Source organism: Vigna unguiculata, chromosome 3, assembly GCF_037176805.1.
Source record: "Vigna unguiculata cultivar grain cowpea cultivar isolate G323 ecotype 2 chromosome 3, ASM3717680v1, whole genome shotgun sequence".
In the NCBI taxonomy this organism is placed as follows: Eukaryota; Viridiplantae; Streptophyta; class Magnoliopsida; order Fabales; family Fabaceae; genus Vigna; species Vigna unguiculata.
The window spans coordinates 10817737-10889825 of NC_140794.1; the positions used below are offsets into that span (position 1 = coordinate 10817737).

General features: G+C 29.0%; 5 protein-coding genes across 7 annotated transcripts; 1 reads left to right on the top strand and 4 right to left on the bottom strand.

Annotated features, from left to right (window-relative positions):
- Positions 1–7033: 7033 nt before the first annotated feature.
- On the bottom strand, positions 7034–12312 carry LOC114178977 (phosphoinositide binding protein). Of its 2 annotated transcripts, none has more exons than XM_028065145.2 (3): positions 12015–12312; positions 11015–11166; positions 7034–10882 (listed from the first exon to the last, which is right to left on the bottom strand). In XM_028065145.2, exons 2-3 carry the CDS (start codon positions 11121–11123, stop codon positions 7323–7325), a joined length of 3669 nt encoding a protein of 1222 aa, XP_027920946.2. In that variant the 5' UTR covers positions 11124–11166; positions 12015–12312; the 3' UTR covers positions 7034–7322. The 2 variants fall into 2 exon arrangements, with proteins under 2 accessions (XP_027920946.2, XP_027920945.2); XM_028065144.2 differs by having other exon boundaries at positions 11015–11177.
- Positions 12313–13950: 1638 nt separating this feature from the next.
- On the bottom strand, positions 13951–18861 carry LOC114177511 (eukaryotic translation initiation factor-like protein). The gene is made up of 6 exons (XM_028062887.2): positions 18626–18861; positions 17324–18335; positions 17000–17187; positions 15188–15224; positions 14885–14952; positions 13951–14780 (listed from the first exon to the last, which is right to left on the bottom strand). Exons 1-6 carry the CDS (start codon positions 18721–18723, stop codon positions 14297–14299), a joined length of 1887 nt encoding a protein of 628 aa, XP_027918688.1. The 5' UTR covers positions 18724–18861; the 3' UTR covers positions 13951–14296.
- An 11531-nt stretch (positions 18862–30392) lies between these two features.
- LOC114179296 (calcium/calmodulin-regulated receptor-like kinase 1) lies at positions 30393–35894 on the top strand. Of its 2 annotated transcripts, none has more exons than XM_028065583.2 (8): positions 30393–30677; positions 31635–31991; positions 32916–33069; positions 33661–33787; positions 34388–34479; positions 34593–34664; positions 34965–35168; positions 35302–35894. In XM_028065583.2, the coding sequence occupies exons 2-8, from the start codon at positions 31687–31689 to the stop codon at positions 35620–35622; spliced, it is 1275 nt and encodes a 424-aa protein (XP_027921384.2). In that variant the 5' UTR covers positions 30393–30677; positions 31635–31686; the 3' UTR covers positions 35623–35894. The 2 variants fall into 2 exon arrangements, with proteins under 2 accessions (XP_027921384.2, XP_027921385.2); XM_028065584.2 differs by lacking the exon at positions 30393–30677 and adding an exon at positions 30934–31524.
- Positions 35895–42383: 6489 nt separating this feature from the next.
- Positions 42384–44190, bottom strand: LOC114176923 (anthocyanidin reductase ((2S)-flavan-3-ol-forming)-like). Its single transcript, XM_028062125.2, has 6 exons — positions 43999–44190; positions 43634–43800; positions 43323–43523; positions 43050–43209; positions 42754–42967; positions 42384–42681 (listed from the first exon to the last, which is right to left on the bottom strand). The coding sequence occupies exons 1-6, from the start codon at positions 44123–44125 to the stop codon at positions 42537–42539; spliced, it is 1014 nt and encodes a 337-aa protein (XP_027917926.1). The 5' UTR covers positions 44126–44190; the 3' UTR covers positions 42384–42536.
- A 2957-nt stretch (positions 44191–47147) lies between these two features.
- LOC114179528 (anthocyanidin reductase ((2S)-flavan-3-ol-forming)-like) lies at positions 47148–49463 on the bottom strand. The gene is made up of 6 exons (XM_028065898.2): positions 49337–49463; positions 48736–48902; positions 48410–48610; positions 47971–48130; positions 47644–47857; positions 47148–47438 (listed from the first exon to the last, which is right to left on the bottom strand). Exons 1-6 carry the CDS (start codon positions 49461–49463, stop codon positions 47294–47296), a joined length of 1014 nt encoding a protein of 337 aa, XP_027921699.1. The 3' UTR covers positions 47148–47293.
- Between the last annotated feature and the right edge of the window lie 22626 nt (positions 49464–72089).

Consider the following 72089-nt stretch of genomic DNA (forward strand, 5'->3'; position numbering starts at 1 on the left):
ATTGATATTATTGAGTGAAGGATAATTGGAGATTTGACTTATGAGCGACATTGTTCACATTGAGATAAAATGAAGAAGCACATATGTGTGATTGTAATGGGCATAAAATAGATCTGTCCCAACCATGGATGAAGCCAAATCAAGTATCACGCTTAGTCTATTAGACTAAGTGATGGGGAAAACAACAACAAACAATATATCAGATAATGCAGCGGATATAATTTCCCCTAACTTTGCAAGAATTTATGAGGAGCAATAATCAAAGAGCAGCAATAATAAATCACTAAAAGTACAAATAGAGGCGCCAAGATTTTTAACGTGGAAAACCCCTCAAATCAAGGGTAAAAACCACGAGTCGTCCAGACCAAAGAAATAGCTTCACTATGATCAACAAGAGTACAAAAGAGTCTTAATCAATAGCACAAATTAGTGCCAGCACCCAACCAAATAACAAAGCAACAAAGCTTTCAAATAGAGAAGAACAAGAGAGGAAAACCTCTAAAAATCACTGCTGCAGTGCGAAATTAATATCTCCCAACTCAGACCTCGTATCAAAGATCCGACCGGTCAGAATGAAGAGCAATGAGTTCCGAACCTGCTGTAAAAATTTCAGCCCGATCCAACGGTGAACGAATCCGCAGCGCCGAATTTACTGCGACAGCTCTATTGAAAACGTGAACAGAATTTTTCCTCTACCTCTCCCTCTATGTGTTAGGGCTTTCAGTGTATTCTGACTCTATTGTTCTGCCTCTCTCTTTATTTTATAGCCTCCTCTCCACTAGGTTTAAGTGAGACATGGGCTTCTCAAATTTTGGGCCTTTTCTCCACATAGGAAGGGAGCCCAATACCCAACACTAAGCTAGCTCACAGGCATTAGCGGAACATGCAAGAGACTAGGGGCATGCCCCCAAAAATTTTGAAATCTTTTATATTATAGCTAATATATCGAAATTAATGGTAATTAAATTGATTATTTTTTATTATTTTATAAAATACAGGATTTAATGTTAATAAACAATAAAATACAAAATGAAATATAATAAAGAATAAAAAAATTTATTAAGATATTTTTATTTTCTCTTCTACTATTTTTTGAGTTTCACATAAATTTTTCTTATTTCTCATTCTCACATGTCTTCTTTCATTTTTGAAGAGAAAAAGATCGATTTATTTTTCTCATTTTTTCATTTGTTCTCTTCTATGCTTGTAGGAGAAAAAAAAGATAATTTTTCATCTTACTTGATAATGAAATATTAGTTTAATAATTTATCTCATGAACATCTTGTATATTTATTTTTTTATTTATGAACATAGAAAAAAAATTATTGTATTGTATGTTTTTCTATAACCAAGTTTTAACTCTAGTTTGATTATCAACCATTTTTCTTTTAGTAATTACGTCTTTCAATTTTTTATTAGGTTATAATAAATTATTTTTTAGTTTTCCTTTAAATAGGTATATTGATGGAGAATAAAAGAATAGATTCATTTCTTAAAAGTGATAAAAGGGAAGTTACCTATGAAGATGAAAACAAGACAAATTCAACTTATTCAGGTATACTGAAGCAGGATACTTATGATTCAATTGTTTAATTAGAGGAGTCATTTCTTAAAAGGTTCAAAGAGTTACATGTGAGAAATTTCATATTAATTCTTTGGAACGTGATCTAGAAAAACATCTTCAAATATGAAAATATCCAATGAGTCAAAAAGATATAATTAGATGAGTTTATTTAAAATGGAGTCCATATCAAATACAGCTTCAAAACTATCCTTTTTCTAAGGAAATTTCAATCTAATTGGTTTAAAAAGAGCAAATGACTATTGTTTGAGATTTGTAGATAAGGTTAGTAATATAAAAGGACGCCTTTTTGATATTGTGCATGTTAAGAATACAACAATCGCCACTCTAAAAAAGGAATTGAGTGTCGTTCTCTTTGGGCATAATTTTGATGTTTCCAATATCCGCAGTCAAGGGTATGATGGTGCTAGTAATATGAAGGGAGAATTGAAGGGATTGCAAGCATTATTTCTTAATGATAATCCTTATGCTTATTGTTTACATTGTTTTGCTCATAAACTACAACTTGCTTTGGTGGCTGCTTCAAGAAAGGTTATTCCAGTTCATCATTTTTTTTTCAAATTTGGCTTTTATTGTAAATGTTGGGTGTTCCTCTGGTAAACATCATGATGAGTTACAAGTTGTTGAATTAGATGGAATAATTCAATTGTTAGAAATGGGTGAACTTGAAACTAGTAAAAAAAAAATCAAATTGACACTTTAAAATGAGTTGGTGATACTTGTTAGAGCTCACATGTTTATTCCATTTGTAGTATGATGAAGGTATATAATGCATCTTGCGTGGTTCTTCAAAAAGTTATTGTTGATTGATCAACTTATCTCAACGGGGTGATGTTGATGTTGCATTTAATATGTTGTCTTCATTTGAGTTCATATTAATTTTACATATGATGAAAGAGATTATGGGAATTAGTGATTGTCTTTTCCAAGCTTTGCAGAAACAATCTTAGTATATACAAAATATTATGCAATTGGTTTGTTCTACTAAAATTTTGATTCAAAAGTTGAGAGAGGATGGTTGGCAAAATTTATTGAAAGACATGATATTTTTTTTGTGATCATGACATTGATATTCTTGATTTTAATTCTACTTATGTTGCATGTAATGGTCGTTCTCAACATTAAAAAGATCTTGTCACTATGGAACATCATTTTATATTGAATATATTTTTTGTTACAATGGACAAGCAGTTGTAAGGCTTAAATGATAGGTTTAGTGAGCAAACAATGGAACTTTTAACTCTAAGCAATGCTTTAGTTCCTAAGGATGCTTATAAAGCTTTAACATTAAGGATATATGCACTCTTGTGAACAAATATTTTCTTTAGGTTTTAGTGAGCAAGAGAAGATTACTTTAAAATTTCAAAGTCAACATTTTATTGTTGATGCTCCAAACCATCCAGATTTGAAGAATTTATCAACCATGCTTGAATTATGTCAATATTTGGCATGAACATAAAATTCAAGGACATTCTACTTGATTGATCATCCAATTCGTCTTATTTTAACTCTTCCTATTTCTCATCTACAACAAAAAGATTATTTTCTGCAATGAAGATTATCAAAACAAGATTACCGAATAAAATAGAAGATGAATTTCTTGCCGACAATATCATTATTTACATTGAAAAAGAAATAACTGAAAATTTTAGTTATGATTCAATTATTGATGAGTTCAAGGATTTGAAGGAACGAAGGGCAATGTTTTAGATATGTGTGATTTCTTTTTTAGTTATTGTTATACTAAATTATGTATTCATTTTTATTGTATTAGTGACAATAATTAAGTATGTATACATTTTGAGTGTATTCTTTTGGCTTCTCCAACAATGTTGGTCAAGATCCGCCACTACTAAGAGGACTTAGTCGTCGGGTTAGTAAAGTATATTGGATCAAGAAACTCACATAAAAAAGAAGACTTAATTACTCGGATGGTCTTCACTTTGAAGGGAGTGTGTCAATTTGGTATTCTCTTTTAAAAAAGTTTCAATTGTGTACAAACTTTTGAAGAAGTTCCTCAATTAGGTCCCTTTTAGAAAAAAAAATAACTAATGACGTTAACATATGCCACGTATCGATTTGTGGTTTCTTTAATTTTCTTAATTTTTATTTTACTTTTTTATTTTTAAATTGTTGCCACGTGTCAGGTCTCAAGTGTGACACGTGGCATGCAGTCTCACGTGACAGGATAATGCCATGTGTCAATGTCATTGTCTAGTATCATTGTTTTGATTTCAATTTAGTTCATATATATGTCTCTTTGATTTAATTTAGTCCATATATATCTCTTTGATTTAATTTAGTCCCTACATATGTCTCTTTGATTCAATTTTGTCCCAATTTTTTTAATAATTAAAATATATTTTGTAGTACATGTTTTTTTTTTATAAAATTAAAAATAATTAAGTATAAATATTTTTACAAAATTAATTACTGATATTTATATTAAAATTTAATGGTAAAAGACATGAATAAATAAAACATGGGTTAATAATATATAATAGTGTAATATGTTAAAAAGTTATTTTTAATAAAAAATATTAGTATAACATTTATACAAATAATAAATTCGGTCTCAAATTGGAGAAGCACAAGATTGTTCTATTTGAAAAAAAAATGATTAACAAAACATGGGTTAATAATATACAATATTATAATATAGTAAAATGTCATTTTTAATAAAAAAAATATCAGTATAACATTTATACAAATAATAAATTGATGTCAAATTGGAGAGAGACAATATTGCTCTATTTTGAAAAGAAATTTGAACAAAATTGAATCAAAAAGACATAAGTAGGACCAAATTGAACCAAAGAGACATACATATGAACCAAAAAGACATATATATGAACTAAATTGAAATCAAGATAATGACACTGGATAGTGATACTAACACATAGCATTTTCCTGCCATGTGACATTGATAGTGCCATGTGGCATTGACAGTATTATGTGTCACATCAAGGATCTGACATGTGATAACAAAACTTTTTTACAAAAAAATTAAAAAATTAAAAAAAATAAAATAGCCACAAATTAACATGTGGCTTGTTGTTAACGTCGTTAGTAACTTTTTTTAAAGGACCTAATTAGGGCATTTTTTTCAAAAAAAAAAAAGATGCAATTGAAACTTTTTTACAAGTGAGGACCAAGTTGACACACTGCCACCAAAGTAAGGACCATCCGAGTAATTAAGCCAAAAAAGAATTACAACAAAATTTCATGGGTCAGGGTTAATCCATTAGGTTACATTCAATCCAAATCAAGCTAACATTGATAGAGTTCACATCGTGTTGAGTTGAATCAAGTTCACATTGTACAAAATTCAGTCGGGTCATGTCTAACTAAGTTGAGTCTAATCCACCAAATGTTGATTCAAGTTGGACTCACGTATGATCTAGTCGAGTTGGGCTTGAAATTAGTTTTTGTTGATTCAGTCACAATTAGTTAAAGGGCATTTCTTCCTGAATTTCTTGTTGCACCTCCATACATTTAAAAATTTCAATTTTACCCTTTTTTATTTTTAATTCTGAACTTCATAATTTGAAAATGTTTCGCAATGTATAATCTATAATCTAAAATATAAAAAATTATATTCTAGATTAAGTAATTCGGAATACAAAATAAAAAATATATTTCAGATTACACAATCTGAAATTTAACATTTTATATTCTGGATTATATAATTTATAATATATTTTTTATTTCATTCCAAATTGTGTAATTTGAAATACAAATTTTGTATTTCGAATTATATTATATAAAATAAATAAATAATACATTTTTTATTGTATAATCTAAAATACAAAATAAAAAGTGCATTCCAAATTACACGACCCATAATATATCTTTTAAAGGTAAAATGAAATTTGTGTTGGAGAGTGACGGCCATGCTCTAGTGGTTGGTTGAATGAAGGGCTGCAGTAAGAAGAAGATAGATTGGAGGTGGAGGAAGAAGATGAAATAGAGATGGAGTGGAAGAAAAAGATGGGATGGAGATGGAAGAAAGTATGGAGGTCTGCTACAGGAAGAGAATGGAGAAAAAGATGGGGACAAATTTGACTTTTTATTTTGCTTATGGTACAAGAAGAAAGTATTGAAATGCAAGAAGAAATGTCCTAGTTAAATTGACATAGATCAAGATTATTTATACAACATCAAATTAGAAAAATGTACTCCACATTTATAAAAAATAAAAAATAAAAAGTAGCATGATGACATTGGCCAAGAAAACCATATTTAGTATAGATTGAGAAAGAATAGTAATACATAACAACAACAAAAATAATTGTAACAAAATTTCGATAAAGAAAATATCTTACATCAACAACTCGAGTGAATATCATCCTAAACGTAATGATCAAAATAGACATGTCCCAATCAAAATTAAGTTGATGAACAAAATATAAAGAGAAGACACATAATTTGATTATACAAAAAAAAAAAAAAATTACTTTTTTAAAGTAAAACTTGAATTTCTCAATTTTTTTCTTATTTTTTAAAAAAAAATTGAAACTTTTCTAACTTTTAGTAATTCAATTATTCTCGTAAAATTATAAAATTTTAATTTTGTTGCCCCAACAACATATAAATAAACATTTTAAATTTTTTATAAAAATTAATCATCCTTTTAAGTTAATTTTTTATAAACATTTTGTATGGTTGATCACAATTCGGGTACCTTTCTTTTTATTTATCTTTCCCTTAATGCTAATTTAAACGCCCACGGTTAAAATCTTAAACGAAGTAATTAGTAATATATAAAGGCCAGTCAAAAAAACTTTAGTGGTGCTGAAAATAAAAGTATCCTGTGAAAAAACATAGTTTAGCCTTATTTTTTTACTTTCTTTTTTTTCTTGAACTCCGTTATTTTTTCTAACTATGACATTTCCTTAGGTACCATTAAAATATTTCCGAGTTTCATACTAGAGTTTATTTTAAGCAGAATACTTAAGTCGCTTTGCATGCATTAAGCACTGCCCCAAACGGCTAGTTTAAACAATGCATTCCCCTATCTAATTCTGTCTCTTGTTCCCAACACAACACATTTTATCATTTTTATAAATGTAAAATCAAGACTTGTTTGGCTTGTAAAAAAATGTAACAATAAAAGTAGTATCACGCTTTTTATCATTTTCATAAATGTAAACTCAAAACAGCAAACATTTCCATTGCGAAATAGAATTGGGTCCGGAACGCAAATCCTCAATCCCAGATTGGATATATTCTTTCTGGATTACCTAGCTGTATCCAAAAGTCACTACAATTTGCAGTGGTATACACAGTCATAGATCGCCACCAGTGCAACAGCAACGAAGCTATTTTAAAAGGAAAATGGATAAGAAAGATCTAAACTATAAGTTATATCTGCCGTAAAAAGGGTCCATACAAATGGGAATATTGAGAGCAGCTTTTAGGTGAAAATGAAGGTCACGTTCCTGCAATATGTCGTGGGAATGGCCATTTATATAAATTTAAATGTAAACATATTATACAACATTGATTCATGTTTAGAAGCACAACTGAAAATTGTAACTAGCAAATGATCATGTATACATTCTCCAGTATTTATGAGCATAATAAAGCAAAACATGCATGTGTAATAAGGGAAGGAGCAACCTCCTGGGCACCTTCAAGTCCCCCTTTAATGAAAGTTCACAAATTCAACTAACCTCAGAGCAACTACCAATTTGAACAAGGGAAGACTTCCCACCATGAAGTTACAGTATTTACTTCATCAACCAGAGGTTAATGAATTTAGCTTCCTTTCATACAATTTGGCACGTCGAAGAGCATCTAAGGCTTCGGCTTGTTTCCCAGAACGTTTCAAATTAAGTGCCTTAACTTTTTCTTCTTTGATTCTTTCTTCTAGCTGAATTCTCTCTTGGTTAGAGTTTTCAACTTTAGCATTGGGTTTCACGGTCTCTTGTCTTTCTGGGGCTTTTGATACAACAACGCCTACATCATTAAGTCCAACAGCTTTCAGAGCAGATAAGAGTTGAGGATCAAGAAAATCCTCAACAGTGACATCATCTACACCATCTAACTTATTAGAATCTTGAGCTGTCAACTCCTCCAACTGGGTTTCAATTGCCTTTGCCCGTTCAAACAAAGCTTCTGCTTCCTCTGTCCGGCCTTCCCTCCGTAGCTTTAGGGCCTGTCGTTTATGCCCCAGAGATTCCTGCTGCAATTTGAATCGTTCACGACTACTCAATGGTTTTGAACTAACATTTGATGATTCCTGTTTCTTCTCTACAACATTTGACGCCTGGGAAACATTGCTCACAAAGCCAGTGTCTGCCTGCATACTTCCATCTTCCAATCGCTTCTCTAACAGCTTGGCTTGCGAGAGTTCCTCCTTAGCTTCGGATAGTTTCCCCTCCCTTTTCAAAGAAACTGCCTTCCTTTTATGAGCCAAAATTTCCTGACGCAAGGTAAGGTGGTGCTGAGAAGCATAATCCTGTACAGAATTTGACTTGTTTATGTTTGGCTTTTCAACTACATCAGTATGCTGGCTGAAATTCTTTGAGGAGTCCAAGTGAATAGCAGACCCAGCTCGAGATGAATTAGCCGAAGCAAGTTCTTTATGTTTTTGAGTCAATATTTCAGAACTGTTACTACCGTCACCAGAATGTAATTCTAGCGCATCCATAGAGTGGCCAGCTGAGTAGCTATGACCGTCGTTGTTTTCCGCTTTCATCTTTTTCGAAAGATTTTCACTTGAAGTACTCTCCTCAGCAGTCAATGAATGCTTACCATCTGCCAAGTGAGAGGTTGCAGGAAGTAAATTATCAGACTTCCTTAAGATGGGAATATTTGTCTCATTGTTGATTCTTTCTAAACCGAATGTTGATTCAGAACTATTCTTACTTGACCAAACCACAGACGAGGCGGCTGAAGCATTATCAACATCAGTAGCAACTCCCAAATTTCCATTCCTTTCCCGAAAATCAACCGATTCAGATGGAAGAGACTGTTTATCCTTAGAAACATTAAGTGACAAGTCCTTGTTCTGGTTCCCAAAATCTTCTGGTTGGGCTTCCAAAGTTTTGGCCTGCCTTAAAATTTCATCAGCCTCTTCTATCTCTCCCTTGCGCCTTAATGCAAGTGCCTTCCTTTTCAATATTAAAAGTTCTCTTTGAATCTCTCCCTTATTTCTTGAAGCTGCAGCAGGAATGCTTGAAGACAAATCAGGCGCAGATAGATCCATAGTATGTGCAGACCTATCAGTAGCTTCCTTAACTGGCTCTGCTTTTAGGGTCACAGGTTCAGATTCATCATCCTTCCACCCTAGATTAGTAAGAATTGAATTCAATGTTGGGTCATGCATATCCTCTTCCGAAACAACCACATCACTTTCTTCATCAACTGGAGCATTGAGAAGTTTGTCTTTCATCACAGTGGCCACAACCTGTGCTTTATTCTTTGCAGCTTCCATCTCAACCATCTGTGCTTCTAATGATTTGGCCGTTTTAAGAACTTCTTCTGCATCCTCAACTTTCCCTTCACGCCTGAGAGCAAGGGCCTTTCTCTTCAAACCCAAGAGTTCCCTCTGAATTTCAACTTTACTTCTTGGAGCTTGAACTGAGATATTTGTAGAATGCTTACTTGGAGAAGTATCATTTACAGGAACAAAATGATTATCATCTTTCTTCGAAGGCTTGCTTGAGTTAGAAAGTTCCTTATTGTCGTCATTCCAACCCATGTCCCTAAGGAGTGAAAGATATGTGGGATCAGACATATCTTGATCTGTCACATCATCTTCACCTCCTTCCTCATGTGGAAGATTTATACTAAAATCATCATGCTTATGTACTGTAATCGGAACATTATCAGCAGTGTTTGTATGTAATGTTTTGAGGCTTGATGCCTTATCCATCTCCATCAGCTGACGTTCAAGTGCAGCACCCTTCTGCATTTCTTCTTCTGCTTCATTCATTTTCCCTTCCCTTCTTAGTGTAAGAGCCTTCTTTTTCACACTCAAAAGTTCTCTCTGAATCATCAATCTACTTTTTGGTGCCACAGTAGAAGAAACATTATTAGTGGCACTTGTATTTCTCTCATCCAGTTTAATGGAGTCTGATCCATTACCAGCAATTTCCGAATGCACACTTTTCCTTAAGGGTGTGGATTTTTGAGACATATTATTATAGTCTTCGGGTATAGAGCTGTTAAGGTCCCTTTCTAATAACTTTGCCTTTTTCAGGAATGTCATTGCTTCTTCAGCATTACCTGCTCGCTTTTGATTAAGAGCCTCTCTTTTAAGAGACTGAATTTCATCAAGCAATGCTTCTTTGTTAAAGGTTTGAGACTTGGAAGATGTATTTTCAGGTTCAGTCCAGCCTAATGATTCCAAAGCGCCAGCTATTTCAGGGTCCATCATATCCTCATCAGTCACTTCAAAGTTACCGTCAAGGTCATCAGAAGTGGCCAAAAGGCGTTCAAAATCAAAACCATGTCCATGATCATGCAGATTTGGTAATTCTTTATCATCATCCATGCCCCGAATTAATGCTGATAGCTCATCATCAGAATCTTCAGCCCCAGCAAGGAGTTCCTGTTCTTCAAGTTCCTTTTCTAAAATTTTAGCTCTTTTTAGTTCCTCCTTGGCTTCTGCAAGCTTACCCTCGCGCTTCAGCAGTAGAGCATTTTTTTTCAGAGCAACAACTTGGGACTTGTCAATCCTGCTAACCTTTTGTTCACCAGATTTTGTAAAGATTTCTCCAATTAGTGACGAGAGTTCACCCTCCAAACTTAAGTTTGCTGGCTTTTTCTCTTCATTACGTATATCCATATCTGACCATCCCAGTTCTCTAAGTTCAGAAGTAAGATCATCCTTTTCTCTGCCCACATGAGAGAGTGACTTTGTTTTTCTGTCAGACTCTACAGGATTTCCTTTGTTATGTAAATCAGACAAGTTTCCCGAAGGTAAACTCTTCTTCCGCACCTTCCTTAAATGAATTTCCAAAGCATCAGCCTGCCTCTCAAGCTCCTTCCCTCTCTTAAAAGCTTTCATCGCCTCCCCAGATTTCCCCTCTCCTTTAAGAATTCTATGCTGCTTTTTTTCTTCCAAAGCTTGCTTACGTAACTCTTCAGGAGTGGTGGATCCCAAATCAATACCCAAAAGATTAGGTTTACCATTCGAGACAATGTTTTGTATCTCTCCATCATCATTGGATGTGCTTGAAGAAGATGCAATACCAACTGATTTTTGTCTGCTAGCAACTTTGTCGCTGGTTTGACCAAGAATTTGGTTCAAAACTTCATCTTCATCATTAGGTGCTGATTTCAAGCTCCCTGGATAAATTGAAATTAACATTCAAAAAGTACGGAACCGTGAAATAATAACAAAAGTGAAATACAGGAGGTCTAGTTTAGCGTAAAATAGCACAGCCTGAAAGCCATATGAAGAAAAATAAATAAAAATACCTCTCCCAGGTCTACGTCCATGTCGCAATTCAAACCGTGCTGCCTCTTCTAGCTTCTTACAAGGTTCACAGATACGCACAGGTGAATCACCTTGTCCACGTAAAACCATTCTTTGCTGAGTACAACTGCCGCAAAAGATCCCTCCACACCTCCTACAGTGATGCTGAAACGTAAGAGGAAATTGCAAACAATGTAAATAAATAAATTTTGGACAAAGAATTCAGTTTGAGTTCAATCAGATTCATAAGCAAACATGGAACATAGTCTTATGCTTCGCACAAAAATTATGAAATGATGTCGACTAGCATTTTATTCATTTATTGTAACCAAGGATTCCATTAAGATTCACAACTACAGTTTATTAAAAGGATTCAACTGGGGACGCTTCGTACACGGTGAGTTAATCTCTCTAACTTTACAGATGCAATGCACAAAGGAAGGAGAATTCAAACACTGTCACATGACATGGACAATATATTTTCTAACTTGACATGAATTAGTTTAGGAAGCAAAATCTTGCATATACATTACTAAGAGGAAAATGAGTAGCCCCTATGAAACATGGCTTCACAGAACAAAGAGATTTGTTACACAATATTTCTTGTAATCACAGCAATTCAATCCAATTAACGCTGATTAAGAAAATCAATCAGCCAAACCAGATTATCCCAAACAGATCAACGACATACTGGACTGAGTTAATCACTTTTCATAAACGAACGTACTAACTCAACGAAATTAAGTATCTGCACAATTCAAGCATAAACACACAACGAATAACGACAACAGCCACCAAGTTATAATTATTCATGAATAATAAATGAGCGAAAATTTAACGACTCTAAGATTCCCTGAAATACCCACATAAAATCAAACATTCGAAACGGAAAATAAATCATGGGTCTTCTCTCTAATTGCGAAAAGTTTCTGTGTTTACTAAGAAACCTCCTCCACGAAAAAAAAAAATTAATCCAAATGAAAAATGATAACTGAAATCAACCTTGCGATTGATGAAGGTGAACTGAGAGGAACATCCCTGGCAGTGTGAAGCGTCAACCACCCAAGTATTCCCTCGGAGCGAAGGCTTCGGTGGCAACCCAATCTTCTCCAACATGTTGTTCCTCTTATAGTCTTCTGAAGATCGAAAGGCCCCGAAATGACAAAAGAAAATGGAGAAAACAGAAAATCGGGTTTTGTCAAAGTGAGAGTCTAACGATGGAGAAGGAAAGAAAAACGACGATGGATCGCAGAACGAGTTCACGCGGAGTTGCTCCTATTGGGTCGATGTAAAGTACGTCGTCGCACCGCATTTTCTTTTCTTTTAATTATAAAAAATTAAAACACATTTTTTGTTCGATCAATCCAAAAAGATCAAGCATGGAAGTAACGGGCTAAACTTGGCACATGTTATTTTCACACCTCCTTTTCCTATTCACGCACCACAATTTTCTTTCTTTCTTTTATAAAAATCCCTTGATTAATATTTCTATTGTATATTACATACATATATATATATAACATTTTTTTTATTTTTTATTAAAAATTTAATATTTTTAAGTATTTGACAAATTTCAAATAAAATGTTAAGTAATTTAGTTAATTTTTATGCTTAAATTTTATTTTATATAAATAAGTGAAACTCTAACAAGTGAATGTAACATGGCATAAAAAATGATACTCTAATCCTAGTTGATCTAAGACTAACCTTGAGACATAGGTCTGCCCTTGGATAAGAAGTTGAGGGTTTTTCCAGGCACCTCAAATGGTTTCTCCTATATTTTTAAAAGCTGATTTAGTTTCTACTTTACCCTTCACAGTAAAAGGTAAAGAGTAAATTTTCTTTCTCCTATATTTAATACAACAACCCACTCTGCATCCCCAATTTTGAATTTGACCTAATTTCCTTTTATGTAGCATCAACTCATTTTCCCTCTCACATCCGTCATTTTTTTTTTCTCTTTTCTCCTTTTCTAATTAATTGGCATTACATGGCCGCGGCCTCCAGATCCTTTATTTTATATTGTATTGCACATTTTTTTTTCGCTAAAAAAATACCATTACAGATGTTGACATCGGCGATGCAATTGTCTGAATTGGATGTCAACCCGTACAAAACATAAGTTTTGACAGCTGAAGCACTTCCATTTATAAAAGTCCAAGTAACATGAAATGTCCACTACCTGTAAAAGGTAAATTTTGGACATTATTAAGGCCTTGATTTCATACGTTTCAAAGGCATAAAGTTGTGGACAACATACATGCCTAAATATTCTTCTTCCATTGATTCTTCATTCATGGTTGAATCACATAGTGTTTCCTTCTGTTGGTTTAATGTAATTGCTACAATTGTTTCTATTCGATTGATGATAATTGATTGTTTTTCTTCTTTCATTCATAATCTTTGCATTGTTTTGATTGGGAAATTATAAAGGAGATAAGACAGCTAATTATTTGTGTACTTAGGATAAGGTAAAAATAATTTATCACTGTTAGAATATTCTCTCTTCTAAAGTTAGTACCTTAGTTACATTAATTCATGAAATTGATGATAGAGCGAGGGACCTTGGTGTTTTTGTTTCAGATTAGGACTTGAATAAGCAAATAGTGATGGCATGTTAATTAGTATATTATACTTGAATTGTCCAATTATCAGATAAATGTGTGAATAGGACTTTTACTTCTCCCTCATACAACACACAAATTTCTGTCACCCACTGCAAGTTTGCATTGTTACCATATTCATTTTGCAATTTTTGTATGGAACGGAAACTTGTTTCCATTGTGCATCAATACACAATATTACGAACTTCAACATTTGATTGATTTACTGGTAAAAATAATTGCTTTGCGGATAAAATACATGATGATTAATTGTTGAAAAACTATAAATCTGTGATAAGGATATCCATAAAATGGCCAAGATAGCAGCTAGCTAATTGATGATGAAACTAAAACGAACAATTTTATGGTGTTAATCATGCTACAATGTCTTAATTAGGCAACAGCCCTTTCACCTTCACCACAAAGACAAAAAATTAGTTTCTAGGCGAGAAATGATACGGGGCAATAAATAAAAACAATAAAACATGGTGATTGTAAATTGGTATTGTCATAACTAGTTCTATGTTTAAATCTTCTCACTCACTCGTGTTTGTTGAGAATGAGGAGAAAATAGTGAAAAGTACAGCCACTCCATGAAGTGCTTGGCAATCCACTTTGCACGAATTCAATAGTCTCTCCCAGAAAGTGGTCTTCAGTGAGTCCCAATTATCCACCAAAGATTTAATAACCATTGATCTGAGGCCTTGATGTAGGACCAACAAGCCGTGAAAAAGGCACTTGTGTCCTGCTGCTGCCTGTGTTCAGTCCCCTTTGACCAGAAAACCTATCATTTACTTTTGGATCTGATACAGATCTCGAGAATGCTTGTGCAAGTTCAACAGCTGAAGCAGCTCTACCATACCGTATACCAGCAGCACCTGGAGATCCTTTAGGCTGCTGCTCCACAGGCTTGCGCCATGTCTCAGGTGAAGGTTGTCTCTCAGAAGCCTGTGGCCTATCAGTCTCCCTCACAGTTCTCCGAGTATCACCCCGCCAATTTCTTCTCTGTGCATGAACCCTTTCACCATCTACCTTTTGCTCCTTCCTTTCAGCTTTTCTGCCAGTCCTTTGATCGAGATGAGCATCCTCAGTCTTTTCACTGTACCGGCTCTGGCTTGCATGTTCAGGATGATGTTTCTCAGCCCTCAAAATGTTGTTTTCAACCCTTCAAGCAATAAGATTTATTGGTAATTAGCAAGAATTGTATCAGACTAGGATCACCATTAAGTTAAATGGTATAGCGTACAGACAGACAGAACAAGTCCTTACCTATTTGAATGCTCCACCACATCATAACTGTTGATTGACACATCATCAATCCCTCGCTCCTTCAACACCTGTGGAAAAGGTTACTAACATTATCAGGATGAAAACAGAAGCCAAGCACGGACAAAATGAAAGAAAAGTAATGTCAGTAGCAGCAGTTGCCATTATAAGACACACTAATTATAGGAAAATAAAGTATTCCACCCATATTGAGTAGGGTGATTTTAACAGGATAAAAACAACAATAATAAAGGTAAAGCATGAATTCTAACTGGCCTTTAGGATAATACAAGGAAAAAAACATACTAATTCTCGTGGGCGAGCTCCACCAAATAAAGCATTCCTGAAACATATGCATCGGTCATTCCATTATTATACAAGAAGCCACAAATAATTAAACAAATAAACTTTCTGAAAGTAGCCCTATTTATGTATTGAGCACAGACACGAGAAAATATCGAAGACATCAAAAAGTTCGAGAATCCCAATCCAAGATATAATATTTGGTTAAAGTAGGCCATGATTGAAACGTGGCTGAATTCAATAATATATAATGCTTGGTTACTCTTACAATCCTAAAATATAGGAGTTACATACACTAGTTGAAGAAAACAAAAAACGAGGCACACATTCTCTATGTTATGAGGGCCCTTAACAAACATATCTATAATGAGAAGCAAACATAAAGAATTCCTTATAGGACAAGAATAAAAGCAAATATAAAACAACTATTCTCGAAGTTAAAAGCAAACATAAGAATCGATAATAGCACTATTTAGAAGTTTTTTATTCGGAGGCATTGATGTATCTTTGCTACTAATTATAATACCAAAAGGCTTGATAAACATGTAATGTGAATTTAAGGGCCAGCATGAGGCAAGCCCTAAGCCAAATCTACCTGACTGCTCCAAAATTTTAATATGTACTAACTAAATTTGAATGGGTGAAAAGGATACAAACACACATAGAATAGAACTATTGCTACCTATAGTATAACATATTTCCATATGTACAATGTGTAAATGTAATTCCATGGCCTCTTCAATTTTGTTTACTATTAAATGTAGAAGGTGCAGATGGTCAGACAGAAATAGAGGAAGCTGGATGGCTCGTCAAGGAGTTAACTGATGAATAGCTAAGTTTAAAAACTCCAGGGATAAATTTCTTTCTGGTTTATACTGGGGAATACCAACTTACTTTCTTTTGAAAACGCTAGCATCACCACATTTTAACAGTAAAAAAAATATAATTCCACTGTTCCTTAAAACGAAGGATATTGCAGACATTTGTTCTATGGTCAAGTGACCAATCTATTAGTGTTTTAAGAATTAAAACCACTTCTCTTCCAGTGTCTCACCTCCCTAATTCTCTCCTCCATCACTTTTCGAATTTAGGGAGCACAACTCTTACTCCAAAATATGGCATTTTGAAAGCAACAAATCACGAATGAAACTTCTAATATTTTCCATAATTCTGATCTAATGAACAGGAAGAATGAAATTAATATTCCTATCAAGAACATACAAGAATCATGAAGACATGAAATGTGCACGCAATCCCCTCTTTTGTTATTTTCATTACAATTTTAAAATTCACTTAGAAATTATAGGCATGGAATGTCTTTCTTGTGCTTTCTGGGTGTATGTGCAAGTGTGCCTCAGTGGTAAGTGTTGGAATCACACCTGGCTTTCTTCCTGATCACGCTAAACAGAAAATATTCGAGTTGTTCCAATGAAGGCAACCTAAATCCCTAAACTACTTGTAATAGGTGGATTGTATTTAGTTTTGGAGTTGACCTGACACATGAACCCCCTTGGAAAACCCAATATGTATGTTCTATCAAATATCAAATTTAGTTAGCTTAAAACAAAATAACCTTCTCCTTTCATGTGCACGTTTGGAGTATTACTACTGTATTGGGTTTAAGAGAAATAATGAGCGTCCATTCTTATAATATACATGTTCAAGCATCTGCTATGGAAATAGTTTGCTATGGCAATAGTTCACAATGTTTTGAACCAACTGGCAATGTGTCACTTTCACAGACAGCATAAATACCATATAATAGATACAAACAGAAGTTAAAAATTCCTAAATTGACAGCCTCACACAACTGACCTGTCTCTTTCACTGTTTCCGTCCAACTGTTCAACGGGATGAGACCGAGGCTTCAAATTCAGCTTGGGACGCTGTCCTGAGTCCTTACCACTGTCAGATCCAGCTGATACAGGCTTTGCAATATTGGCATGGCCATGTGCCAGATAAACAGTTTCAACATGACCAGAATCATTAACCTGACGATTACCCTACCATAAAGCAAATAATAGAATCCATAAAGCAACCATAAGACTAAATAAAAGTTAATCACCGAATCCCCTGCAACAAATAGAGATAAAAAAAACTCCTGTGGAAAGGAATCTTGTAAGCTGAACTTGTGAATACCTGCGCATACTCCATAGCAGCATGTTCTGAATTTTCCAGCGGCTTTGCCCTTGGTAGCAACTTCAGTTTAGGTCGCTCAGTTGGTTCAGAAGGCATAGGGTGCTGCAAGTCAGACCCAACAATTCTTCCCTCGTTTCGAGACAGCTGAACCCCATCAGAGTGATAAGGTGCACTTGTAGGTCGTACATCTGAATACCTGGAAACCCCAGACCTTTCATAATTTAGTAACTCATTCCTACCACCTTGCATCTGATTATCAATGCCTAAGCCCCGTTCAGCATGTCTTGCTAGCATAGCATCATAGTGCTCCTTTTCACCAACCGCATCCATCCTATTATAGGCAACACCACCATTAACACGTGGTCTATTCTCCACTTCAGGAGATCTAACAATCTCAGCATCTGCCTGATAATGTACAGCCTTTGACTGCCATCTACCAGAAGACACCTTCTCAAGAGCACTTGCATGAGCCAACTTGGAGGCAGCACTAGCACTAGACCAAGCGGGTTGCTCCGGCTCAACAGCACTTGCCACTTCTTTCCTCATCGACCATGCATTCGGATAACCACCACCACCACTACCACCAGTTCCCTGCTCCTTACTACCTCCTAAACTCTGAGGATTCATCCCTACGTGCACTGCATCGGTAAGCCTCGCCGAGTATGAGTTACCCATCCCAACAGGAGTTTGAGACACTGGAGTCACTTGCCTGCCTAATGAACTCCCTCCCAGTCCATACTCCGGTCTCACCTCAACACGAGAAGGAGGACCACCACGAATGCTCTCATCACTGATTGTCCTCCGAGGCACCGAAACGCCATCAAGGGGCTTCCTCTCATCCTCATCAAAATTCCTGCCAATCGGGGTAGTGTGTGACAGAAACGGGCTTTTATCATCGTAATGCCTAGTTGCCGGCGACGTGTGCGGCCGAGACCAATGATCCGACCGCCCCATCTGCGTCCCCCACGCCGAAGGCCGATCAAAACCAGAACGATCTGAAGGCCTCACAGTCCTGCAAAATACCAAAAATAACCAAAAAAAAAAAGGTAAGACATTGCACAAACAGATCCATCACGAAGAAACCTCACCATACTAAACGGAAACAGAAATGATGTACGATTTAAATCCACAGATCTAATTCCTCAAATACACACCCCTTCGTTTTTTATTTGCACAACCACAACATCAACAGGGGTACCCATTTGCGAATAATCGAAGACACATCAAACTAACACAGAAAGATCACAAATTAAAATACATGGATTGAAAACAAGGGAAAAACATTAAAGGGGTGGTACTTACACGCCAGGAGCAGAAGGTAGAGGGAGATCAGAGGGTATAGAACCGCCATGGAAGTCCTTGAGCGTCATGGTGTTGCCGCTAACTTTCTTCTTCGACATTCTCCCTCACAAAAAATTAAAAAAAAAAAAGAAAAAAATTTTAAAAAAAAAAAAGTGAAGAGAAGAATCTCAGTCCCAAATCCTGAAATTAAGGGTGGTGGTTGCTGCTGGAAGCGAAGGGGAAGAAAAGGGAAGAGTAAGGAGGGTAACCCCACGAGTGGGAATGGAGAAGCAGAGAACAACGGAAACACGAACGCGACTACTATTGGTATTGGGTTTGGTTTGGGGTGCGAAACAAAAGTGAAGAAGAGTGTTGTGTTGAGAATGATTGTGAATGATATTCTCTGAACAATTATTTTATTCTATTTTATTTTATTTTGGAATTTATTTTTCTTTATAAAATACCCCTTGATCTTCCTTTTAAAATTTATAACTAGCTATGATTTCATATTTCGAACTACAGATATTTACTTTTTAATATTTTAAGATTAGTGATTTTGGTCTAACAGTTTAAAATAAAACATTAAAGATTAAATGATAATGATCGCTTATTTAAAATGCACGCTAATTAACATCAAATTAAGATTATCTATTTTAAGGTAATTATAATTTTAACATTAACTTTTACGTAATTATATCATTTATTTATACCATAATAGAGCAAAGAGAATGACAGAACTAACACATTATTTTTTTTACAAAAAATGTCTCATAACTATTAATTTTCTTGTCAAAATTTGTACGACTTTCTATAATTAATAATCAACAATAATAACAATAATAATTAATATCTATTGAAAATTAATTTTATAAAAAAAACTATTATTTTTAATAATTGTTTCTTATTTAATTATTTATGGAGATAACAACGAATTTGGTTGGTTAAAGGGTCTATGGATTACTTGTCTCGCATAAAAATCGTTTAAACCATTATCATAAAAACATTTATCTGTTTAAAGTAGTTTCCTCTACCTTCTCTTTAAGACTATAACTTCTTCTCTCATTTTTCTTTGAAGATGCGAATACATCTTTCTTGATGTCAATTACATTAATTCATTCGTGTATAGAACTTTGATATATTTTAATCTTCAAACTTTCAAAACGAATGAATATAGTAATTTTAACTCAATTACATTAAATTTGTTTAACATGTCAAACAAATTTCTTACTAACATCTGAGTTGTTTACACTGTTTGACGCATTTCTGCTTCAATATATGTTGGGAAACGCGTTTGACACGTTAAAAAAAATTAACATAATTGGGTTATAAACATAGGCGGAATTTGGACAAAAATTTTAGGGGAAGAGACAATTATATATACACATATATATATATATATATAAATATATATATATATATAAGTGTAACATAAAGTTTATCATCAATAATAATATATTAAAAAATAAAATTATGAATACCCCATATTAAATCTCAAAACCAAAACTTAATATTTTAAGAAAATTAACATCTTCTAGATGATTAACTTCCTCGACCTTAAAATATGTTCTTAATATTGTTATTTTCTTATCCAACTTCAAAGTCTAAAATAGCTCTATTTACAAAAAGAGTTTGATAAACAATCAGAGCATGATTTTATAATCTCTAACAAATAGAGATATGTCTAGAGCATAGAAAAGTCACATACAAGAGTAAAATATATTACTTCGAAAAAAAAGGATAAAAAAGGAATTTACTTAAAAGAAAAAATTATTTAATCCAAAATATTTCTTAACTCCTTAATCTTATCGTGGTACAATTTGATTTTGAAAATAATAAAAGATTGATGATGAAAATTGAGATAGAAAAATAAGGAGAGTAGGAGATGGAGGTAAGAAAGAGAGAGACATAAAAAGAGAGTAAAAAAAGTAACCAGATTTTTAAATTTAAAAAAAAGATTAAACTAAGTTTATATAAAAATATAATAATATAAAAATACCTTTTTAAACTATATATATAAAAAAAAAAAACTTTGGGTGAGTCGTGGCTCCCCTGTCATAACAGAGGTCCACCTCTGGTTATAAAGACTATATTGATTCGCTTTTTAAAATTTAAGGACTAAAATGTATCAAAGTTTTAAACATGGATGAATTTTAGTTTCACGTTAAAGTTTATAGATTAAAAACATACTTAACTCCTTTAAAATTAACTTTCATTTACATGCCTAAATAAAAAATAAAAACTACATAAAGTCAAATTTTAAACAACTCTTCAATAATTAATATTCATTTCACTAGTAACTTTATTTTAATCACTTAATTAAAAAAAATACTAAAATAAAACTAACTAATAATTATTATCCAAGAAAAAAATATAATTATGAGCAGATAACGGATATTCGCGGGTGAGATACCATGATATTCGTACTTGCCCTTAAATATGTGTACCCATTACGTATGAATATCCATTAAGGATATCAATTTAATATTCGTTATGAATTTTACCGGTGGATATATGTGGGTACAAATTTTTTTGCCAATCTTAATCACTTATATGTCACTATGACAATATTATCTATAGATAATTTTATGAAATGAAAATACGTAATTTTAAAAAGAATAAAATATAATATAATAAGAGAAAATATCCTTACTCATAAAACCTTTTTTTGGTCTTATATTTTGTAAATGTATTATCGGGTTAAATATATTTGTAGTCCTGAACTTAGACGAAAAATTGGAATTCATCCATGATCCAAATTTTGATACACTATAATCCCCAAACTTAAAAATGAATTGATATAGTATTTTTAAACCAAAGACGTCAACCTTTTTTTAGTGTTAAACAATGTTTCAAGATTGCATTTATGTTGGAACATATGAGGTTGAGAAATTCAATAATTTAGATTTTTTGCACATATTTTGACTTAAGATCATGTAACATTTTTGTATACAAAAATATATTTTGTTCATTATTTTATTTTATTTAAGTGTTGCTAAATGTCATGTTGATCTTTTATTGTCAATGGCGGATCTTGACCACAAATTTTGGATAAACCAAAATAATATACTCAAAAGTTCAAAATTTATATATTTAATTATTGTCACTAACATAATAAAAATGAAAGTAAAGATGAGTAAATAATTTAGTATAATTGTACCTACAAAAGAAATCACACATATACAAAATATTTTCCTTCATTCTTTTAGATCCTTAAACTCATCGATAATTGAATCAAAACTAAAATTTTCAACAACTTCTTTTTTCAATGTAAATATAAACACATTCCAAAGAATTAACATAAAACATGTTCATCTGATTAAACAACATGATCATTTGTATCATGATTTAGGATACATAAAGATAAAATATTGAATTTGTATTATTTTCATCGTCATGGATAGTTTTCTTTTTATCAATTTTAAAAAATAAATCTATTATTTTATTCTTCGTCAATATATATATATATATATATATATATATATATATGTATATATTTCTTTTTTAAGTTTAAGATTAAAAAATAATTTATCATAATTTAATTAAAAATAAAAAATCAAGAGTCACTAAAAGAAAAAATCAATGACAATCAAGTTCTAATTATAAAACAGTTATGAAAAAACACATAATATAATCATTTTCTCTCATAATCATAAAAAAAATGAATGTAAGGCTCATGTGATAAAAAAAATGATACCAGAGAGTTACCTTTTTTTATTCACGAATGAAAAAAAAAACAAATGAGAAATGAAAGTAAAAATAATAAGTTTGTATTTAACTGTTTTTTGTTTTTCAAAACAAAAAGAAAACAGGTGAGAGTGTAAGATTATAATAATTTGTGAAAAACTTAAAAATATAATAAGAAAGAAAATAAGAAATATCTTAATAAATATTTTTATTTTTCATTATTATTTATTAACATTAAATGTTATGTCTTATAAAATAAATAGAAAGATACTTAATTTAACTTCATCAATTTTCAATATATGTTATATATAATTTAAAAAATTAATAAAATTGAAAATAATTGATATATATATATATATATATATATATATATATATATAATATAAAAAAATTAAAAATTGTGGGGGCATGGCCACCACTGCCCCCAACAAAGTTTCGGCACTGTTTATTGTTGTGTTAATTTATTTTAAATGGTAGATAACTTCAAATTGAGATTCTTTATGCACTAAAAAAAATCACGCAATTGCAACTGTTTTAATACGATAGTTGTTCAAAATCTTCACTTTTTTATAACATAATATGACAGAGAACTGTTATATTTTACATGCAAAATATGACGATTTTAATTATCATTTTTTGAATTGTCTTATTTTTCATATAAATTTAAAATATCTTTTTTGTCTCAATTTTTGGTTAATTTTGTTTTTGTACTCAAATAAGTCTAAATTTTGGTTAATTTTGTTTAATTTAGTACTTTTTTGCTAACACCGTTTAAATCATTAATGACCATGAACTATGACTGTCATGTGTCACTTCGTGGTCTTCTGATTGCGTGTCACGAACTTCCTTCGGGAACAACCTCATTGTGCGTGCCCTAATGAGAAACCATGAAGTAGGACCGTTTTGATATTCAATTTGGGGAAGGATATTGACGCCACACTCAATAAACATGAGGAGGTGAGTGATAAGTCATGGGGCTATGATCGACACAAGTTACCTTAATAATACTAAAATTAAGGTTCTTATAACCCGAAACTCCACAAAACTTTCACAAAGAAAAAACTCAATATTCTAATAGAATTTGCATGTATCATATATATTACAAAGTACATCTTTTTTTATAAGATGAATTAGGCATAGATACTACGAATTCCGCATTAATTATGAATAACTAATATTTAACACCTAGTAATGTTGCATTTAATCCTCGTGATATGAATGATTATTTTCTATACTTAATTAAAAGATAAAAATACAAGAAAGCTTAAAAGATCCTTCCAGATCATATCCATCCATTCTTCTTCAAATACATTCATCCTCGATCGTCATGAATACACTTTTTTCGAGAAAAATATGATACCAAGATCAAAGATCATTCTTTTATTAGTTCTCCAATTTAGTACTAGTAGAATATGTGCACACATTGTTAATTGATTGAGACTAAATAATTGGTTGCTACAACAACTTCTCATAAAAAGCTCTTCCTCAGATTGTTGAATGGACAAAATAGTAATATCTGCATAAAAAAAACATCATATTTTACTTCCTTTTTTTCTTGCTATTTTTTTTTTGTTTACTTATTTTTTTTCTCTTTTCTTTTATATATTTTTTCTTGTATTTCCTTTTCTTTCAACCCCTTATGAATCTCTTTCTCTTTCAACGCCTTCTCTTAAATTTTTTCTCTCCCAACTCTTTCTTTTAATCTCTCTGTCTCACAACTCCTTTTCTCTAATTTATTTCTCTCCAAACTCTTTTTTTTTTTAATTTCTCTCTCTTTTCCTCTTTATCTATCTCTTTGATCATAATTGGAGCATATTTTTTCCGATAGTCATCAAACATATTTTCTTTATATTTATACATTTGCTCTTTCTTTTCTTTCCTTTTTCTCTCCTCAAAATTCTCTTTTAATTTCCTCTTCATCTTTGAAACAAACTCGTCAACAAACGATTTACAATAGGCATCGAGTTGAGGGGCTATGATACCAACTGATGAGAAGCCACGACATAGAATCGTTCTAATATTCAGTCTGGGGAAGCATATTGACGACACACCCAAGAAAGACGAGAAAGTGAGTGATAAGTCATGAGAGTATGATCGTTATAGGTTGTCTTGATAAGATCAGAATTGGGGTTCCTATAACTCACAACTCTAACAAAGACAAAACTCAATTTTTTGACAAAATTCATATATATCATATATTTGTATTTCAAGTGTATCCTTGGATAAATTCGACAATACCCTCTACAATCCACATTAATTATCAATAATGAATATTTAATACACATTAATGCTACATTTAATCTTCATTATATGAATGAATAATTTCTGTATTTAATTAAACAATAAAAATTTCAAGAAAATTCAAAGAACCCTAAAGATCATGTCATTTCCTCTTTTTTCTTATACATTTGTCCTCAAATATCATGAATACACTTCTTCCAAGAGAAACATGTAATATCAGAAACATATAATATCAGGATCCACCTTTTATTAGCTGTCCAATTTAGAATTAGAATTTATGTACACGCTATTAATTGATTCAGACCAACTAACATATTTTGCAACATCTCACTATAAGTTCTTCCTCGAGTTGTTGAATGGTGAAAAAAACAATATTTGCATAAAAAAACATCATCTATATCATTATATTTTCCTTCCTCTTTTACTTGCAACTTCTTTTTTGTTTATTTCTCTCTTTCTCTCTTTTTCTATATTTTTTTCTTGAATTTCTTTTCTCTTAACTCTTTTTCTTTAGTTTGTTTTTCTTGCAACACTTTATCTTCTATTTCTTTTTATCTCAACTTCTTCTCATCAATTTCTTTTCCTCTCGACCCCTCTTCATTTTTTTTTCTCTCAACTTTTTTTTTTTAATTTCATTTTCTTCAACTCCTCTTCAATTTCTTTCTCTCTCAACTTTTTCTCTTCAACCTCTTTCTCACTAATTTCCTTTTCTGTGTTTTTCTTTTTCTCCATCTCTCTCTTTCATCGTATTTTTAGAATGTCTTTCCCAATATTTATCTTTATCTCTATATGTTTGCTCTTTCTTTTCTTTCCTTTTTTCCCTCCATGTTGAGTTGAAAGGCACTTTTAGCATAAGTCTCAAAATAAAATAAAAATTGAAGGTATATATTAAAAAAACAACTCACTGAATATCAATAATTAAAGCTCTAATACCAACTGAATCAAAGAGGGTTCGTTCTGATATTCAGTTCGGAGAAGGATATTAACGCCATACTCAAGAGAAATGAAAATGTGAGTAATAAGTCATGGGTTTGATGACCATATGTTACCCTAATAAGATCATAATCTGGGTTCTTATAACGCAGAATTCCACAAAAACTCTCACAAAGAGAAAAATCAATTTTCTAATAGAATTCATATATGTCTATATTTGTATTTCAAGTCTATCCTTTTATAGGATAAATAAGGCAAAACCCTTTAAATTCCACATTAATTCCACATAATGCTCAAATTTGTAAAAATATTTACCTAAGAATAAGGAAACAACCAAAATCACATCCTAACAAATCAAGAATTGCAATGTATATCAAAACCAACAAACTAACCTCAGAAGGTGGCCAAAAGATTGCAATGTCGTCACTAGAGTGGAGGGGAGTCGTTGCCAACACTAGAGAGGGGAGAACACAATATCGCGTCATCTACTGGCCACTGCAAATCGCGTCGTCGTCGCGGCTGGACGTCATCGAAGGAGCTTTATAACACAACGCTACTACCATGCGAAATCATTGGACAAAACAGTCGGTTAAAATCCTAAAAAATATGCACCAAGGTAGCCAATCAACTTCCATTTAAGTTAAATGAAATAAAAATCACCTTTCGTGGTGGTCGAAAACCTCGTCACAACCATTGTTTGCCTTTTAAAGAGGGAGCGTGAAGGAACAATTGAAAGGAAATGGGTTCGCGTGTTTTTTTTAAGTGACTTAAAGTGGTTTGATGTCGGGTAATTGGGGAGCAGACATCCTTGGATGTCGAATTTATGGGACCCCGATGTTCTTGGATGTCGAATATGGAAACACCGACATTCTTCGACGTCAAATATTTAAAGGCCAACATCATTCGATGTTTGATCTACAACATGCCAATGCCAATTTTGTATTCGATGTCAGGCCAATGTCAATTTTGTATTTGGCGTCAGGAGACAGCTAGCCCATGTCAATTTTGGCATTTTAATTAAAAAAACATCAGTCACTACAAGAAAATGCTTCATTAGTAACTCATTTTAGTGACCAAAAGTTGTTAGTTATTATAATGACTAATTTAGATACAAGTTTACAAAGTAAAAAGATTATTGGTTACTAAAATAGTTACTATTATGAATAAAAAATTATAATTGGTCACTAAATTGGTTTTTAAAATTAGCTACCATAGTTTTGACTACAAAAGAAAATTGGTCACTAAAAATTAGCTACCTAAGTTTTGGCTACAAAAATAACTTAGTTACTAAATTGGTCTCTAATTAATTAGTGACAAATTTAGTGACCAATTATAATTTTTTATTTATATTAGTAACTATTTTAGTAACCAATAAATTTTAATTTTGTAAATTGATATCTAAATTGGTCATTATAGTGACTAACAATATTTAGTCACTAAAATTGATTACTAATAAGACATTTTCTTGTAGTGAGTGGTCATTTTTAATGTTAGGTTTTTCCTAAGCAGACGTTGAATGAGTAACGATATAAGCCGATTTTTTTGTTAGTGTATATTTAATTAAACAATAAAAATTATAAAAAGATTCAAAAAGATCAAGATCATATTATTTCCCGAACAGGTTTATCCATTTCTGTAGTGCACATAGGTATATGAATGCAAACTTGATCTCTATATAAACTTACTTCTTTTGTTTGTTGATTTAATGTGATTTTAAAGTTTCGAACCACAATTCACTTTAAACCGTTATATTAATATAACTTTATGATGATGCAAATTATGACGATTTCCACAATCACCAATAATAATAATTAAACCGTCACAGTTTAAAAAATAAACACCGCACATTACATTATGTTTTATAATAATATTACTCTTGTTTTAGTACGAGTTCTTCAACTTTGTTTTTCCAACATAACCATTTTCGGTATATATTTGGAAAGTCTTTTGATTACAAGTTCTACTGCTACGTCATTATTTTTTTTTTCGAAAGATGTGATTTATCAAACGATCTAATAAATTCAAAAGAATTTGCATTTTGTATTGTTGTGCATCTTGCTTTAAGTTTCTTATCTCTTGTTAGGTATTGTAGTGCTCGCTCAAAGTATGTACATCTACTTAAATGATCTTCTGTATAGTTTGATAACACATTATATGTTAAATTGTCTTTTATCCTAATCATGCTCTAAAAATGAAATACTTACTCTATCTCAAAACTCAATATTATTTATTATACTTAAAAATACCAAGAATGAATAATTCCCATCAAGACAAAAATTGAATTGCTAAAATCAGACTAACCAAAATAAATAATTGATACCTAACAATATTATCTTTATGATTTTTAATTTTTAATATTAAATATTTTTTTCAATTAAGTTCAAAAGTTATCCGTAAACCTAGTAGCTTACTACCACCCTTTCCATTATTTATGTGTTTCTGGAGGAAAAGAAGTATGTACTAGACTCAAATTCTCACTATGAAGTTATTTTCAATTGGTCTATGTTTATCTCTTCCTATTTTTATTTAATTTTTATTTATGTATGTTTTGAAAATACTCTCCCAAAGTTAAAGCAGAGAGTGATAAATAGTCTAAGTTAATTCGTATTAAACATTTTCCGATCCATTTGGTAGATGCATAACTAGTCTTTAATTATTCTTGAATACTATTAAATCGGTATTCAATTGTTTGGCAGGTTTTAATAAGAGTGTAAGTTAAATTAACGTTTTTATAATAAATTTACGATAAAAACTATTTTAAAAATATGATTAAAAATTTATATGAAATAAACTAAAAATAATTAAATATATAACAAAATTAATTTAGTATGAAGAAAAAAATGTTATATATAACGAATTTTAAAAAAATATGATAACATATATTTTGTTTTGTTGGAATGATAACATATTAATGAATATGCTCTACCAAACAAATATTAATAGATAAGTTTACCTTGACTAAAACAGGTTTTTATATAATTTGGTGTCAAAGTTTCATTGATAATTAAATCTAAATTGGTATTTGTATAGCAGTGTAATTGACAAACAAAGAATGTTAGTTTTCTCTTGTAACAATGTATACCTCCTAAGTTACCCCATTTTTTTTAAAGTTAAAACTGATTTAAAGATAAATTAAAAAAAATTAAAACTCTAAAAGTTATTGAAATTCGTTCGTTTCATAAAAAAAAATGAATCAATTTAAAATTACTTTCTCATATAGAAGATAATTTTATTGATAAATAAAAAATATTTAAAATCAATTAATCAATATAATTTTATTTTAATAGTCTAAAATACATAAAAAGTTAATTACCATTTATTAATATTTACTCTATGATATTGTTTAAATAAATTTAAATATCAATTGTCTAAAATAAAATATTTTTAAACTTCTATTGTTGAATAATATTTTTAGAAAACAAAAAAAAAAATTCTTAAAAAAGTTCATTAATAATGTAAAATATTTATTTATGAAAAGGCTTTTCGCAATATTATGTTTCATGGAAACGACAGGATTACAAAATAATGGATTAATAATAATAATATAATAATAATTTATAATAATATATAAGAAAATATTTCTGTTTCTTTTGACATTTCATTAATTCAGTTTTATCTTTAATTATTTTAAAAATTAATTATTTTATAAATAATTTATTTTTAACTTATATTTTAAAAATCTATTTTATCTTAAATTATTATTTTAAAAATTTATTGTATGCACATATTTAATTTTTCAATTTTACATTTAATAATTATTTTAAAAATTAATTATATACTTTTTATTAATTTTAACTTAAATTTTTATGAAAATTAAAAAAAATCGAGTTCAAAATGACATCTATATTCATCATGTAATTTAAATGATAGTTGCAAGCCTTTAGTATTCAAATAAGCATTCACATTTTTATAATTTTAATAAATTGACATTCATTTTCTCTATATCTTTTAAATAAATATTTATGTTTTATATATATTTTTTTAAATTATACTTACCTCCCATATATTTTGGTAAAATATCATTTCTATTATTTCTGGTATTTAAAGTATTAGATTGAATTTAAATTTAAATAAAAAGTTAAAGGTTTATAATGTAGAAAGAAAGAATTTTATATAAAGGTAGAATAATTTAATGAATCGGAGAAAAATATTTAATTATTAAATCTTAACAATTTTCTAGAGTATAAAAATATATAAAAACAAAAAAATAAAAGCTATCTAAAAAATATCATCTCAAATTAAAAGAAAATTTATCAATATTTAATTATGAAAAAAATAATTTTTTTTAATTTTAAATCCGTGTTCAATTATCTGATCACCAAATACAATTTAAGAAATATTAGGAAAGATAAAAAAATCTTCTTATAATTGATATATTTATATTTTGTTTACAATTTTATAATTTTATATTTTAAAACATAATTTTTGTATTTAACATTTAATAATTTTAATAAATAAGGAATGTGATTATACTCTACCTAAAATAAGTTAAATATAAACATCATAATTCAAATAATAAAAGAAGATCTCGTATTTGTACGGATTCGATTATGGGAACCTTAATTTCCACTAAACTTCATTTAAGAAGACCCTATATAAGGTGAAAGAAGATTCTTATAATTAATTAATTCAATTTTTTATTCTAAAAAATATTTTTAAATTTTAAGTTCCAAAACTTTTATTTTTGAAAAATTTTATTTAAATTTAAAAAATATATTATTTTAAAATAAAATAAAAAACTTGTTTGATCTTATTAAACATATAAGATAAATATGTGTCACTCATTATACGTCAGAAAACAGAACAAGTGTCTATTTAATTTAAAATTAAAAGAATACACTCTTTTAAGAAAAGTGTAACTTTTTACTTACGAAAAAATTAAAAAGAGAGTAAAAGGTAGAATCATAGAGCGTAGCATCCCATCAGCCACATCCCTTGGATCTGTTTTTTTCAATACTTTTTTGGCATTATTTATCCTGAACATACCGTAATTGATGCTGTCTCCCATGCTTAAAATCTGCATTTTCCTCATCATTGCACAATTTCCATTCTTCTCTCTCACATTTTTTCGGAATTTCACTTTCCCTTACACTCATTACATTGCTTCTTCTTTACTCTACTTGCCACTGTTGAATGTTTTGCTCCCTCTGTAGTTCTACCACTACTCTTGCCCTTGTCTTTATTCACATGCACAACAATACTCTCTTCACCCTCTGTAAGAAAACCCTCATTTTCCTTTACTATGAAAGAATTTACATGTTCATCCGTACTTGCATTTTCACTTTCTAATTACAAGTAGAATTTCGTATACTTTATTTTATAGTAATTTTTTATTTTTAGACATTTAGACGTGTAACTGTGTTTAGGCACATACTTTTGTCTTTGTTTTTATTATTTGGTTTGTTTACTTCTTTCGGATGAGTCACGTGTAAGACTGACTAATCGTTTTTTTATATTCTTTTGAGCTCAACTTGCTTATCGTAAGTGTATGCCATTTGTTTCTTCTTATGCAATGAGATTATGATTCACGGATGGTTCATTTCACCAGCGTGTGGTGATTGCTTAGGCTTTTAAATTTTAAGCAAGTTGAGTGGAATGGATGATGAGAGGAGTCATTCAGTTACGGCAAGCTTGAGGTTTTTGAAATTAGCCTTACGGGAAGTCTAAAGCGTTGTGGGGTGTCTCTTTCAGCTTCCTCTTTCTTAGAGTGAATTTATCATTTACAAAATCTTATTTGATTGAAAGCAGTTGAGGAAGTGGGAAATGGGAAGCACGATATGTTGATTTGATTTCAAATGCAAAAGAATAGAAAGTCTCTTCTCGTAATTTACCAGCAGATAAATAAGAAATGTTTTAATCTACTATGGTGATTGTGCTTTCGTAGTCATATTTCATATAGTGAAAAATTATAAACAAGTGCGGCCTATGCGCAAGAACCTGCTGCTCTTGGTAATCAGTCCTGCACAGTTTTTCAAAACTTTAAATAAATGAATCTGTTGAGCGTTGAGCTTAAAATAGCTATTCAAGAAATGCTACTCACAGAGCTAATTATGTAACTAACTGTAAGCAATGCCTGTTGATACAAAATTATGTGCATGTTGGTTTTCCTTATTATCTAATGACAAATATGCTAGTTGTTGGCTCTCATCAGTTTTGTATTTGTGATTTTCAGGTAGAAGGGGCAGACACTGAAGTAGAAAGAATATATTCTCAGTTTAAATGAGATGACCAGACCTACCTTGATTTTCATAATAGGAATTTGTATAGGCTTTGTGGTTGGGATTGGTTTGACATTATCCATAGTACACTGCCTCGTAAGGAGAAGGAAGCCCACAGAGGTTGATAAGAGCATTTCTCACAAAGCAGTGACAATTCCTGTTAATGTCAAAGGGTATGGTTCTAACTCAACATTATCAGAGGGCGAGGAGTCACCCAGAACATCTGAGTGGAGTAACATGCCTTTATGGTTGGAAAATCTTAGGAGAAGCAGTGCAGTGTCAGCTTGTGGAATTCCCAAGTATTCTTACAAGTACGATAACCTTTATTGAACTGTTGTTTCCTACTTTTTCTGACTGACAGTTACTGTAAATTAGTGTGCGGCTACTTTGATCTCTTAGCTTTTTAAACCCTACTAATCATTAATTATCTTGAGAGTAGATGTTTGTGCAAAAATAATATTTCTTGTGGATATGTGTTCTTCTTAAAGGAAATAAGTCCAACAATTGTGTGTGATAACTAAAAAATGAGGTAATATCTGGGAAACCAAAGTGAGGAGCGAAGAAATAAGAAATGTCGGGTTAAATGCTAGGTTGACCTGAATGAAGGTTTCAAATTGCTGCTATATTGTCATTGAAATCTTTAATATTGAAGAAAATTGTTGGTAAATACAGTCTATACGTTTGCAACTGCAGTCTCAAAAACCGTGAGACATTGTGGCAGGAAGAGTTGGGGAATCTCCTTTTAAAACCATGAATGCAATAATGAAGTTTCTCTCACAGAAGAGAGAAAGTATAACCTGAAATAAAAGAAGATTGAATATGCAACATGACTGATAAGGAAATATATAATTCAGCTTGGATTGTATTCGATTAGGAATAAGGTTGAATTATAATACATGAGATGCAATCCTTACCTTACAAGTTGATTTTGTGAAGTTGAAGTAGGTATAAACCTACTTACTAATATAGTATCAAAATCTATCTTAGTCAAGTTCTTTGGGACTATTAGGCTATTGTTATTGGGTTCCTGTGAGACCACCTTTAAATATCTAATTCCATATTCGGGATTTCCATTCTACGGTGTTAGGTGGTGTGTGTTTGTATAATATATTTCTTAGTAGCTTAGTAAGTGAAGTTGGGAATCATCTCTATTTTCCTTTTAGTTGTTGCCTTTGTGCTGTGTATTTCTTCATGTTTTAAGTATTTTTTTTTTTACCTTGTGACACCTTTTCCAGAGATATACAAAGGGCTACTTCTAATTTCACCACCATCATTGGCAACGGAGCCTTTGGTCCTGTTTATAAAGCGCAGATGGCTACGGGTGAGACAGTTGCAGTTAAAGTCTTAGGTACTAATTCAAGACAAGGAGAGCAGGAATTTTTAACTGAGGTAAATGGTATACTTAGCTTTCTATTGATGTGTCTGTATAAATTGCTTTTTTATTTTGTATTGAGTGAGGAATTTTGTATAGAATTAGGCTCCCAATAGGATATTGCTTCCCAGTAGGATTCTCTGCTTTGTGAATTCTACTGATTCTTTACCTTAAAAAATGTACTGGGAAATAGAAAACTAATTGATCCCTGGTATTTTCTAGAAAGTTTACTTCAATATGTGAGGAAGGATAACGAGTCTGTGCATACTCAATTTCTTAAATTTTTACAGTATTGATATCTACTTTAACTTTCACTTAAACTTCTCTGGATAATTTGAAAGGCATTTCTTAGTATGTAATTATACTAAATCTTCAATTTTCCCCTATGTCTTGTACTAGTTCTTCTACTTTATTTTCTGGTGGCATTAACAGTTAGAGCTAACTGTCTGTCATTCGGTTACTTTACTGGTAACTTTTAATTTACAACAACCTACTATCAAACTGTTATTTACTCCTATTTTTCTTTTTCCAGAGATTGTACATTTTGACTGATGATTTTGGATGGTAAGATTAAGACAGCTTAATAATCTTTCCTTTCACGTTGGCAGGTTTTATTACTTGGAAGATTACATCACAGAAACCTTGTGGATTTGGTGGGATATGTGGCTGACAAAGGAAAACATATGCTTCTTTACACTTACATGAGCAATGGCAGCCTTGCTTCCCATTTGTATGGTTAGAAAGAGATCCTTTTTTTCTTGTAACTTGCTCTAGTAGGTGAAATTTCCTTGTACAGTACCAAATGGAGTAGATGTTCTCAGTGTCTACTGAATTCATTATTTGGTCCATAATAAAATAGTTTGTCTAAATTTTCAGGGAAGCATCTGTATTGACATATCTTGTATCAATGATATATCAGTAAACTTCTAATTCAACAATTTTTTAAAATCTGAGTTGTTTTGACTTTTGTCTTTTGCAAAATGAAACATTTGATTATCCTCTGACTGAACTTTTATATTTACTTTGTTGGTTGTCGTCCAGTCCATGGTTATATAGCATGTCATGCTTTTCTGTTCATGATGCAATTCTTTTATTTCCTCATTATAGCTTTAAACCACTGGTATTTTACTGACAAAATTATCACCATATATATGAGGAGATGAAATTAATCTGATTATATATTGGGCTGCTTTCCATCAACTTTGACAAAGTCTACTTATCATATTGCAAAAGATACTTCTAGGAAACAAAGTTTCATATTTTCTTCCGGAGCTCAGAAGTACTTTTACTTGTACTCTTCTTTGTTCTCTATTTACTTACCCTTGTGTGTTGCAGATTTCGGAAAAAATCGTGAGCCACTGAATTGGGATTTGAGGCTTGGTATAGCACTAGATGTTGCAAGGGGACTGGAATATCTACATTGTGGGGTATATCTAATACTCAAATCAACTAATTAAATCGGTAAACTTACACATGGAGAACATGGAATGGAAAAAAGTTTCCTTTTGTTTTCTTCTTATTCAGATCGAACTTGTTGCAGGCTTCTCCACCTGTTGTGCACCGTGACATCAAATCTTGCAACATACTGTTGGATCAGTCTATGAAGGCCAAGGTGATCTTTGCACTTTTAGTTCCCACAGATCAAGATATTGGTGATATTTTGAAACATTCATGGGGCATTATTAGTTTGGGTGCCACTTTTTCTTCTTATTTGTTCTTCCCTTTATGCATTGCATTTCATAAATTTTTCTTTTCTACATATATTCATCAAAATGATGCTGCCATAAGCTTTCCTGAAAATGATGCCTTATTTTTGTTAAGATTCTGCTGCAATTTTTCTTTTTCATCATATCCCTTCACTTGCTTCTGTCCATATTGAAGCTCAAACCTTTCTTCTTTTATATATGTTTAGGTCACTGACTTTGGGCTTTCCAGACCTGAGATGATCATACCTCGCACATCAAATATCCGTGGAACATTCGGATATCTTGATCCTGAGTATTTGTCTACAAAAACCTTCACTAAGAAAAGTGATGTTTATAGCTTTGGTGTGCTACTATTTGAGCTCATCACTGGCAGGAATCCGCAGCTTGGGCTCATGGAATATGTAGAACTAGTAAGACCAGTATCTGTTTGTGGGTTTCTTTTTGTGTGCTGGTTCTGTGTTGCATGCATGTGTCATGATACATTTGAAAATATACAAATAAATACTTAAGATTGACAGAGTATTTCTTTATGGTTATCATTAGGCAGCCATGGAAGGTGAAGGTAAGGTTGGATGGGAAGAAATTGTGGACGGGCAATTAAATGGAAAATATGATTTGCATAATCTTAACGACTTGGCTTCACTTGCATTCATATGTGTTAATGAAGTCTCCCAAAGCCGACCACCGATGTGTGAAATTGTTCAAGCATTATCAGAGCTATGTAAGAGGAATAGTAAAAATCTTGGCCGAACATCATCTGCTGCTGCATTAAAGGATGTGTGTATTGAAGTGAACCAGATTGAAACTAAGGACTTTACATCAACTGCGAGTACAAATATATTGGGCAGATTGCATAGCCGATGATCTTTATGAGTCAGCTAGTGCTTTTGGATGAGTAAACACCTGCTTTATATTTTGTTTAATCAATTAATCTAACCTTTTTACCATACTGGAATTCTGTAGATAATTGCATAACCAATGAATCTTTGGTGAATCTGCAAGTGCCTTTGAAGTTTGGATGGTAAATATCTGCATTATGTTTTAAATATCAGCTTATTTTCATAGTTTACCAACAGGTTTTTCCACTTATTGCCTGAATTCTATCATATGAATTTCAAAATTATATGTCTTTTGCATTATAGAATATGCATTATGTTTTTGAATTACATTTTATGAGTAAAATGTTGTACTTCCATAAATTTTACCATTGAGCTTTCAATTTTATGAATTTTAGCAGTGAATTTTAAATTTTGTAAATTTTAGCATTGAGCTTTTATAATTTTGTAAATTTTACTAACACTTAACAAAACTATTGTCTATTAATATAAATATAAATGATAGTATGCACATATTTTTATTAAGCATTAGGACTAAAAGTCCCAAAATGAATAGATATCATGGTAGTTGAATCGCAATACAGATTCCGTATCGAAGAACTTATATTTTGAGTTGCAAATCGTAAAATTCATAAACATTTAAAAAATGTAAAATATAAGACATAAACATATAAAAATAGAATTAATAACAAAAAATTTAAAAGCATATGACTGGATTAAGGTAATGTTATAATGGTTGGATTTGATTGGGTTGTATTAGTAGACAAAATTACTTAATATTATAATAGTTGAATTGTGATGGGTTGTATAACTCCATTGTTAAATGGAAATAAATTATTTGGGCTGATAAGTGTTTGGTCGACGGGCAATAAGAAAGAAAGAAGAAAGAAGGAGAACATTAAGATGGCTATTGCTTTCTGTACCCTGTTAAATTTCGTCCAGCATCCTATCACTTCCGAAATTTATTTTCCAGAACACTAAACAACTCTGATTTTTATTTTTTTTTTCCGGAAAGAAATTACCCCTATTATGGAAAAAAATGAAAATTTTTTTCGAAAGCTTTTTATGGGATGGAAGGAGAAATTTGATGGGGGGTGTAAGAAGCAACAGCCCATTAGGATTGTCTGCGTCGTTACCTCTTTACTTTCCATGTGTGTTGCCATTGCCTCTTCGTTCTAGAATGGTCTTTGATGCACTGCTAAAAAACCCATTCATGGCAATCAAAAACTGGTATGCATCTCTTCCTGCTCAATTCACCTATTTTGGAGTGAGACCCGAATTTGGTTTCATCCACGATTCAAGATGTGATTCTTGTTAGAGTTGCGATTTAGAGTGTGATACAAATGATACAACAACGATCCAGGAGCGAAGATAAGTTTTCCTACGATTTCATATCATGATAGTTGCAAATCGTATATCGTTCAATATGAATTATGTATCGTGCAATATTTACTACCATGATAGATGCAACATTGAACATTTAATTCATCATAAAACCTATCTATTTCTACTTCTACTTGCAACAAAATTTGCAGAGACAAAATGTGATCATCACAATTTACATATGCACAAAACATGCATAGGGGACTAATGTATACAAAACATATCGTCCTTATTATTATCATATATCACCACCATTCATATATTATCATTATATATCACAACATTCATATATTATCATCATATATCATATCATATCATCATTTGACATCTTGTTTAATTCAAAATACATATCTCAAGATCATGCTTTTAAATGCAAATGAACTCATATTTGGTTAGACATCATGTCATGACTAGATGCAAGATGTCTTCAGGAAAAACTCCAAACTATAATAAACGAGTCTCAACAAAGACTAACACTTAACATATCCTTGACTCATTAAACCTTAGCTGATATATGCCTTTGGTGTCAAAGGGACATAAAACATCTATTATTGACCCATAGTACACATGCTACTAATCCAAATGTACACATGCTATTAAGCCAATTATAAATCTTCCTCAAATTTTCATCACTTGAAGTTATGTCTACATACATGACTAGACGATAGTGAAATCATGATACCTCTATTAACATGACTTTTGTGTTTATAATCGTTATCCAAGGCTTTATATCAGCTCGATTATCCCTACAACATCTATGAGGACCATGCAATCACCCGATATTGGCCATTCATCTAATGTTAAACCTAACACACACATACAATTGATATACACGTATATAAGTGATACAACCTTGATCCATCACCCACAAAGGTCCCTAAAAAGGACTTACATCATGTCATGCATTTCAACATAATCATATATTTATTTAGAGCGCATATGATTAATCTCATCTTGTGTACATCCAACTATCAATAACATGTACGAAAGCATATAACACAATATATTAATTATCATATTTCAACACACGATTGCTTGAGCTAGCTCGTTTTAGATTCTTTCGCTCAACTACAAGCTATCGCTTAAGACATACATCATGTCACATTAGTAACTAACACATTGCTTGAGGGACATAAGGTGGTTGGTGCAGTTCATGCACATTACTCGGGTTTCGTTTGAGCATCGTGTGTCTCTTGAGTGATATTCAACTTGAATGCAAGCCAAACTAAGATTTCACAAGAATCTATCAACATTTAATCATATCAAAGCTATTATATAATATTCAAATCCAAGAATACATCGTTCTCATGCAATCTTATAATTGCATATCCCATGCCAATGACGTATCACTTCATTTCATAATCATGAAGACATTATTATACCCAAATCTATCTAAATCTATATCTATCATCAATATTTACATATCACTTATCAAAATAACCAATATATTGTACCCAAAAAAATTCATATCCTTCCAATCAACTCCAACCACTCATGTAAGTCTTACAATCTTACATTAACAACAACTCCTCTTAGTTCATCCCTTTAGAGAAGAGGAAGAAAAATAGAACCTAAAACTTAAAAAAGTTTGATTATACTCACCATAACCAAGTTTTGATTGGTAATAAGATCTTGACTTTGCTAGGTCCTCAAGATCTCAACTTTATAGAGATTATCCCACTTGTTTTGCGATGGAGAAAATATAAAGAAAGAGAAGAGTTTTTCTAAAAATTATGATATGCTACCCTATGCTTAAGTATTATAATAAAATTGTAAAAGTTCAACAATAAAATGTGTAAATTAAAATAAGTTTAATTACTCTTTTGATCTTTGTTTTTGTCCAAAAATGTCAAATTGATCCTTCATTTTTTTTAAATTTCAATTTGGTCCCGATTTTTGAAAAATTGATGCAATGTGATCATTTTTGTTAAATTTCTTGAAATGGATCAAGGATTTTTTTTATCAAAATTGAAGTTGTTAATAAAAATGATTTACTTTATTGATGTAATTAATATAATTATAGTGCCAAATTTGATAAAAAATCAATGATTCACTTCAAAAAATTTAATAAAAAAGATTAAATTGCATCATTTTTTTAAATCGGACCAAATTGAAACTTAAAAATATAAGAAGATCATCTTGACATTTTTTACCAAAAATAAAAATCAAAAGAGTAATTAAACCTTTAAAATATAATTGCATATTCAAAAGTAATCAAATGTCCCATGATCCCATCATACTTACATTTATATGTATTAATTAAAAATTACGTGAACAAATAATGGATAACTTTTATATTTTATATTTAATTATTTTAAAATATTTTTTATATAATAAGAAATAACTCTTTATATATATATATATATATATATATAACGTATATCACATTTTGTATTTATTATTTAACACTTTAAAAATCATTTGGATACAGTAAATTATAGTTGAATATTTTTTCTAAATAAAATTCACTGACAATGTAAAATATATAATTTGTATAATTTTGAAAGAAGATTTTTGTTGGTAACATTAATTATCTTGTAGCAAAAGGTTAGGTCGGCAAAGATAATATGCAAAATGCAACAACTGAAGGAAATTTCTATCAAATAATAATTATGTTTAACCATATCCTTTTAGCCATAGATCCAAAATGCATACCACAATTATATGTTGATCCTAATTCATGATGAAAGTAAAATGTATCAACAACAATAATGAATATTTGATTTTCTAAATATAAAAGGTCTTAATTATCACTTTTCTTTTCTCTTCTAGATGAGAATTCCTGATGGGATGAAGAGAAAATAAAATCTTAATAAAGTACTTAATGTTACTTTGTCTATAAATGAGGACCATGACTCATTATATATCTAGTGTCGGTCACATATCAGATTTTAATAATTTTTATTTGTTCTCTCATCAAATTAGAATATTATTTAATATTTGTGTCCTAAATAATCTTTCATAACAATTATGTTTTTAGTTATAAACTTAACATTAACATACTACTTTATAATTTTAACTAACTAGATAATTATCCTAACACATCTAAATAATATATGTGATCCAAAAATTCGAACAACAACTAATTAACTAATTGACATTAATTATTCTATGACAAAGATTAATTGATCCAAAGTAAGGGGCAGGTTTTTTGTATGGGAATACATGGATGAACTATTTTTTATTTAATTCCTTTCAAAAATAAAGATAATTTATATTATAAAAAACTTAGTGTAGTTATTTTTTTTTCATAAATATCAATAAATAACTTTATTGAGATAAAATCTTAGGAGTGTTAGAAAAATCATTTATTTTCTAAACCAGAATTAACAAACTTGAAAACTAACGTAGATATTGTTTTTTTAAGAATTACTTATTTACGACTATTTTAGCTAATATTTGTAAGAGGATTGATTTTAATTAGGGATGACAAATAAATTAGTTCCTGTAGGTATTGTTTGAACTTGTCCTCGTTTTGATGGTCATCTCCGCATTGATTGGGTATGAGTATGAGTGACTAGGTATGAGTATGAGTGACTAGGTATGAGTATGAGTGACTAGGTATGAGTATGAGTGACTGAGTATGGGTATGAATATGAGAAATTTTCGACTTTTTCAACTGTGTATGAGGATGTACATATCCATCCCGTCCCCATACCTGCCAAAATACCCTTCCCTACCATATCCTTGTCTCCGTTTAAATTATTAAAATATTCACAGTCAATTAAGTAAACTTATATATATATATATATATATATATATTAATACATACTTTATATTTTTTATTTCTTTTAATTGTTTGGTGTGTCATAAAATTCATTGGCATCTCCAATATATTTTTCATCTTATCATTACCTTTATGCAATTATGTTCAAATGATATATGTCGATTAAATATTTTTGATATTTCACATTTGAGTATTTCTATTTTTTTGTATTTTTATTTATTGTATATTTTTCTTTCACATGAGAACGTGTAACATTCTCAATTTAAGTGTTGAATAGCATGACCCTTTAATTTACTAGGTAATATAAACAAAATTATCTTATTTACTCTATTATTATTATTATTTTTCATTTGAAGAACTATTTTGTTTTGCTAAAACAATTTTCGTTATTTCTTAACCATTGACTATGCTGATATTTGAAATTTTTTCTTAGATCTCTAAAGTATTTTTCATTTTATCATATCCTTAATTATATATTTGTTTTTCCATGTGCAATTTCATTCAATGGTATCTCAAATTGTTTGTAAGACACACATTAGATAATTTTTTTAATATTTTTATAATATAAAATACTATTTTGATATATTTTATATAATTGTTTTTTATTTTTTAACTCATTATCATAGTGTAATTTTGTCATTATAATTGTATAAATAAGTTTTATTTACTATAATATAAAATTTTAATGTAACTGCCATGAATTTTTTTTATCATCATCCAACATATGTTGAAGTTCAAAATATACGATATATATGTTAAAATTTTATTATTATTAATTTAATATTTGTTCTTTGCATTATTTTGATCAAGTGATGTATTACAACTTTATTAGTGTATAAAAAAAGATTCATTAGAATTTTAAAAAAATTAAGTAAACATATATTTAAAATATATTTTAATTTGAACTTTTTTTCTTTTTTTATATATATATTTTTTTAAAAATTAAATTTTATCAACTAATTTTAATAAAAATTTTATTATTATTAGTTTAATATTTGTTCTTTGCGTTATTTTGATCAAGTGATGTATTATAATTTTATTAGTGTATAAAAAAAAGATTCATTAGAATTTAAAAAATTAAGTAAACAAATATTTAAAATATATTTTAATTTGAATTGTCTTTCCTTTTATATATATAGTTTTTTAAAAAAATTAAATTTTATCAACTAGAAATCATTAATGTTTACAAATTTAATAGATGTTTTGGTTCTCATGAAATTTGATTTGGTATTTTAATGTGAAATGTATACAATTATAATAAATATTTTATATCGAAGAAACAACCATCTTTTAATATTGAATATTTGATAATATTATATTTTCTTTGTCATAATTTTTTATTATTTTATAAAAATTAATTAATTAATATTGAAACAGTACAAAAAACATATACAGATATGGATACGAGTACATACCGGTGAGGATGAGACAAAAGTTTGCTACCCATTAGATTTGAGTACGGGGATGAGAATATACTTTTTTGATGGAATAAATATGGGATAGCGACGAAACCCGTTCCTGCCTACTCCGTTGTCATCCCTAATTATGACGCTCTCTTTATAAAAATTTTATTAATTAAAATTTACAATTCATTTTGGTAGATTTAATAGAATATTTAGTGATTTTTTCCCCCTTCCAATCGCTTATTATCATTGCTTAGTATAAACACAAACATAAAATTTGAACAAGCACAATGAGCTCTCATTTTTTATCAAATTGTGGGAATATCATAGCTTGTAATATAGCAAGGTGGTAGGTAATAAAGTGGTGGAGAGGTTGACAATTATTATTGGCAAACTGGTACTACATAACAAGCATAACAATTTCCAAATTCAGTTCTTGAGAGCCCCTTTGCTCTTCAAGTACTCCAAAGTCTGATCATAAATTTCCTCAATCCCATACTTGAAACTGAATCCTTCTTTCACAAGCTTCTCAGAAGAGACTATTAGCTTTGCCTTGGAGGGACAATCATCAAATCTGCAAACAGAAAATCCATGATGAAGGAAAGGGATTCCTTGAATGAGAAAGAAAATGCATTTATAAACTTACTCAGTTGGAACTTTGTACTGAGTGTAACGTTTGCTGAGAAACTTTGCAAGCTCAGGAACACTAGTATTGTGAGCAGAGACAATGTATCGACCAGAAGCTGATTCTTTCTCAGCCACAAATACATGTGCTCGGCAAATATCCTCCACATGGGTGATCGATATTGAACCTGATAGAAACTGCATCCCTTTCAGGGCGTTTATGAGGAAATCATTGCCTGCAAAGTACAAGAAAAATGGTATTGAAACATTTGAAACATGTATACGCTATGATCACCGACGGACCTATGCTATTTGAACCTGTTATGAGAGATGTGGCTAGGCCAACACTTGATGGGATGTCTGGAGTGAGAGAAGGACCAGCTGTGAGAGTTGGTATCACAGTGATGAGATCAATGTGATTCTCTTCAGCAAATTTCCATGCAGCTTTCTCTGCCAGTGCTTTGGAGACAGGATAACCCTACATAAAATAATCTAACAAAAATCACGAAAGTACTTAACTTGGAAATCCATTTCACTTCAAACTAATAAGGCAAAAGCTGATCCAGATAGGTGCAAAAGTTTGAATTTTACCCATGTGGGTGGTTTTGCAGTGCTCAAGAACTCAACATCGGTCCAGTTGCTTTCGTCCATAACCAGACCTGTCTCCTTGACAGGGTTTATGGTTACAGCAGCTGCTGAAGATGTTAAGATGACTCGTTTCACACCTTTTGCTCGTGCACATGCTTTCAACACATTCAACACTCCTGAGATTGCAGGCTTGATCATGTCATTCTGAATTGTAATTGCAAAACAATTTCTCGTTAGTCTTTTTCTTCTACATACACATACATATTTGGTTGTAAAATCTATAATGCAGTTTCTTTGTTCTGTGTGTAATCTACCTCAGGGTCTTCAGAAGCAAAGTTCACAGGTGTAGCAAGCTGAAAGACAAGTTCACAGCCTGCTATAGGGCCATCAAAATCCTTTTCACTTGTTAAATCTGCTCCAAATATGTTCAGTTCGCCCAAACTTTGCAGTGCCAAAAGGTGAGATATTTTCTTAGTATTATCTGCACCAAAACACTAAGTTAAGAAATTTCATTCATAAACTCATTCTTTTTCTTCTTCTAACCAAACACTATAGAAAGTAATTTTGGTGTGATCCTCTTAAAAAATTACTGTTACCCTTTAAATAATTAAACAGTTCTTTTGAAAAAAAAAATGAATAAACAATTTTACAATGACACATTTGACATAGAGAGAGGAACCTGGGTCTCTAACAGTGGTGTTGACAGCATAACCCTTCTGAAGCAATTGCTTTACCAAGCAAGAGCCCATAAATCCACTTCCACCGATCACACATGCCTTCTTTCCAATTTTCTTGACACTGGCCATGATTTTCACACCTCAAAGGATGAAACTTACAACAGGACTGTTTTTTGATGTTACATTAGGGGAGAAGGTTCTTAAATAATAATAATGTTTCAGCTACTAAATCCAAAATACCGTTTTTTCTGTAGTGTAAGTTGAAGGTGAGCACGTGATGGTGTTTGGTGGTTTGTTCTCACCAATAACTATAACGACAAGTCTTGGGGACAAAAGAACCTTCTCATCTGTTGTCACCTATTCATTCTTCAATTCAGAATCCACACCTCATCTTCCATCTCTAACATTCAATCTTACACAGATAGGAAACTAAATGGGGATAAAGTACAAATCTAACATATTTCACTGTCACAAACCTGGTTCTATTACTTTCATTCCAATCAAGTTTGGTCAAATTGTGGGAAAATTAAATTGTTTGTGTAATTTTGTACAACTTCATACTTCGAATGCATATATGATAATAGTTATATAAGTTGGATATCAAACATCGACTATAAATATATAAGAAATAGAACTAAATTTAAAATTCATTTGGAATCACAAACTTGTATGTCAACAATATGTGATTGAATAATTCAAATAATAAATACATATTTTTTCTATTTTATTCCTCTTTATTTGTATAGTATTTATTATCATTTTTCTGTACTTTTTGTATATTTTTTTCTCCCTCTCAAATTTTAAAATTAAGATATATATATATATATATATATATATATATATATATATTAATATTTTTCATTTGTTAAAGTGCTCCATTAATATCTCAAAATTTATTTTTCACATTATTTCCGTCAAAGGAATTTTGACAATGCGCAAATGAATGTACTTTCATTATTTTCCATATAATAAATCCATTTGGAGTAGCTTGTGCATGTGCTGATTTCACAATATAATTTATTGGAATTAGAAACAAAGTTCATGGAATATATTTTTGTACTGTATTTATACTCTTTTTTCTAGTATTTGCGCATCCAAAGCAGAATATAAATTTTAGCTTTATTTATAAAATTATCCTTTTTTTCTTCTTCTTTAAACTCACATCACATATAAATTTTTTTCTAAATATAATAAGGAGATATATTCTTGGACAGTTATAACAAGTTTCCCACCTCGATTATCATTTTTAAGGTTATTTAATCTAAATATTATTTTATATTCTCTTCACTAAGTTATTGCTATTAAATGATTCTTTATATAATCCAAACAAATACACACAGTTTTAAAGAAATTGTTCATTTACAGCACTAAAAACATGATATAGATTTTATTATATAATTAATTTTAAGGAAATTCAGTTGTAAAAGTAATTGGTTATTGTAAAAATTTTACAATGACACTTCATAATAAGAACAAAAAATAATAATAAAGTGAAATGAATTGATCTTTTTCTATAATCTAAAATCTCAACCTTTTAACAAACTAAACAAGACAGCTTTTAAAATATTAAAATATATAAACTAGTTTCTTCTTTATGAGATACTATTAATTTTTCATCCTGACATATTCTCGTATTACATACCAAGTATTTGTGGTTACGGAATATATATAAATTAAAATGGTTAGCCGTTTCAACTAAAACTTTTTTTAAGATATGTATGCATGATCTTAAAGAAAATGGGGGGAAATTTTGAAGTTAATTGTTAATTAATTAGCGTGTTCAGAGAGGGAGACCTAGTTCTGAGGAAGCTAAGTTATTCGTATATGGATGAAAAATTATGGTTCATTTCCTTACAGAATTCAGGAGATGACAGGAAAGGATAAGTCTCAGCTAGAGTCCCTTGACTGAGGCATTATTCTAATAACGTAGAATATATTTAATCTCTTTTTTTACTATAAAAGTTAAATTCTTAATATTAGACATTGTTTTGTCAAATTTTGTTGTTCTGTTTTTCATATGTACTCCTTGTAGGTTGTTGATCCTGAACGGTGTTTTTGGCGTCTTCTCCCTGCATTTCCAAGTCTTCTTCAATACTCTTAAATTTACTATTTTACCCTTAATTAATTTGTAGTTGGTAGTGGGTGAAAAAGGGTGGAAAAGCAGTAAATATCGGATTTCGTAATCCTTTTCAAGAAAAAGTGAAATGGATTTCAAAATCTGTTTGGTATTTTTTTTTTTCAGAAACGGAATTTGTGATCAGTTCTAGAAAAGTATGAAACGGATCTCGAAATCCGTTTCAGAAGTTTCCATGTTTCTTTTTTTATGAAACGACTTTTGGAATCCGTTTCATACTTTTCTGATATAGATCACGAATTCCATTTCACAAATTTTAAACTTTTTTCTAGAAACGAAATTTGTAATTCGTTTCAAAAAAGTATGAAATGGATTTCAAAATCTGTTTCATAAATTTTCATGTTTTTTTATGAAACGTACCGGTATTTTTCTGAAACTGATCACGAATTCCGTTTTTAAAATTTAAAAAACATATACTTTAAATAAATTAAAAATAGTTATAATACAATGAATAATTTTTTAATTTATAGCTTAAGTATTTTTTAATTTAATATGTTTTACAATTTTTCTTTTATATAATTATTTAAGAAATAAATTAAATAAATAAATAAATAAATAAATATATATATATATATATATATATATCACTCTTAACCATGAAGTCAACAAAATAAATATTAAAACTGAAATAAAATAAAATAGAATATTAAAAAAAAAAAACACGAAACAAATACTAAAATCTGTTTCCCAAAATCCATCTCAAAATTAACAAAATCAAATTACAAAACGGATCTCAAAATCCGTTTCTAGAAGTTGTTAAACGGGTTGCGTAATCCGTAAAAAATGCAATATTCAGGAAACGGCTTTCAAAATCCATTTCTAAAAATCATGAAACGGATTTTGCAATCCGTTTCATATAAAAAACGCATGAAACGCAATGCAGTTAAATATTTTTTACTGTTTTTTAAATGTGGACAAAATTGGAAATGAAAAAAGTTTTGAAGGTACAGGATAAATGGTTTGGGGTGTAGGGAGAAGCCCGTGTTTTTAAAGTAAGTTTTCAATGACAAATATTAATAAAGATTTTAGATCAACGTAAATTGTATAGGATTTATAAAACTATTGTATAGACTATGACATAAATCAAAAGATAGGATTTACACACTAAATGCTATAACTGAGTCGTACTTCTTAACTAGAATGAACATCAAAATGATCAAAATTTAGTTTATGAGTGCCCCCTTACTGCCTAAGTACTCCAAACTGTGTTCAAAAATTTCTTCAATCCCATGCTTGAATCTGAACCCTTCTTTTACAAGCTTATCTGAAGAGATGACAAACTTTGCCTTGGAGGGGATATCATCGAATCTGCAATTACAGAGTCATACTTAGCTTCAATAGAAATTGTAAGATATGTTTCTGCAATCTTAGAGCAATATGAAGTAATTTTCAAGTCAATTTCATTCCTAAATATTATCGTAAGGATGAAATTCCTTGGAAAAACATGCTAGACAAAGGCTAGTGTATTTACTGCTATAGACATTTCACACCAAATTTAAGGTTAGAAGCTTACTCGGTTGGAATTTGACACTGAGGATATCTTTCCCTAAGAAACTTTGCAAGTTCAGGAATGCTGGTATTATGAGCACAGACAATGTATCTGCCAGAAGCTGATTCTTTCTCTGCCAAAAACATGTGCGCTCGGCAGATATCCTCCACATGTGTGATAGATATTGAACCTGATAGCAATTGAATATCTTTGAAAGCCTTAAGGAAGAAACCATTCCCTGCAAGGTGTAAACAAAAAGCCATCAAAACATTCGTGAATCAATTGGTGTCGTGCTTAGAAATGTGGCAGGTTTTAAGGTGCTAAGTTTATTGGATATGGTAGTTTGTGAACCTGTTACAAGGGACGTAGCCAACACAACACTAGTGGGGATGTCTTGAGTGATAGAAGGACCAGTTGTGAGAGTAGGTATCACAGTGATGAGATCAATGTGATTTTCTTCAGCAAATTTCCATGCAGCTTTCTCTTCCAGGGCTTTAGAGGCAGGATATCCCTACACATATATGCATGAACTTTACTTTCATAATATTAAGATCTTGTAACTATTTGTTAAAAGAAACTATTTCCTACACAATTTCACATTACATCATCCAAAATCCATCAAGTTTTGAAGATGATTTTCAACACAAGTGTTTCAAAACAAAGCCATTTTAGCATACATACAGGCATTTTAACGTGCACTTGGGGGGCATAAAAAGTTTCCAAAACAAAAATGGTGCTCAAAGATAGTAAACAAACAAGGCATCAATCTTTTTAAGGTTTGGTTATTTACCCAACCATGTGGCTTTGCAGTCATCAAGTACTCAACATCCGTCCAATTGCTTTCATCCATGACTAAATCTGTCCCATTGAGTTGGTTAATGGTTACAGCAGCAGTTGAAGATGTTAAGATGACTCGTTTGACTTCTTTTGCTCTAGCACATGCTTTCAACACATTCAATACGCCTGAGATTGCTGGCTTGATCATGTCATTCTGAATAATAGTTTGAAGAAGCATTTTTGGATTAAATTTTTCGTCAACTCAGACATGTAAAGTTTCAAAAGCATCCAATTTAGTGAAAAAAAAAAATTATAATGCAGGATTAGGGTTGAATCTACCTCAGGATCGTCAGAAGCAAAGTTGGCAGGTGTAGCAAATTGGAATACAAGTTCACAGCCAGATATAGGAGCATAAAAATCTTCTCCAACTCTTAAATCTGCCCCAAAGATTTCCAAATTTCCCAAACTTTGCAGTTCCAAAAGGTGAGATATTTTATTTGGATCACCTGCACCATATGCACGAAATTTGTGTTCACATATCGAATCTCTACTCTTCAATGCAACTACAATGTTACTAAGTTCTTGATTAACGTGATTGACAGGGTTAAGACGATTATTAAAATGCAAAAAATTTCTTCCACAATAATCTTTTTGTTAAACAAAAGTTCAGTTATGTTAAATTAAAATTAGCTCAAAGAATCAAAATCATTAAATTTACTTATAGATTAAAACTTACAATTTTTATGTTACAAGAACAATACGAATGTGTGAAATATTCTTTTGGACTATAAAAAAGAAAAGAAAAGAATGTATGAATAAATATATTGTAAGTTAAATGCGATTAAAATCTCCATACTTAAGAATCAAACTCATTCTGTTCTTATTTGTGTTGAAGTAGGACAAAGTAAATATGAAGAGAAGAATAGTAAAAGAGTGGAACCTGGATTTCTAACCGTGGTGTTCACAACGTAACCCTTTTGAAGCAATTTGTTTATGAGGAGAGAGGCCATAAATCCACTTCCACCTATAACACATACCTTCTTTCTGTTGGCCTTCATGCTTCCCATCTTTACACACTCACTTCAAACAACTTCATTGTACTTCTAAATGACCTATATATACAAATCTTAAGAAGTTTGGATTCAAGTAAAGTTGGAGATAAAAATTTATTTAGTTGGAGATAAAATATTTACAATTTCAATTTATGCCAATCGAAACAAAATTATTTATTTTCATTCTAGAATAATATGAGATATTGAAAATTTATGCTCAAGTAAATTCAGAAATAACAAACATATCTAAAACTTTGTAACTTACAATTACAAGGGAGGGACTTGAATTCAAGTTGAATTGTTCTGTTTCTTTAAGAGACTGGTAATGCAATATTCACTCTGAATATTTTAAACTGAACATAACACCTAACTTAATTTGCCCCATTCTATTTTCCTTTTAATATTTTTTTTCTTCAACAACGGAAAAATAAGAATACTTATATAACCACTATATTATGTTATGATCGTTAGAATTTTAATTTTTCAATCTTTGTAAAATTAAATTTTTTTTCTAAAGTAATACATTTTAACTTTATTTTTAATTCTAATGGGAAAGTGTCAAATAATTATCTAAACAGCATGATTTTTTTTATTATTTCATAATTGGATTTTCTGGAAACTGAATTTTAAACATAATTTTTTAAATCTGAATTGAGTTTTAATTTTTTTTACTTGAAAATGAAAGAAAGATAATTAAAAAATATATTATATTTAAAAAAATATCTTAAAAAATAAATATTTTGAATAAAAATGTAAAAAATAAATCTATTTTTTAAAAAGCATATAAGTATAATTGTGTTGAGAAATAATATGTTAAGAGAATAAATATATTTAAAAATAATAATTCAGAAAAATAATTATATAAATACCTAATTATTTATAAAACATTTTAATTTAAAAAATAATTATTTAGAAAAATAATTATTTTAAGAACTAATTAATAGAAACTAAAAATGTGAATTGAAATTTATTTAAAAAATTAAATATTTGGAGAAGTGATATTTTAGTTTTTATTGAATTAAAAAAAAGTCATGTTAATAACTGTTTATTTATAAATTAAATATTAATTAAATAAATTTAAATGTAAAAATAAATCCTACATCAAAATATATTCCAAGTCAATTTTTAATTTTATTTATTTATATAATTTTAAAATTTATTTTTAATCATAACATAATTATTAAAATAATTGTGATAACAATAGGATAAAATAATATGTAATAGTTTTTTTATAAAAACATTATTTTCATAAATTATTACTTTTCTCTTAATAATTATTTACAAAACTAAGTTTTACAGTTATAAATATCTCAAGTATCATCTTTATTATTCATAAATCAATACTTCAAATTATAGAAAACAATTTTCACATTTTTTTAAAATTGTTTCTTATGTTCTAGTGTGAAATTTTTAAAATTAAAATGTTTAATTACTATTTTGATCACAATATTTTGAACTTTAATTCATTTTGATTTTATGTGTTAGATTAATAAAAAGTTTAATTATTAATTTTGATCCTCATATTTTTTTTTAATAAAAAGTAAGCACGTATTAGTTCGAACTCTCTTCTCTCTAACTTTTTTTTGTTCCAACGACACAATCTTATTGAAATCGTCTCATTCAGATCTAATATCATTTATATCTAAGATCACATATTCAAGATCTTTAATTTTTTCTAGAGTATAATGGAGATTGACACATGTATCCAGTTGTGATTTTTGTATTCGTTCCTAAAATACGTGGAAGACGATTCTGACAAAAAAACATCACATTGTCTCCAAGTAAAAAATATAAAAACTCAATTGAATCAAAAGAAAAATATAAGATTAAATTAATAATTAAATCTTTTATTTGATTAACATATGGTCATTTTCTAAAGGACGTTAACAAAAATAATCATGTTGAATCGGTCTAATACATATCGACACTTGATGAAAAAAAACTTGAGACAAAATGAATCACAGTCCAAAATAAGGGACTAAAATTAAAAATACAAACAAATTATTTCAAACATTATAAATTTTAATTTTATTAAAAACAGTTCTTATTTATGCATTTTTAAATAATTATTGCTAAAATTATTTGTTTCCTAAATAATTATTTCTTCAAATCTAAAATTGTGAATTTGATTTCGTTCATTTTTAAATAAATAAAAATTAAAATCCAAGTGAAATTACACCAATTATTTGTATTAACTATTCATGATCATTGAGTTTTATCTTTTGGGTTATAAACAATACTTTTTCTCCAAGAAATAATACACAACAAATGGGTTTTATTATTTCTTCTTCATCTCTATTTTATAACACGTTATTAGTATCGTTATTAGTATCATGCTTTAACCAACTGAACTAGTGAGAGCATTTTTTTCTCTAAGGACAACACTTTGTGTATCTCAACCAAAACTCTTTCCAATATTTTTCTCATTTACAATCTTTTCTTATATTCTTATTTTTGTGATAAGAATGGTTTGATTTTATCAATTTTCATCTTTGTATTATTATTATTATTATTATTATTATTATTATTAGAGAAAACATAAGTGCGAAGTGTTCACATTTTTTAATTTTTACAGAAATTTAAGTTAAGATGAATAAAAGAAATATAATTAATTTTTAAAATAAGTAAAATTAGAAAAATAAAACATATACACAAAAGAAGTTAATTGTTTTTATAGTTAAAGATAAAAGAAGTTTTTAGAATAATGGCTAAAGGTAAATTATTTATAAAATAATTATTTTTTAAAATAATAATTAAGAGTAAAAATGGAATAACGAAATGTGGATACAAAAGATGGTATCTCTTTATATATTGTTATAGATTATTAATATTATTATTTTTATTATTATTATTATTACTATTATTATTATTATTATCATCATTATGATGATGATTATAATTATTACTTATATTTTATTATTTTTATAATATTTAATATTGATATATTAATTTTATAGTTTCATACGTAAAATATGATTATTATTAATATTTTATGTGTTAGTTTTAAACATGTCAAACCTTGCAAAATTTGAATTTGTGGTCCTCGATATTACGAGGAATTACTTATCTTGGATATTAGATGTTGCAATACATTTAGATGCAATGGGTCTTGTTGATGTCATTAAAAAAAGAAATAAAACATCTAAGCAACTAATTTGCTCTTGCAACAACTATTGTGAAAAAGAATTTCACAAATATTCTAAATTTATTTCATGTTTTCTTGTGGGGGTGAACAAAACAATGAGCTTTTGATGAAAAATCATAAGACCCATCCCATTGGTTATGCTCCATTCACTCTAAGAAAATCTTCAATTAGAGACCAATTTTTAAAACAAAAAATAGTTAGTCACTGTAATGACCAATTTAAATATCAATTTACAAAATAAAAAATTTTAATTTCTAAACTAGTCACTGTTATAAATAAAAAATTATAATTAGTCACTAATTAATTGTTATTCAAAACTATTGCGATGGACATTATGATAAAGAGGAGAATTTGTTGTTATTAAAAAAATTTAATAGAGAGAGGAACAATGTGAAAATAAAGTTGTCAAATGTATAAGTTTTACCCCATGAATAAAAAAGAAAAAGTAAGTTAATCTCTCAAATCTTAACCACTTGTGTAATTTATATATTTATATAAATGTTAAAAATGTTAAATGGTATTTTCAAGTCAAATATGTGCAATCACTTTTAGAAAAGCATTTTTCGCACATGACACAATGAATAATTAAAGAATTGAAGTTGGATTTGAGCATTCTCTTTTGTAATAGATCAATTTCTCTTATTCTTAGGAGAATTGATGATTAAGCTTATAACCCAACATAGGTTGGATTGGATTATAGGTGTTGAGTATAATTTTTGACTCGTTGTAAAATTTAATTCATTTATAGGCTAATTCAAACTCATACTGGGGTGTGTGTTTAGATTTTCTCTAACAAGGTTTGCAAATGAGGACAGAAAGAGAAATAAAAGACTAAAAGAAAAGTATAAAAATAAAGGGAAAGACAAGAAAAAAAAACAAACTATAAAAGCAAGCACAAGACGTACCAAATATTAACGCTAAGTAACAAGAAATAATGAGAGAAAAAGGAAAAAAAAAGTGAGAAAAATCACAAAGCTAACTATTAAAGAAGAGCATTTTTTTACAGAGTTTGAAATTCAAGAATTTAATACTCAATTCAACATATCACCTATAGAGAATGAACAATCTATCTAGAAAATTTGTATATTGAATCACTTTGGACAGTTAAGATGAAATTTTACTTGTAGATTTCTCGTAACAATAGTTATGAGTTGGTATTGGAATGATACCTGAATTATGTTTTGAGTCCGTGTTAAATTTGAAAATTTTTAAATGAGTCCCTAATTAATAAATTTTTGTCGCTTATTGAGTAATAAATTTTAAAACTTTTCAGTTGAATCCCTACACTTAAATGTTGCGGTTAACTTGTGATATGACAGTTATCTTGCACGGTTACCCTCTTGAATGTTGTCACATGTTACATAATATTTTGTTACAAGAGACGAGATCTTTCCCAAATATTGACTAGATTTACAAAAAATATTTTTAAATTTAATTAACATAAAAAAATTATAAAATTGAAAATAAAAAAAACAAAAGTATCAAATATAAAATATGTAATTATGAAATTATGAAATACAAAATTAAAAATATAAAACTACAAAACTACAAAAGTTAACAAATTACAAAATTATAAACATATGTAATTATGAAATTATAAAAATTGTGAAACTATAAAATTATGAAATTATCAATTTATCAAATTGTAGTTTTTCTAATTTAATTTTTTTTATTTTTATAATTTTATAATTCAAAATTTTATATTTACATATTTAATGTTTTTATAATTTATAGTTTTTTACTTTGAAATTTATAATTTTAATTAAAGTTAAAAACATTTTTTATTAAATATAGTAAATATTTGAAAAAGTTATGGTCTATTGTAAGATAATATTATGTGACGATATATGATGATATTTAAGGAGGATAACCGTGCAACATAACTATCACATCAGAACAATAACAAAAATATTTAACAACAGAAACTTAATTTAAAAATTTTGAAATATTAAAGATTCAATAAATCATAAAAATATTTAATAAAAACTCAATTGAAAATTTTCAAATTTATAGAATTCAAAACATAATTAAACCTTTTATATACAAAGTGTTTGTAAGGTGTCAATTAATTGTTTTAGAATTCAATGGGACATGTTTAATAAAAGGAAAATTACCTATTGACAAATTTGTTTTACAAAGTTAACCGTTTTTAAAAATGGAATTAACAAACTTAAATTTTTATTTTTTAATTAAAATAAAATAATATTTTTCACCTAAATAAGAAAGTTTGTCAAAACTGTTAAAAAATTTCTCAACCAATAATAGCTCTTAATAAAAACATGTTTTTCTAAAAATGTTTGTATGGACTTTTACTTTGTATCATTTACTGTATGCATGTTTGGTATAAATAAAGTAGTTTGTTCTTTTTATGCGTGTCGTAAATAAATATAGATATCATATATATATATATATATATATATATATATATATATATATATATATATATGAAATTTTGGTATTTTATAGTAAATCTTAAGTAATATTTTATTAATAATTAATATTTAATTTTAAAATTATCATAAATATTAAGTTATTTTTAAATAATAATTAACTCTTAAACAAAAAATATTAAGTGACATTTAATTAATAGATAAGGTTTATTTTAAAATTTATTGAAAAACTTAAATTAAATTTAATTATCAATAATCTTTATTTAAAAAATTGTCGTAAATTACGAGTGGCATTTAATCAATAAATAAACTTAATTAAGCACAATGATAAATCTTCGATGACATTTAATTTATGAATAATATTGCTTATAACTTGATTACATTTAAATAGAAACAGAAGGAGTAAAGTTATTTGAATATCAAAATCAACCAACAATCAAAAACGTTAACTTAATATTTTTTTTTTTATCAATTAAGAAACATATGATACATTAATGTAAAGTGAAGAATTTTCTCTCTCATACCAATTAACCTTCTCAATATACGTGGCACCATTGCATGTTAAGCAACCTCTGTACCAACCAAACTCTCATGTTATATAAAGAAGTAGCTTGAAAGAAATAGCTACAAAACAAAGAGAAAGAGAAAGATAAAGATAAGCATTCCATCACTCTGAACTTTGAATTAGCGAGAGCATCAACAATTTGCGTGCAATGGAGACCAAAACCCTAGCAATTATGTTCTTTTTCGTCCTTGTCTTAAGTGCTGGTAAGATGCATATTCATATGTATTATGATTAATAGTGTAAGTAATTATAACAATAAGATTGTGTTAATGAAATGATGTGAAATGAATCAGATGTGGGTGTGAAGATAGCAGAGGCAGAATGTTATAAACCAAGTGCTCATTTCAAAGGTGCATGCTTTCAGAGTGACAACTGCAATGCTCAATGTACCAGCGAAGGTCATCCCGGTGGCGAATGTCAAGGCTTATTCCCTCGTCGTTGCATGTGCATATGTTAATTTAATTCGATCATTAATAATGTTTCATTAATAAATGTGTCAGATTAATTAGTATAATCTATTACACATACTTTCCTTAATGGAATACAGTTTTACTATTAATAATTTGTCTCCCATTCTCTTTCTATGATCTTAACTTTTAATGACAGAAGTTGTGCTAAGAGTCGGAAGGGAATAAGAGAGGTTATATTTAAAGGATATAAAACTGGTTTGAAGGGACGAAAGAAGTTGTGAATTCAATTCGTTGTACTAAAAGAAACTAATAACTAATATTTGAATACAAACAATAATATGGTAGAATATGTTTACTGTACGTGGGATTTTCAAAATTCATTATGATGAAGTGAGACATAGATGAGTAATTGGTGCTGAAATAAATCATTCATTATTTTACATTTGAAACATGTTAAAATTTTTAAATACATTAAATTTATATCACTACAACAAAATTGTTAATTTGCGAGTAAATTATTGAGAAAAACTATCATTAGAGTCTTCCGATTGAGCGAGGGATCAACAACAAAAAAAATCCTAACTAGTTTACGAAGAAAATTAATGAGAAAAATTATTTTTCGCTATTTAGTGAAAGATCAACAACAAAAAAGTTTCGAGCTAATTTGCAAAAAAATTTAACGAAGATTATGAGTTTGGTATTGGAATGACATCTTATTTATGTTTTGAGTTCCTGATAAATTTGGAAACTTTTAAATGAGTCCCTAATTAATAAATTTTTGTCGCCTATTGAGTCATAAATTTTAAAACTTTTCAATTGAATCCCTCACTAGTGTAGGCAAGTGTTTATGTCACGGTTATTTTGGTCATTTGGCCTCGGTTTAAGAACCAAGACATATGCAACCGAGGTAAAATATAGTGCCTTTATGTCTCGATTATGAACCGAGACATATTTAAACCTTACTGTCTCGGTTTCGAAGTCAACCGAGGCATAATATATCTTACAAAAAAAACTGAATGGCCACCAACATCCAGCCATTGTGAGCAGAATATGTGAATGAGCCACCATTGATGCTGGCAGCCGCGTCACCAAAAAATGTTTCACCAACCACCGCGCCCATGCACATGGAGAAACTCACACCAATCACCATTGCAGGTCTACACCTGAGACGAACCACCACCGTCAAGGTTCTTCCACACGAGCAACATCTGTAAAACGAAGCAAGTCTAAGTTCACGCACCATACCTTCTCGTCGCACATTTGCAACCAGCCACCACACATGAACAAGAACGATGCATTAGCAAATGATGAACATTTGGCAAGTGAAGCAATCGTTAACGTAGTAATAAAATATCGTCCTCTAGGATTGACTTGTTGAATACTAGATTCCTAATTTACGTAATTTTGAGAAAATGTGAATCAATATAATTGCAAGCACAAAAGTTATAACAAAAACTTTAATCAAGAGAAGAATCATTAGAAGATTGATTTCGTACTTTTTCCTATAAAATTCTACTCCTTTTCAATTGATGCAAGTAATGTAATCATCCATTAGAGTTTACTGAGAGCTGTTTTACCCCTAATCCCTTAGTAGGTAAAATCTATTTATTGAATTCGAACCCCCAATTCCTTAGGTCAGTTTACAAAAATTCAATAAAATCATGAAAAATCATTAATCATCTCTATTGCAAAATAATTAGATATGCCCAATTTCTCAATTGTGACATAATCTAACTTGTCTTGTTTATAATCGCAAGCAATTCCCAATTTCCCAATTGTGAAATTGCTCATAAATGAACGATAAAACCATAAACAGAGCATTGAGATGAAGAACATTAACAAAACATCAAATGTAAGGAGTAGAACCTATAATCCAAAGTCTTACATCAATTCTCCAACAAAATGAAATTAGTTCTGCATACTGAAAATAAAAACTCTATACGATAGCCAAAACAGATGAAAAACGAGAGGAAGAAGAAGAAGTTTCTTTTCCGTGAACGCTCCCCTTTATATTTCCTCCACGTTCCTCTTTGCTGAGATCACTTTCTCTCTCCTCCAACCGTTTTCCCATATCTCTCATCTTTATATTTTCTTTTTCTTTTAAATCTTTTTGAGTCCACGTAATCTTTAATTTCCTCGCTAGAAAATCCACAGGTTGTGGAAAAATCCACAGGTCACCTATGGAACACTCTGTTTTGCGCATGATCTTCTGAAGTCAAAACCACAAGTCATGGAAAAATCCACCAGGCACTTGTGGAACACCCTATTTTGTATCCTCCAATTCGCTGCACAAAACCACAGGTCGTGGAAAAATCCACCAAGCACCTGTGGAACACCCTGTTTTGTATCCTCCAATTCGCTGCACAAAACCACAGGTCGTGGAAAAATCCACCTGGCACCTATGGAACAAACTGTTTTGAAACTTGCATTTTCTGAAGCCAAATCCACAAGTTGTGGAAGACTCCACCAGGCACTTGTGGAACATGCTATTTTGCGTCTAACTTACTCCTTTCAGACCTGTTTACACAAACAATGCACCAATCCAAATGTATGATCTGAAACTAGATAATGCATGATGAAATGAGTCCAATAATGCACAAATGAATAAAAATGTCCTAAACTAATGCATGAATATATCTATATATGATATGCTCATCAACAAACCACCATTGGCCACCGTAACTTCACGATTAAATGCAAACCCTAACTCACACATGAATGACGACAATGGAGGCAGCGCTTAAGCTCCACGCGTTCTGCAACAATGAAGAAGGGATGTGTGCTCTACAATAATGGAAGAAGGGAACCTGCGTGGAAGAAGAGAACCTGCACGTTCTGCATCTATTGGAGCAAAACACAACAATGGAGACGATGTTGCACCACGTGAAGAAGACACTCTAACAATGCACGATTCTTTTTTTAACCCTAACAAGGCTTATTGCCTCGGTTGATTTTAAACTGAGGCATAAACAAGTATATGCCTCGGTTAAGTAGCACCCGCTACATAAATGTAACCACATATGCCTCGGTTAGAGTTGGACCGAGGCCTAAAAGACTATCTACTTTGATTAAGTGTCCACCTGAGGCATAAAACTCTGTGTTTAATTTTAAAAATATAAAATAGCGGGAAATCATAAAAATTTTGGGACATATACGCCTCCGTTGTTTATAGAACCGAGGCATAAACATGTTTATGCTTCGGTTGTCTATAGAACCGAGGCATAAACTTCCTCAAATATTACAAAAATGTCATCGCGTCTTTATATGCCTCGTTTGCACTAAAACTGAGACATATAAGGTGATGTAAAATGCACAAATTGCACTACTTCCTACAAGAGGCCGTAATGACGAGATCTTTCCCAAATATTGACTAGATTTATAAAAAATATTTTTAATTTTAATTAACATGATAAAATTGAAAATAAAAAAAACAAAATTATCAAATATAAAATATGTAATTATAAAATTATGAAATACAAAATTACAAAATAAAAAATTTAAAACTACAAAAGTTAACAAATTACAAAATTATAAACATATGTAATTATGAAATTATAAAAATTGTGAAAGTATAAAATTATCAATTTATCAAATTGTAGTTTTTTAATTTTGATTTTTTTGATTTTTATAATTTTATAATTCAAAATTTTATATTTACATATTTAATGTTTTTATATTTATAGTTTTTTACTTTGAAATTTATAATTTTAATTAAAGTTAAAAATAATTTTTGTTAAATACAATAAATATTTGGAAAAGTTATTATATATTGTAACAAAATAGTTTGTGACGACATATGATGATATTTAAGGAGCAAATCGTGCAACATAACTATCACATCAGAATAATAACAGAAATATTTGATAGCAGGAATTCAATTTAAAAATTTTGAAATATTAAGGATTCAATGGACCAGAAAAATATTTAGTAAAAACTCAATTAAAAATTCTCAAATTTATCAACTCAAAACATAATTAACCCTTTTATATATAAAGTGTTTATAAGGTGTCAATTGTTTGAATTCAATGAAAAACATGTCTTTCTAAAAATGTTGTATGATCATTTACTGTGTTCATGTTTGGTATAAATAAAGTAGTTTGATCTTTTTATGCGTATATATATATATATATATATATATATATATATGTGTGTGAAATTTTGGTATTTTGTAATAAATCTTAAGTAATATTTTATTAATAATTAATATTTAATTTAAAATGATCGTAAATATTAAGTTATATTTAATTAAAAATTAACTCTTAAACAAAAAATGTTAAGTGACATTTATTTAATAGATAAAGTTTATTTTAAATTTTATTGAAAAACTTAAATTACGTTTAATTATCAATAATCTTTATTTAAAAAATTGTCGTAAATTACGAATGGCATTTAATCAATAAATAATACTTAATTAAGCACAATGATAAATCTTCCATGACATTTAATTTATGAATAATACTTTGCATAAAACTTGATTACATTTAAATAGAAATAGAAGGAGTAAAGTTATTTGATTATCAATAGTCAACCAATAATCACAAACATAACTTATGATTTTTTTTATTTTATCAATTAAGGAACATATGATACATTAATGTGAAGTGAATTATTTTCTCTCTCATACCAATTAACCTTCTCAATATACGTGGCCCCATTGCATGTTAAGCAACTTCTGTACGAACCAAACTCTCATATATTATATAAAGAAGTAGCGTGAAAGAAATAGCTACAAAACAAAGAGAAATACAAAGAGAAAGATAACCATTTCATCACTTTGAACTTTGAATTAGCGAGAGCATCAACAATTTGCGTGCAATGGAGACCAAAACCCTAGCAATTATGTTTTTTTTCGTCCTTGTCTTAAGTGCTGGTAAGATGCATATTCATATGTATTATGATTAATAGTGTAACTAATTATAACAATAAGATTGTGTTAATGAAATGATGTGAAATGAATCAGATGTGGGTGTGAAGATAGCAGAGGCAGATTGTTATAAACCAAGTGCTCATTTCAAAGGTCCATGCTTTCAGAGTGACAACTGCAATGGTCAGTGCACCAGCGAAGGTCATCCCGGTGGCGAATGTCAAGGCTTATTCCCTCGTCGCTGCATGTGCATATGTTGATTTAATTCGATCACTAATAATGTTTCATTAATAAATGTGTCAGATTAATTAGTATAATCTATCACACATTCTTTTCCTTAATGGAATACAGTTTTACTATTAATAATTTGTCTCCCATTCTCTTTCTATGATCTTAACTTTTAATGGTAGAAGTTGTGCTAAGACTTGGAAGGGAATAAGAGAGGTCATATTTAAAAGATATAAAACTAGTTCGAAAGAAGTTGCGAATTCATTTCGTTTTATTAACAAAAAAAAAAAAATAACAACAAAAGACTAACTAGTTCGAAATAATTTTTTTTTTTATTTAGTGAAAGATTAACAACAAAAGACTTTCAAACTAATCTGCAAAAGAAATTAACGAGGATTATTATTTATTACTATTTAGCAAAAGATCAATAACAAAATAAATTTGTATAAATTTATAGTTAATTTGAAGCTAATTACACTACTAAAAAAATGTATATTTCCTACCAATTCTTTTTATACAATTTTTGTCTAAGAAATACCTATAAATCCTTTTATGAATATTAATTTGTAGAAAATTATTACCAATTCTTTTACAAAAGTATTTTATAAAAAATTCTTGCCAATTTTACTACAAATTTTCTACTTATTTATTTATTTATTTTATTTGTCAAATTAATTGTAAATAAACGATATAATATTTCAAAATTGACAGGAAAGATATGTAGTATATTTATATGCAGTTTTCTTATGATGGATATTTTCCCGTAGAAAAATATATTACTAGAAGTATATTTTGCGAGAAATGTTTAGAAATTTTATTCTATTTTTTTTTCATAAAATACTTGTAAAGGTTTTTTATGTAAGATTATTTGTTATGGGAGTTGTTAATGCTTGATTTCTTCTTGACAAATAAAATGTATTTTTAAAAATAATAAAAATAATAAATATGAAAATAATAATGAGAAAGTAAAATAAGTGAAATAAAATTTATAAAAAATAAAAAAATTAAAAGAAATTTAATTGGTTAATTTAATTAAGAACTAAAAATAGAAAAAAATTCATTTTTTTTATTAAATATTAGAGCTTGTTCGATTAATGCATGTTAACGTTTGTAAATTGTAATAATTTTATAGGCGAAGTACCCTGAATTTACATACTGCGACGAAGAGCAAATTTTGTGAGTATAAATTATGTCATTAAGACAGTAATTGATTTCGCAATGAACTCTTGTAATTTTATTTCTAATTGTTTTAATAGATTTTCAATTATTTTTAAAGTACTTTTCCTATTATTTTAATTATTTTTAATTTAAAATATTTAAAAGAAAATTATATTAATTAAAATGTTTATTAAGTTTCAAATTTAAGAAAACATTAAAAAAAAAAATTTAACGCATTTTGAAATCTGTTTAACATATATTAAATTACATTAATTAAAATATTTAATAAACTTCATCTAAATGTTCATTAAATTAAAGTTAACACTAATAAAATATATTTATTTTCATGTTAATTTAAATAAATTTTTAAAATAAAACTATATTAATTAAAATGTTGCGAAAAGTTTAAATTAAAAAACACCATTTCAAAATAAATATTTTAATCTTTGAAATGTTTATATATATATATATATATATATATATATATATTATTTCTTCTAATTATTTGGTTTGTTATGAAACTCATTCGAATTTCCAATATATTTTTCATCTTATCATAACTTTTGTATAATTATGTTAAAATGATGTATGTCAATTAAATTTTTTTTGTATCTCACATTTGAATATTTCTATTATTTTTTAATATTTTTATTTATTGTATATTTTCCTTTCACATGAGAATGCTAAATATTCTTAATTTAAGTGTTTAATAGCATAAACCTTTCGTTTACTAGGTAATATAAAAAAAAAGGTTTAATTATGTCTTTGGTCCCCATTTTGGAGTCAAAATCTCAACTTGCTATCCAAATTTTTAAAAGTTTCAAAATGGTTTTTTGTTTTAATTTGGAGAGGGACGAAATTGAATTAGTTTTACAAAAATAAGGACTAAATTGAGACAAAAAATAGAAAATAGGGACCAAATTGAGACTAAGGAAATGACACTTGGCATAATAATGACACCTGGCATTATCACTGCCACGTGGCAAAATTTTTATTTTTAAAAAGAAATAAAAAAAATCAAAAAATCAAAAAATTAAAAAAATCAAAAAATCGAGGAACTGACATGTGGCACCCCATTTAACGGCATCAACCCAGACTTAATAGAAAGGGTAAACTTGAGACGTTTTAACAAAAAAAGGGGACCATTTTGAGACTTTTAAAAATTTGGGTACCAAATTGAGATTTTGATTCCAAAATGGAGACCAAAGGCATAATTAAACCTAAAAAAATATTTCCTTATTATTAATAAATTTTGTTTCATTTGAAGAACTCTTTTCTTCCGCTAAAATAATTTTTTATTTCTCAACCATTGAGTATATAGGTTGATATTTGAAAAGTTTTCTTAGATCTCTAAAGTATTTTTGATCTTATCATACCCTCAATTATATATTTGTTTTCCTTTGTACGATTTCTTTCAATAATCTCTCAAATTGTTTCTAAGACACACATTTGTTAAGTTTTTAATATTTTTATTTGTTGTTTATTTTCATCATGTATAATACTATTTCAATATATTTTATCTAATTATTTTTTATTTTCTAACTCATTATCAATCATACTGTAATTTTTTCATTATAATTTTATAAATAACTTTTATTTACTATAATCTAAAAATTTAATGTAATTGTCAGGAATATTTTTTTATCACCATTCAACATATATTGGAGTTCAAAAGATACAAGATTTATGTCAAAATTTTATTATGTTTATTATTTTTTCTTCGCGTCATTTTGATCAAGTGATGTATTATAACTTTTATTAGTGTATAAAAAAGAGATTCATCAGAATTTAAAAAATTGAAGTAAACAAACATTTAAGACATATTTTATTTGAATATTTGTTTTTCTTTTTTTTTTTTAAAAAATATTTTTAAATTTTATCAAATAGGTCTCATTAATGTTTGTAAATTTAATAAATATTTTGGTTCTCATAAAATTTTATTTGGTATTCTAATCTAAAATGTAAATAATTAGAATTTATTTCGAAGTATTTGATATTAAAGAAACAATCATCCTCCTAATATTGAATATTTAATAATATTATATTTCCTTTACCTTAATTTTTTATTATTTTATAAAAAATAATTATGAAGTAGTAAGAAAACGGATACGTACGGATATGGGTACGAGATTATACCTGTTATCCGGTGGGGATGAGAATAGGACAAAAGTTTAATACCCGTTGGATTTGAGTATGAGAATGAGAATTGATTTTTTCTACGTGGATGAGTATGGAATAGTGAAACTCGTTCCCGCTCCGTCCCATCCTTTTACCATCCCTAATGGTGGGTGGGGTAAATTTAGGAGAGAGTATTTTGTTTTTATCTAATCAATGGTCAAAGGATAAATTTAGTATCGGGATTTATAAATGTTTGGGGTGAAGAAAAAAAAAATACTTGGAGGTGTAAAAAGAAACCTCCTAAAATTTATTTCATTTTTAGCCTAGTTTAAACTCATTGACTTGTGTGTTTAGATTTTTTTTTTTAACAATGCTAACAATGTCAACAAGCTAATTATTAAAAAGATTTTTCGTATAAAATTATTGTCTTTTGTTTACTAACAACTTAAATACCTTTTTGGTCCCCATTTTCGTAGTGGTTGTTGCGGATAGTCCTCATTTTGATAGAATGTTTAAAATGGTTCTCATTTTTACCGAATGTTTAAAATGGTCCTCATTTTCGCAATTCATGTTTTATTTGATCCTGTTCTGAAATGCCGTTAAATAATTAACGGAACATTGTACATGTGGCACAGTTTGTATTAGGGTGTGTTACGTGTACTGTACAGGTGGCTAATTAATGTTAATTTTTCAATTTAGGGGAAATTTTGCAATTAGAGAAATTTCTTCATCTTCGTCTTTTTTGAGCTCGGATTTGCAGAGGAAGCAGCTAATACTTGTCATTTCATCATTGGATTGCAGTTGCGCTCTTCATCTCAATTTTCCAATTAATCATCATCAACGAGGTAAGTGGGTTTAGAGTTTTTTGGGTTGTGTTTGCTCGTGGGTTAGGGTTTTCGTAATTCTATTTTGTGGTTTATTTGTCTTTCGATTCCAGATGCCCAAACTGCTGAGAATGCACCAACGGCTGAAACTGCTGAGAATGCACCAACGGCTGAAACTCAAACAACTCAACCACCAAGGAATGAAGTGGAGAGTCAAGCAACACCACTACCAACACCAGAAAAACCATCTCACCAGTTTAGGATGAAATTACAGATTAGGAGGAGACCATGATAGCAGCAACAAACGTCTTAGTTATTTTTTGGAATTTCTTATCTAGAATTCATTATTGATGTACTGCATTTTGACTTTCCTTAAACTTCGTTCAATGTCACTTTCGCCAAACATTGATGTAGTGCATTTTGATCAGGATGAATTAACGTTATGAATTTAACTTCTTCCATACCTAGATCAATTTAATTTTTCCCAAGCTTAGATCAATATCACTTACTTCAATGCTCAGATTAAGATGTCATTTTGAACATGTTGGGACTAATATCAACATAATCAAACTAATTCATTTCTTCATTTAACAATAGTACAAAATAGATTGGACTTTAAAAGATTACACACAATAACAGTACGAATAATACAATAACAATACAAGTGAACCCTATCACTAATTGCAGCCTCTTCTCAGCAACCTTCAATGACTTTTCCACATCATTAATCTGCCTCATTTATGTCATGATGATGACATCCTTTTCATCAACACCACCATTTGAAAAAGTTGCAGCCCACATTATTGGAACCACCACTCTGTAAATCAATAAACAAAAAATTAAAACCAATTTATTATTAACAAAAAAATAAAAATAGATTGTACCCAAAATTTTCTACCAATATTCTTTGGAGTTCTTGTCATCCTCAAAGCTGTCATCTCTCCGCAGCTACAACTCGGGGTTAATCCATTTCTCGTTGAACCACCAACAGTGCACGAAGATTGGGACCGTAACATACCTATATGATGGGATTGCAGGAAGAAGAAGATTGCAGCAACACTAATTGGGAATGGAGGAACAAGATTTCCAAAACTCACTAACTGCCCAAACATTCCTTACCAAAACCCTAGCTCACTTATTTATCCCCAAATATCTAATTACCACACTTGTACAATACACGTAACACACTCTAATACAAACTGTGCCACATGTACAATGTTCCGTTAACGATTTAAACGGCGTTACAGAAGAGGACCAAATAAAACATGAATTGTGAAAATGAGGACCATTTTTAACATTCGGTAAAAATGAGGGCCATTTTAAACAATCTGTCAAAATGAGGACCATCCGCAACAAACACTACGAAAATGAGGACCAAAAAGGTATTTAAGCCTTTTTTTTGCATATCTACATTGAAAATCTTTAGAATTCTTTATAGGAGATCGTGTATTCCTTAGACTTTCACCTTACAATGGTATTGGAAGGACAATCAAATTAGAAAAGTGACACTTAAGTTCTTTGGCTCCATCAAATTCCTAGGATAATAAGTTCAATAACTTATCAACTTGCTTAAGTTTTCCCTTGGCCAACTTACATAAATTTTTAATCAGTAGCGAATCTTGACCAATAATTATGGAGAACCAAATGAATATATTCAAAAGTTTCAACTTGTATTTTATATGAACACCATTTTAGATACATTATCATAATTTCATCCTTATTACTTATTGGATATTGTCATATTTGAATATGTTTTCTAATATAATATTGTCATAAAGAAGTAATATCAAACTCATAATCACTTGTAGTTATTTTAACCTTAAGAAATGACTCATCTAATTGAACAATTGATTATAAGTACGATATTCTGGTTTGTGTAAAGAATTTGAATTTGTTTTCATTTTCATCTTCATGTATAGTTTTCTTTTTATTACTTTCAAAAAATAAATATAAATTCTTTTACTCTTCATCAATTGACCTGTTTTTTTTTAAGTTTGAAATTTAAAAATAGTTTATCATAATCTAATTAAAAATTCAAAGATATAATTAATAATAGAAAACTCTAATAATAATCAAGTCACAATTGAAAACTCGTTATGAAAAAATACATAATACATTATTTTTTCTTCTATCTCAATAAAAAGTGATCATACAAAGGTTCATGAGTTAAAAAAAAAATTCTAACTATAATAAACTAATAATTCACTAACAAGTGAAACAAACAAGAGTTTTTTTTTTCTTCAAAAATTAAAGAGAACATAAGAAATGACAACAAAAATATTAAGTTTATCTTTAACTTTTTTTTTCTTCAAAAACAAAAAGAAAGAAAATAGGTGAAACTGAGAAATGAGTATAATATGTGAAAAACTCAAGAGACAATGTAAAAAAAGATAAAAAAAAATCTAAATACGTATTTTTATTCTTTATTGTATTTGATTTTATATTTTAATATTTATTAACATTAAACATTGTGCTTTATAAAATGAAAGCTTAATTATATTTTAAATGTCACTGGCCCGTGCATACACACGAATTTTTTTTTTGTTTTAAATAATATAATTGATATTATATTTATTATTTATAAAAAAATGTGTAATTAATTTTTAAATAAAATTTTTTAAGAGAAAAGTAATAAAAATATACATTTTTTAATAGGAAACTATACGTACTTTTTTTTATTTAAATATAATATAAATTACCTCGTAAAACTATGGTAATATATTTTTATAAATTTAATAATAATTTTATAGTTTATGGTCATTGTAATAGAAATATTTAAATAAAATAAAAATAAATATTATCAATTTTGATTAAATAAATATTTTTAAAATCCTTTACATGTTTAAAATATTTATGATTGAAAAATATTTATTTTGCCATGTATTAAAATATTGTTGATATTATAATTATGGTAACTTTTTAACAAATATAATTTATAGAAAAATTTTAAAAAAATATAAATTTGTTTTGAATTAAAACTTTGAATGAAATAAAATTAAATAATAAATAATTTTCTAATAAGTTTTGCAAGAAAATCATGTGAAAAAAATAAAATGAAAATCAGCAAAAAATTAGTAGTTTCCTGTCAAATTTTAAGATATATTTAACATGTTTTTACTAATTTAAATTTGTAAAAACATTTGCAACAAATATAAAATTTTTATGTGAAATTTTCTAAAAATTTAAATCAGCAAGAAAAAAATATGATAATAACTAAATTATATTTTTTACCTTTGTCAAAGTTTGTTATTTTTTTTTGTCAATAATAATAATGAATTTATGTTAAAAAGAATATTAATGTGAATATTAATACTAATGTTAATGTTAACAACAATAATCTATAACTATATAAAGAGATACATCAACAACAAAACAAATAAAAAATTGAAATAATTAAAATATGATCCTAGAGTAAATTGTATGTCTAACTATAATAATAATAATAATAATAATAATAATAATAATAATAATAATAATAATAATAGAACAACTACATATATGAAAAGATACACATCTTTGGTGTCTTCTTTTGTTTTTACAATTTTATCCTTTAAATTATTATTTTTTAAATTTAACTAATTATTCATAACAAAAAAATTATTTTTCAGTTTTATTATTTTACTAATTTTAGTAACTATTTTTTTTTAATTACTCTTATGTAATGATAAATCAACAACAAAACGAATAAAAAAGTGCAAGTAATTGGAACATGATCATGTAGTAAGTAAAAATAAAATGGGTGTCTAACTATAATAATAATATTCCGTATTGATAAAAATAATAATAATGTTAATAATACCAATAATAATAATAATAATATATAATAGTAACATATAATAATAATAATAATTATTATTATTATATTAATATTGGTTATAATTTTACTACTATCACTACAAATAATATTTATAATAATAATATTAATAATAATACTTATAAAAATATTACAAATAAAAATATTATTAATAATTACAAATAATAATATTACTTATAATTAATATTATAGTTGAAATCATAAATAAATGAAAAAATAAAAACAAATTGGTTTTTGTAAGATTTGAACCCGGGTCCTTTTGTTACACAGTTTTAAAATTACGGAAAAACTAAAATTTATGATCCTTGTCAATTAAAGAAGATGGGTAATATAATAATTTTGGTGGTATCTTCTTTTCTTATTATGTAATAGACTTGCGTTATCGCCACATGTTATCTTATTATTTTATTATTTTAAAATTTTACAATATAATTTATAATTTTATAATTGTTTGATTTTATATTTTTATAATTTAATAATTTTTATATTTTAATTCAAAATTATATAATTATATAATTATGATTTTATAAAATATAAAATTATGATCTATTTTTAATTTTTATTCAAATAATAAAATTATAGTTTATTAATCATAAATTTTGAATTAAAATAATAAAATAGTAAAAATATATAATTATAAATTTATAAAGATAAAAATCATAAATTATAAAATTATAAATTACAAAATTTAAAAATATAAAATGATGTGGGTGACAAGTCAGTAAAGTGACATGGAAAGATAATAATTACATAAGTCCCTTAAGAGCCACATCATCTCATTAAGAGAAAAATTTAACATCAAAGATTTAATTGAAAAAATTAAATTTAATTAGTACTCAATGGATCACAAAAATTTATTACGACTCAATTGAAAGTTCTCAAGTTTATCATAAACCTAAAATATAATTAAGTCAAAAGAAATAAAAATACATAATTTAATTTGTATTAATTTTTAATATATACATTTAATTTAAAATTTTTAAAAAGTATTAAAAACTCAATATATAAATTATAAAAAATTTAAAAAGAAAATTGGGAGGAAGGGGCGGCACCGCCCTGCCCTGTAAAAGCTCCGCCATTGTTTTTAATGTATAACATTTGAGAACATGTACTTAATCCTTAGCATATTTTAAAGTCAAATCTTGCTCGAGTCAAGAAAAATTATATTTTCAAGTTAAAATAGTTAGTATTATGGATTATGATATGAAACAACTACGTGGTTGAAATACTAGTTTGGTTAAAAAGTTTTTAGATATCAAATTTGGTGATTATACCCAGGAGATAGAAGAAAAGATGCATGAATCCTATCCTCATCTTTTGCCTTTTAAGAAATTTCCAAGGACAAGAGTTTTGTTTTTGTTAGTGATAATGTGGGAAGATGAACCAAGGCCCATTCTTTTCTTCTTTTTTTCCCATTAAATTTTGTTACTATCTTTCTTCCAAAGAGTTTCCTATTTCTTGTCTGCTCCATATTTGTTTGATGAATCAAAAGCGGGAGCAAGAAGTTAAAGAGGTGAAAGAAGTGTTAAAATTGAATCTAATTTATATATATATATATATATATATATATATATATATATATATATATATATATATATATATATATATATATATATATGCTATGTGATAGAAGGAATAATCATGATATATAAATATTGTCCTATATCTTGTACACGTTGTCTTTTGCCATGGTTTTTTCATATCTTCAAGCCTGATGGAAATGAGTATAACAATGGAATAAACAATGGATGTTGGCTTCATAAAATTAATGGATGTTGAATTCATCAAATTAAGGAGAGATTGTTAGCACAAATGACTTTGATGCATAAAGATTTGATGAAGATGTGAAGGATTAATGAAGATACGAAGAATCGATGAAGGATGATTGAACAGATCAAGTTTGAAGTGGACATTGAATTGGACTACATGCAAAGTTCTTGAAGTTTGAAGTTGGAGCTTAACTTGAAGACTATTTGACATAGAATGGGTATTTTGTGTCTGATTACAGTCTTTCAATATGTTAAAATAATTTTTAATAGGTTAAATGATTTTCTATTATAATTTTGCAAGTAACATATTTGATCGTCTCAAATATTATTCAATCAGCTGATTTCACTTAGGTTAAGTGAAATCAACATATTGAACATAAATTTCAACCTATTCAGTATGTCAGTTGGTTGACTACAAAACTTGAATCTTCAGAGAGAATGATGAGAGATTCATTTTAGCATGAAATTAGTTTGATACTTCTGGAAAATCTCGTTCTCTATGAACTTCTTAGTGCTGGATTTGTGTGTGATCATCTTTGAAGGTTTGGAGTTGTGATTGCTCTTGGTTTTTGCTTTAAAAAGCCACCATTGAGGTTCTTAGTTGGCTAGGGAGAGTCAACATTGATGTTTGATCTCTCTTAAGATTGTGTGGTGTTCCTGGTTGGATTTCAGGTCCGTAAGAAAGGTTCTTGTTGTGTTGTGTGAGGTTCTTGTGAGATTCAGAGCCTTGGTGTGTTATTTTGTTTTTTCAGAAGTGTAATCTTGTAAAGATCGTACTATCTGTACGCGTTAATTGTAAAAAATTAAAATTAAAATTATGTTTTATTAAGTTTAAATTTAATTAAAATTATGAATAAAATTATATTTTATTAAATTAAATTAAATTTTAATTTTAAATATTTATAAGATATATTTTTTAAAATATTTGTGAGTATCCACAAGTACCCGCGATTTTAAAATACCACAGATATTTTTAAATGGGTACCCGTGAGAGTAGCAAAGCGCGTAGCGGATGAATTTTTTTGTTGCGAGTCGGGTTGCGGGTAGGCACTATCCATGTCCAAATCGACCCATTGTCATCCCTAATTATTATGTAAGTTCAATTGTTGATAAATGATTGACTATTGGTTAGTATACTTTCCTTAGTGAAAATTGGAAGAGTACAAACAAAATATGGTAGCCAGATCCAGTGCTGAAGAAGAATTTTGAGTAATTGCTCTAGGGATGTGTGAACTATTGTGGCTTAAGGACTGAACAATAAGAATTTTGAAAGAATTATATCCAAATTGGAATGGAAAACAACATTTATTCACCAGCTTGAAGAATGGTGTTAAGATATTTTAGAAAATTTCTAAC

Bases quoted from the DNA above. Each gene is read 5' to 3' on its own strand.
- LOC114178977 (XM_028065144.2), bottom strand. From the start codon at position 12,128: ATGTTGGAGAAGATTGGGTTGCCACCGAAGCCTTCGCTCCGAGGGAAT. The intron at 11,178-12,014 runs GTTGATTTCAGT...CTTACGTTTCAG, and splicing joins TCACCTTCATCAATCGCAAG to CATCACTGTAGGAGGTGTGG. The intron at 10,883-11,014 runs GTATTTTTATTT...CAATTTATCCAG, and splicing joins TGGACGTAGACCTGGGAGAG to GGAGCTTGAAATCAGCACCT.
- LOC114177511 (XM_028062887.2), bottom strand. From the start codon at position 18,723: ATGTCGAAGAAGAAAGTTAGCGGCAACACCATGACGCTCAAGGACTTC. The intron at 17,188-17,323 runs GTATTCACAAGT...GCTTTATGGTAG, and splicing joins CTGCTATGGAGTATGCGCAG to GGTAATCGTCAGGTTAATGA. The intron at 14,953-15,187 runs GTATGTTTTTTT...CCTTTTCCACAG, and splicing joins GAGCTCGCCCACGAGAATTA to GTGTTGAAGGAGCGAGGGAT.
- LOC114179296 (XM_028065583.2), top strand. From the start codon at position 31,687: ATGACCAGACCTACCTTGATTTTCATAATAGGAATTTGTATAGGCTTT. The intron at 31,992-32,915 runs GTACGATAACCT...CACCTTTTCCAG, and splicing joins ATTCCCAAGTATTCTTACAA to AGATATACAAAGGGCTACTT. The intron at 35,169-35,301 runs GTAAGACCAGTA...GGTTATCATTAG, and splicing joins TCATGGAATATGTAGAACTA to GCAGCCATGGAAGGTGAAGG.
- LOC114176923 (XM_028062125.2), bottom strand. From the start codon at position 44,125: ATGGCCAGTGTCAAGAAAATTGGAAAGAAGGCATGTGTGATCGGTGGA. The intron at 43,524-43,633 runs GTAGATTACACA...ATTACAATTCAG, and splicing joins TTGCTTCTGAAGACCCTGAG to AATGACATGATCAAGCCTGC. The intron at 43,210-43,322 runs GTAAAATTCAAA...TATTTTATGTAG, and splicing joins CTGCAAAACCACCCACATGG to GGTTATCCTGTCTCCAAAGC.
- LOC114179528 (XM_028065898.2), bottom strand. From the start codon at position 49,463: ATGGGAAGCATGAAGGCCAACAGAAAGAAGGTATGTGTTATAGGTGGA. The intron at 48,611-48,735 runs GTAGATTCAACC...ACTATTATTCAG, and splicing joins TTGCTTCTGACGATCCTGAG to AATGACATGATCAAGCCAGC. The intron at 47,439-47,643 runs GTAAGCTTCTAA...CTGTAATTGCAG, and splicing joins CAGTGTCAAATTCCAACCGA to ATTCGATGATATCCCCTCCA.